General features: G+C 31.4%; 2 protein-coding genes and 1 non-coding gene across 5 annotated transcripts; 2 read left to right on the top strand and 1 right to left on the bottom strand.

Moving 5' to 3' along the window:
• Positions 1 to 23,821: 23,821 nt before the first annotated feature.
• Positions 23,822 to 27,769, top strand: LOC133035829 (protein ALP1-like). Of its 2 annotated transcripts, none has more exons than XM_061112185.1 (4): positions 23,822 to 24,138; positions 26,204 to 26,744; positions 26,849 to 27,074; positions 27,166 to 27,769. In XM_061112185.1, exons 2-4 carry the CDS (start codon positions 26,208 to 26,210, stop codon positions 27,624 to 27,626), a joined length of 1,224 nt encoding a protein of 407 aa, XP_060968168.1. In that variant the 5' UTR covers positions 23,822 to 24,138; positions 26,204 to 26,207; the 3' UTR covers positions 27,627 to 27,769. The 2 variants fall into 2 exon arrangements, with proteins under 2 accessions (XP_060968168.1, XP_060968169.1); XM_061112186.1 differs by having other exon boundaries at positions 27,184 to 27,769.
• Positions 27,770 to 27,877: 108 nt separating this feature from the next.
• On the top strand, positions 27,878 to 29,104 carry LOC133029086 (uncharacterized protein At2g29880-like). Of its 2 annotated transcripts, XM_061112188.1 has the most exons (3): positions 27,878 to 28,229; positions 28,414 to 28,752; positions 28,926 to 29,104. In XM_061112188.1, the coding sequence occupies exons 1-3, from the start codon at positions 27,879 to 27,881 to the stop codon at positions 28,935 to 28,937; spliced, it is 702 nt and encodes a 233-aa protein (XP_060968171.1). In that variant the 5' UTR covers position 27,878; the 3' UTR covers positions 28,938 to 29,104. The 2 variants fall into 2 exon arrangements, with proteins under 2 accessions (XP_060968171.1, XP_060968170.1); XM_061112187.1 differs by having other exon boundaries at positions 28,414 to 29,104.
• Positions 29,105 to 61,657: 32,553 nt separating this feature from the next.
• On the bottom strand, positions 61,658 to 61,764 carry LOC115711808 (small nucleolar RNA R71). Its single transcript, XR_004010678.2, has one exon. It is a non-coding gene; the product is annotated as a small nucleolar RNA R71 (small nucleolar RNA).
• Positions 61,765 to 72,089: the final 10,325 nt, after the last annotated feature.

Genomic DNA, 72,089 nt, shown 5'->3' on the forward strand with positions numbered 1-72,089 from the left:
TCCCATTAAAACAATAAAAGTTATTAACTTAAGACAAAGTGTTCATTTAAGAATAAATTAATTAAAAATGATTTAATTAATTTATGGGTTGTAAAATTTTCTTATATAAAATTTTATATAAGATTAAATTGATGAAAATTATTTTAATTAATTTAAAAGTTTAAGAGATGTCATAAATAAATAGTTTATTTAAGAATAATTAATTAAAATTATTTTAATTAATTTAAAGGCTTACAAAGATCTTAAAAATTACAAAAATTCTCTTATAGTAATGGAGATTATTTTTGTAATTTTTTTTTTCTAATTTTTTCAAGAGTTGTAAAACTAAAAATACTTAATATTTCACCCAATTCATCATCATTGTTTTATTATTTTTTAAATAAATATTCTTTAATAGTTGATTAAAAATATGATCATGCATTAGTGCATAACACGTCATACATAGAATCTCATACAATTATATTATCATGCATCTCATAGAAACATTATATATGAGGATTGTCCTTTGTGTTTATCTGTTTATCGTATTCTTTTTATCAAAAGCATGTAAATTGACTAATGTTAATTTAGAATTAAATTTGGTTATTTAAAATAAAACTATCAATTTAAAATAGTTTTCCAATATAAATTAAAAGAGTTTGAATTTTGATTTTATAATGTGATGGGTAATTTATTTATAATTTGAAGTTTTTATTATAAATAAACTAATCATAATTGTTAAAGTGGTTAATATGTATTAATTCTTCCAATTAAAAAAAATACATACCTTAACCTAAAATAGTGAGTGGGAGAAGGAGTACATGAAATGTAACCTAATAAGGTCTCCATTATTGGTCAACACCGAAGGAGTGTAGACTAGGCTAGAGACAACTTTGTTTTTGTCTCCCCGAGAATGGTATTTGTCTATACTAATTTTCAAGGTTGATCTCTTGACTAATGTAGGAGGATACCTACACTAAGGCGTGTTGGAAATATTTTACAAGGACCTAGATTTACTATCAAGTATGTTTCATTAACATCCTAATATGAATTCTAAAATAATGAAATAAACACATATAAAGTTAGAAAACCTTACACTAGGTGGAGCGGGATATAATTCCTTTCGTTCAGATATTTAGCCCTTGATTCATTTCTGTAGCAGAGCATTATCAATATCTGAACCTGGATCTCTTTCACTCCTTCTTTGATGCTAATTCTCCTTCTTGTTGATTGGATTCTTCACAATCTTCCACACTATGATTGAGGTACCACTTGATGTGTGTGGGCACTCACTCTATCACTCAAGGGTTTCGAATTTTAATGGTGAAGAAGAAGACTTAAAGTGGTGGCTAGGTTAGGGAGAGAAGGCACTCAGTTTTTCTGAAGAAAAGATGTTTTTTTTTTTCTTAAGCCATCACTACCTATTTATAGAAAACCACTAGGGTAGGGTTAGAATTATTTGACATTAAAATAATGAAAAAATAAATGATAAAACCCTATAAGAGTGGCCGGCCATGTAAGTCGATAATGGGCCCCACTTTTGCAATTTTCTGTTTTATCATTTCTGCATCTCATTTTCTCAAAAACGCCAATTTTTCAATTTAACCATTTAAATACCAATTCAAATTATTTAATAACTAAAAATTAATTATTAAATAATAATGTCATTTAATATATTTATTAATTAGACTAATCAAAGTCTCTTAATTAACAAATGTACCCTAGAAATTTTTTCTGCACAATTTTACCCTTGCTTAGTGAAAATTCATAAAGTATACATAGTCTAATTTTAGAATTATAATTGATTAATCAAAATCAATTAACTGAGTCTTACAAGCAGTATGGTCTCAACTAGGATGAGGACCATGGGCCTATATAACCGAGCTTCCAATAAGCTGATCAAGAATTTACCAAGTAAATTCACTAGCTTATTAATTCCTTGTTGCATCCACTCTTGGAACTTAGAATTGCACTCTCAGTCATATAGAATGCTCTATATGTTCCATGATATAGATACGCTATAAATTATCTATTGTTATAATCCCAATAATCAATGATCATCTATAGATGACCTACATTGCATAGGGATAAAATTACCGTTACACCCTTTCAATGTATTTTATCCTTAAAACACTTGCCCCCTATAAATGATATTTTAGTGAAATACTAAAATGAGATCTGAATCATTTATCTCTATTTAGCAAGCTCGAAGGAAATCATCGTTTCACTTCTTAATACCTATAGAAGCTATAGATTCCATATCTATGATTAGCATTCCCATTCAACTGCACTATCATGTTCCAAAATGTACGTATCACCCTGACCCGAAAGTAGGCTTAACTAACAAATCAAAGAACATGTATAATACTCTTGAGATCGAATCTAACCATGTCAGGATTAAGATCATTTGATCTAGGATCAACTAGGTGATATTGAATTGAATAGATATTACAGTCAATTTAACATATCTAATCAAAGTTCAATAACGGTCCCATCTAATGTACACTCCATACATCCGATACTGGTAAAATTTGTCAATGCCCTGGAAAGGACATGCCACTTATCCAAGGTGTAAGAATACCTATCGCTGATTGTCATGTTAGTCTAAATCCAGTGAACTGACAAATTAGGGAATTAAAAAAGAAAAACTTTCGAACATACAAATATGATTATATTCCACTATGCTGACAACACTATAATCATGTACAAATAAATATATGTTCTAGACTTAATAGAATTTATACATTAAATATAATCATGAAATAAATCATGTGAACCATACAACATAAAATGTTATTTCTGATCTTTATTAACTAGTAAATCTGATTATATTGAAATGTGTTTTATTTAGGGCACAAAATCCAACAAACTCCCACTTGCACTAATATAAAACGAAAAGTGCATTTCAAATAATCTCAATACCATGATATACAAACCAAGTGTAGTATGTAGTATACTCTCCATAATTTGATCTGACAGGTTGAATGAACACAACCTTTTCTCCACCATTACATTTCCTTAATCACAAAATACTTGATATTGTGTAATTCCTCTCTATATGTCAACTCCTCTAGGGACACTGGATTCTTTATTATTGGCAACTACTTTTGTGTTAGTAAGGAAGTAACACTAGTAATTAAGAAATGTTGGAACAATGCCAAAATGTATAGAACTTTACTTAGACTGAGTAAGTATCTTTCCTGCAACTTTAACATTCTGTCTCTCTCTGGTAGACTTAGAGAATTCAGATAGGTTTTTACACTTCTTTAAAATCACTAGTCCACCCCTAGAGTAATCACCATCTTATCAGTAGACTTTCAAGCACAAAGTCAAGTCTAGAAATCTGATTTGGTGTAGTCTAAGAGTATTAAATATACCCTTATCGATTAACATATAGTTCCTTTTCTTAATCTTAAGATTCAATTGATTGTCTTCCAATATTCCTTTCCTGGGCTAATCTGATACCTACTCTTTACTCCCACTCAACAGCAGATGTCTGGTCTAAGGCATACTAAAGCATATCTGAAACCTCTCATTGTTGATTTAAGGAATTCTTTCATGGCTTTTATCTTTTCTGGAATAGTTGAGACTTTTCCTTATATAAATGAAATCTATGTCTAGAAGTCAAGAAGCTTCTATAGATTGCCATTAGAAAGAAAATGCTTTAGCATCTTACTAAAGTAAGTTACTTGCATTAGAGTAAGTGAATTACCAGGCGTACCACCAGCCATAGATTTAGATAAACTCAAACCTATAATACTAGGAACAGGAAGTTTTGTTAAGTCCAATGAATAGACTTATTAACGAAAATTTCCTTTCATGTCCTTGTAATAGAAAACTTTTGGTTGTTCCATGTGAATGGTTTTAACCATAGTTCTCTTGGCTTTACTTCTTAGTTTCTGACAATCCATTACTTGTTTAAACTCACAATGGATTGTAATCACTAGTGTCTTCCAAGTCATAATAGGCTGAGTTCCTTGAAACCCTCCCACTACGACAAGGTATCGTGACTTTTGTCTAAGAATATAACTGGTATTGTCCTCTTCGGTTGTGTTAAAAAAACAGAGGCAGTGGGATCATCTCATAAAAATAAGATGACTAAACACTTTTGGAATCAAGAAGAAAATATCTCCTTTATTTGCTACTTTATTTTCAGACTTAGTCATTTTCTTAGAAAAGTTGTATTTGTTTAAACAAACACTTTTTTATCTAATGACTATGGGATGGTCCACCCCTAATCACTTAGAATAGCTAACAAACATGCAAACCTTGGTTAATAGTTCTAGCTTTTCTTAAGATCATGATTAGGTCATCCATGAATCTAGTAATGGTTTACACTAAGTACCCAACCATCTCATCATTCTGAAATTTTCTATCACTAGGGTATATCCCTAGAAGGACTTAGGCAACGACTAGTAACTAATCATCAATATGAAAATCGAATTGCTGGGGAGGTAGGTTTGGACATAATTTAAAAATCAACTTAATGATCTTGAACTGCATATCTAACCAATATTTCTCCACCCCTATCAGTTCGCAAGATCTGTAACCACTTACCTTAATGGTTTTTCACCATTGCTAGAAATTCATGAAATTTTTCAAACATTTCAAATTTCTTTGCATAAGGTAAAATCTAGAGTGATCGTCTTAAGAACATAACGAAAAACTCATATCCACTCCTAAATGTACATCCATCTGCGTGTGAGATGATTATACTTTCAGTGGATATAGGCATATTTACTCTTTGCAGAGAATGATCTTGTCAAAACTACTATGAACAAGATTTAAATGCCATAGATTTATAAAATATGTGGTTGTGGTCTTTTGATGACTTAGGTTTAGTTACAATAAAGAGTTCTTAGAATAGTCCAAGTGGATCCTGGTCACAGAATACTAAACTCATATTCCATACTTAACATACAGTTTTAATCCATTGATAGAAAGTGGATATTAATCACTTGTGAAAGTGTAACTGCATTGTATTCTGGAAATAGAAATATAAGAAATTTCTATGTGGAATTTGAATTTTAAAGTCAAAGACTTAAATTTATACCAAATATACATGAGTAATTCTTCTTTCTTGGACCACCACTACTAATCTAACTCTAAGTCTAATTTTCCTAAAGTAAGCATATATAAGTAGGAGATTTCTAAGATAGAGGATTTATATCATTGCAGGATAGAATATGGGAATATAATCATATGCGTCATTCAATTTATGATGAGATTTAGAATGACATTGTATGATTTTTAACCCATTCATCCAATGATATATTATTGAGCTAATTCAAAATGACTAAGCTAAGAGGAATAAGGATAATATCGAATTTAAATAAGAATCCAACGATGCTCCGATTAGCAAGAGTCAGAGTTATTCTTATTTATACAATCTTCTTCTTTCATATTGTAAATACTAGTCTAAGGTCTCATCAAATGATAAACAGCTAGAAGTTGCATTTACAATATTTATCTGTCGAGATCTAACATTAGCATGTTTGTTTTATGGATGACAATCCATTAGGGATTTGTTCCATTAAAAACAACAAGCTTAGTTAGACCAACAATGAAGATTCGAAATTAAACTACAATAATAACAGAAAATAACATGGTTCAATATAAATTCACACACAATTAGAAATTATTAAACATAGCAAGTAGGAATGACAAGAGAAAATACTAAAACATACAATCCTAAATAATCTCCAAGGTCTTCAACAAACTGATATCAGTGTCCCGTTTAGGCGAGAGTCAAAGATACCATCTGTTGAATAGAGTTGTCAGCTCATCTAAAATGAAAAATTTTCTAGCAACCTTTTATTCGATCAAGATCAGAATCCAGCGTTGTCCCGTTTAGGCGAGAGTCAAGGCCATTCTATCTTATAAGCTTCCACCATTGTTTCATACTTTTTGCAAGCCCTATAAAAGTCGCCACCATTAGGGTGATCCATGCTAAAATAAACGCTTACAAAAAATATTTATCTTTCGAGATTCTACGGCGTTATTCGCTAATGAACGTTCCTCCATTAGGGAGGATTACTCACTTAAATAATAACTATGTAAAACCAACAATGGAGATCGAATTTCTTAATAATAATAAAGCTCATTATTTAAAGCATATTTTCTTCTAATGTTTATTTTAATCAATTTATTTAAAAATATATTTATTTAATTAAAATTTCTAATTTAGAATAAAATTCTAAATATGAATTTTAATTTAATATTTATAAAATTATACTTAGATGGATATGAAAAATAACATGAATTATTTTCCATCGTAGTAACAATCTTAAATAAATATTTAGAAAATTATTCAATTTAAGTTGTATCAAAATTATATTAATTTACAACTCAAATTTAATTTCCTGTAAATATATATTGCATTTCGAAAAAATAAAGTATATAAGAATACAATTTTCGAAAATGAATTAAAATAAAATAAAATAAACCTGAAAAATTATTCTATTTTATGTTGGTCAAAAATTAATTAATAAAAATTAATCTTCAACATAAATATAGTTGTCCTATTTAATTAAATATTAAGAAAAATTCCAAATATTTAAGTATCATGATGAAAATTAACTTAAATATTAATTTTCTATTTAATTAAATATCACTAGAAAAATACTTCAAGCAAAAACAGATAATATCTATCTAGACTTTCATTAACTAATTAATTCATTTTCTAATAATAATATATTTTAATTCATTTATTTTAATTAATCATTAAATGAAAAAATCATTGATTTAAGTTGCTGCAAAATTAAAATAAATAATTTTCAACTTGAATCTATTTTTCAAATGAAATTCAAAAATTTTCTGCATTTAAGAAATGCAATTTCGAAATATATATAAAAAATGATTAATAAAATAAAATAAAATATATTTTGAGAATTATTCAAATTTAAGTTGCTTGAAATTAAAATTTCAAACTTAAAATAATTTTCTATTTAATTAAATATCATAAAAATAATAATATTTAAGTATTAAGAATGAGATCAACTTAAATATTTAATTTTCAATTTAATTAAATGTATAAAATATAAGAATTAAATCATTAAGTATTAAAGAAACTTAATTATTAATTCTAATTTAATACTAGGAAAAAAATATTCTATAATTAACTTGGTCCAAAATTAATTAAAATAAATAATTAATTTACAACTTAAAATATTTTCCTAATTAAATATTAGAAAATATAACTAGTACTAGAAATAACTATCTAGAATATATATCAATTAACTAAGTGTTTTTCTAAAATTAACTTTAAAATATTAAAATGAAAATAAATTTCATATATTTTAAAAGTTAATTATGTTACTAATTCAATTTTAACTAGGTTAGACTAATATAAGTAACCTAATACAATTATTTAAATAAGGCAAATGGGCCTTCACAATTGGGGTGGTTCATGTGAGGGAGGGCTGGGTTCAGTATGTCGTACCCACTGCTATTGGCCCCCTAACTCTCACACAAGGCCCAAAAGAGAAGAATTTAACCTTTAAATAAACAATTGTTATTCATTGAATAAGCCCAAATCTAATTGGGCCTAAATAAATCTACTTATGTCAAAATTTATTTTAGCAACCTAGTCTATTTACTTAGTAAAACTTAAATGGGCTTCCTATATGCATCTAACCCAATAGCAAACATATAGGCTCACAGAGGTCAAATGATTTCGATGGGCCCTATCATGTTACTAGGCTTACACAGATGAAAGAAGTACAAAATTTACCTGTTACAAATTATTTATAAGATCTATTGACAATTGGACTATGATTAAAATCAGATCATTGGATCTGTCAACAAGTTAATCATAGCAATTTAGATCAAATAAATAATAGGTTTGTTAAAAAAAGTTTTGAATAAACAATAAAATAAATAAACAAACATTGTCCATGTAACAGTTGTGAAATAAGATATTAATATAATTAAATTATTATTTTTAAATAACCAACTAAATTTTGAAAATTTAGGGTTGTTAAAACAAACCTTAAAAATCTCAAAATTTAAAATTCAAAAATGAAAAACTAATTTTAAATATCTAGGTTTATTTGAATTATTTTTATCAAATTAAATTAAATATCTAATAAGATCAATGATTTGGAAAAAAAAATATCTTCAATATCATTTTCAAATCTTATAATTTAATAAAATTAAAATAATAAAATAAACCAATTTTAAAATAGATGTGGTTAGATAATTATTATTTTAAGAATAAAATAATAAATAAATAATAATTATCCTAATCATATGTCAAAATATCTCAAATTAAGCATTATTCAAATTTCTACAAAAATATCGAAGTTATTTAAATATTTAAAATATAATTTATAAATATCTAATAAGTAAAATGATATAAAATAGTAAAATATCATTTTTAAATTTATAATTTATAAATAATTAAATATTTAACAAAATAACAAACTTTTGAATTTGCAAAAATTATGCTTAGAATATCTATAACAATATCTAGGTTAATTTCAAATTTATTAATTATTTAATTTGTCATATAAGATAATTTTAATATAATATTACAAATAAAAAAGATAAAGTTATCTTTTAATTTAAAATATGTTAAATGTCAAAATATCATATCTTATAATTAAATAATATATAAATATTAAAGAAATTATCAAATTTTAAATCAACCATAATTTAAAAAATAAAATAATCAATTTTTAAAGTTAAACCTCAAAATATCAAAATTAATAAAAATCTATTGAAAAATAAATATTATTAATTTAAAATATGATATTTAAGTTCAAATATATTTAAAAATAATATTTTATTTTAAATTTGGGGTTTGAAAATCGGAAAAATCCCTAGAAAATCGGGTTTGGGAGTGTGCTGCCCAGGAGGTTGCACGTGCAACCTCAAGAGGCTGCAAATCTCCCATTGCTCGCGCGGAAGTGAGGGACAGTAGGGTCCCGTGTGCGTGAAATCTCAGCGTTGGGAGGCTTCGTGTGGGCGGATGCATGTGCAGCATCTCCTCGGGTGGACACACGGGTTCAGACAATGGGTTGTCTGAAGCTAAGCGCGCGTGTGTGCCTGGTTGTCCGAGTGCCTGGTGCACTCGATGCAACCACTTGACAGCCATGTCACCCAATTTTCCAAAATTCATAACTTTCTTAATTTTTATCGGAATCGAGTTCCGTAAAAAAGAAAATTGCTTAATTTTTCACAACAAATCCAAATAAAATATTTTCAAAAAATAAAAAAAATATTTTTCATGGAAAAAGGTTCTGTACAACACATACATTCATCATATAACACATAAACCACATGAAACCATCCAAATCAACACATATCATCGTTTTAGTCCATATTACATGATTGTAAATCATTACCATGGCTCTGAGGCCAGTTGTTGGAAATAATTTACCAGGACCTGTAACGTCCCCGCTTCAAGCCTCCATTGAGCCCTTACACCCACGGAATGAATGGCTCTTATACACGATTACGTCACTGTGGCTGCTTCATGGACTGACGACTGACCCTACAGACCAACACAAGTGTTTCCAGCATGCTTTGTCCACACTCGCACGCTTCTGGGGAAAACTTCCAAGGAGGTCACCCATCCTTAAATTACCCCAGGCCAAGCACGCTTAACTGTGGAGTTCTTTCGAGATGGGCTACCGAAAAATAAGATGCACCTTGTTGATATAGGTAGTACCAATCAATCTATTTAAGCTCTCTTCAACTTTGTAGTCCCATACCCACACAGCCTTAGAATCATGACACTTGAACTTCCCCAGGCGATGTGGGATTGCACAGCTTACCAGTATTTCCCCTTACGGATCATGGGACTACTCACTGTCACAATCACCCCCCTTACGGGGTCCGACGTCCTCGTCGACCACACTTCCAGCTAGGTCAAGGCTCTGATACCATTATGTATCAGAGCCTTGATCCAGCCGGGAGTGTGGTCGACGAGGACGTCGGACCCCGTTGACCCAGCCGGAAGTGTGGTCGACGAGGACGTTGGACCCCGTAAGGGGGGTGATTGTGACAGTGAGTAGTCCCGTGATCCGTAAGGTGAAAGACTGGGTAAGCTGTGCAATCCCACATCGCCTGGGGAAGGTCAAGTGTGATGATTCTGAGGCTGTGTCAGTATGGGACTACAGAGTTGAAGAGAGCTTAAATAGATTGATTAGTACTACCTATATAAACAAGGTGCATTTTATTTTTCGGTAGCCCATCTCGAAAGAACTCCACAGTTAAGCGTGCTTGGCCTGGGGTAATTTAAGGATGGGTGACCTCCTGGGAAGTTTTCCTTAAAAGCGTGCGAGTGAGGACAAAGCATGCTGGAAACACTTGTGTTGGTCTGTAGGGTCAGTCATCAGTCCATGAAGTAGCCACAGTGACGTACTCGTGTATAAGAGCCATTCATTCTGTGGGTGTAAGGGCCCAATGGAGGCTTGTAGCGGGGACGTTACAAATGGTATCAGAGCAATACGGTCCTAAAGAATGTGGTTAGCCATAATATGTAAAGTTCACCGCCATGAGACGAGCTCGACTCACTGTACTATAAGTGGTTATTACTTATAACTAAGTTGTCTTTAATTTCTGCACGCGGGAGTGTAACATTCTTTTTGTTGGATATATTTTACCAGGATGTAGATTTACTAACAAGTATGTTTCCTTAACATCCTAATATGAATTCTAAAACAATGAAATAAACACATATAAAGTTTAGGAAACCTTACATTGGGTGCAGTGGAATATAATGACTCATTCCGTTCAGATCTCTAGCCCTTGATTCCTTTCTGTAGCAGAGCATCACCAAGATCTGAACCTGGATCTCTTTCTCTCCTTCCTTTGATGCTGATTCTCCTTCTTGTTGGTTGATTTTCCACAGTCTTACACACTATGATTGAGTTACCACTTGATGTGTGTGGGCACTCACTCATTCACTCAAGGATTTCAAAATTTAGAGATGAAAAGAAGAGAGAAGGTGGCGGCTAGAAATTTTTCTCTGAAGGAATGATATGTATCATCTTTTTCTGAAGCCATCACTACCTATTTATAGGTAACCACCTAGGTTTAAGTTAGAATTATTTAGCATTAAAATAATGAAAAAAAATAAATGATAAAACCCTATAAGTGTTGCCGGCCATGGGCTTTGGATAATGGGCCTCACTTATGCAATTTGGCTATTTTATCATTTCTGCATCTCATTTTCTCAAAAATGCCAATTTTTAAATTCAACCATTTAAATGCCAATTCTAATTATTTAATAACTAAAAATTAATTATCAAATAATATTGTCATTTAATATATTTATTAATTAGACATATAAAGTCCCTTAATTAATAAATAAACCTAGAATCTCTTTTCTTTACAATTTCGCCCTTGCTTAGTGAAAATTCATAGAGTAGACATAGTCTAACTTTAGAATTATAATTGATTAATCAAAATCAATTAACTGAGTCTTACAAGTAGTATGGTCTCAACTAGTATGGGGACCATGGGTCTATATATCCGAGCTTCCAATAAGCAGATCAAGAATTTATATCTTAAATTTACTGACTTATTAATTCTTCGTTGAATCCACGCATAGAACTTAGAATTGCACTCTCAGTATATAGAACGCTCTATATGTTCCACGATATAGATACGTCAGTAGTTATCCATTGTTATAATCCTAATTTGAGCAATGATCCTCTAATAGATGATCTACATTGAATAGGCACTAAATTACCGTTAGACCTTCAATGTATTTTATCCTTAAAACACTTAGCTCCGTATAAATGATATTTCAGCGAAGTGAAATGAGATCTCCACCATTTATCTCTGTTTAGCCAAGCTCGAACGATATCATCGTTTCACTTCTAAATCCTTATAGAAGTTATAGATTCCATATTTATGTTAGCGCTCCCACTCAATTATACTATCATGTTCCCAAAATGTACGTATCACCTTCACCCAAAAGTAGGCTTAACTAACAAATCAAAGAACATGTATAGTACTCTTGAGATCGAACCTAACCATATCAGGATTAAGATCATTTGATCTAGGATTAACAGGTAATATTAAATTGAATAGATACTACGGTAAGTTTTAATATATCTAATCAAAGTTCAATATCGGTCCCCTCCGATGTATACTCCATACATCCGATACTGGTAAACTTTGTCAATGTCCTGGAAAGGACATAACACTTATCCAAGGTGTAAGAATACCTATCGCTGATTATCATGTCAGTCTAAATCCAGTGAACTAACAAATCAGGGAATAAACTTTCGAACATATAATTAAGATTATATTCCACTGTGTTGACAACACTATAATCATTAACGAATTGATATGTTTTGGACTTAAATAGAATTCATACATTTTGTAAATAATCATGAAATAAATCATGTGAACCATGCAACATTAAATGTTATTTTTGATCTTTATTAATAAGTAAATCTGATTATATTGAAATGAGTTTTATTTAGGGTATAAAACCCAACAAACTCCCACTTGAACTAACATAAAACAAAATGTGCATTTCAAATAATCATGAACACCTTGATATACAAATCAAGTGTAATAGTAGTAAACTCCTCGTAATAGGATCTGACAGGTTGAATTAAACACAAACTTATTACTCTTCCTTAATCACAAAATCATTGATAATGTGAAATTCCTCTCTATATGTCTACTCTTTTGGGATACTGGATTCTATACCTTTGGCAACTACTTTTGGTTAATCAGGAAATTAACACTAGTAGTTAAGACAGGTTGGAACGGTGCCACAATTGTATAGAACTTTGCTTAGACTGAATAAGTACCTTTCCTGCAACTTTAACATTCAGTCCCGATCTGGTAGACCTAGAGATTTCAGATAGGTTTTTACACTTCTCCAAAATCACTACTCCACCCCCAGAGTAATCACCATCTTATCAGCAGACTTTCTAGCACAAAGGCAAGTCTCGAAATCTGATGTGGTGTAGTCTAAGAGTTTTAAACACACCCTTATAGACTAACATATAGTTCCTATTCTTAATCTTAAGATTTACTTGATTGTCTTCCAATGTTCCTCTCCTGGATTAATCTGATACCTACTCATTACTCCCACTCAACAGCAGGCGTCTGGTCTAAGGCATACTAAAGAATATTTGAGACCTCTCACTGTTAATTTAAGAAATTCTTTCATGGCTTTATCTTTTCTGGAATAGTTGAGACTTTTCCTTAGATAAATAAAATCTATGCCTAGAAGTCGAGAAGCTTCTATAGATTGCCATTAGAAAGAAAATGCTTCAGCATCTTACTAAAGTAAGTTGCTTGCATTAGAGTAAGTAATTACCAGGGATACCACAAGCCATAGGTTTAGATAAACTCAAACCTATAATACTAGGAACAAGAAGTTTTGTTAAGTCCATTGAATAGACTTATACACAAAATTTCCTTTTATGTCCTTGTAATAGAAAGTTTAGGTTACTCCATGTGAATGGATTAAACCATAGTTCTATTGGCTTTTCTTCTTAGTTTCTTATCTTGACAATCCATTACTTGTTTAAACTCACAATGGATTTTAATCACTAGTGTCTTCCAAGTCATAAGAAGTGAAGTTCCTAGAAACTCTCCCACTATGACAAGGTACCGTGAATTATGTCTAAGAAAACTAAATGGTATTGACCTCTTCGGTTGTGTCAAAACAACAGAGGCAGTGGGATCATCATATGTCAAATAAGATGATAGAACACTTTTGGAATCAAGAAAAATATCTCCTTCACTTTCTACTTTATTTTCAGACTTAGTCATTTTTCTTAGAAAAGTTGTATTTGTTTAAACAAACACTTTCTTATCTAATGAATATGGGATGGTCCACCCCTAATCACTTAGAATAGCTAAGAAACCATGGTTAACAGTTCTAGCTTTTCTTAAAGTTTCGATTAGGTCATCCATGAATCTAGTAATGATTTACATTAAGTATTCAACCATTGCATCTTTCTGAAATTGTATTACCATAGAAGGACTTAGGCAACGACTAGTAACTAATCATCAATATGCAAATCGAAATTTCTGGGGAGGTAAGTTTTGATATAATTCAAAAATCAATTTAATGATCTTTGAACTGCATATCGACTAACTATTTCTCCACCCCTATCAGTTCGCAAGATCTTGAACCACTTACCTTAATGGTTAATCACCATTGCTAGAAATTAGAAATTTTTCAAACATTTCAAATTTCTTTGCATAAGGTATAATCAAAAGTTATCGTTTTAAGAATACAACGAAAAAACTCATATCGACCCCTGAATGTACATCCACCTACGAATGAGATGAACAACTTTCAGTGGATATAGGCATATTAATTCTTTGTAGAGATTGATCTTGTCAAGACCACTATGAACAAGATACAAATGCTATAGATTAAAAAAATGTGGTTGGGGCTTTTTGATTACTTAGGTTTAGTTACATCAAAGAGTTCTTAGAATAGTGCAAGTGGATCTTGGTCACAGAATACTAAACTCATATTCCATACAGTTTGAATCCATTGATAGAAAATGGTTATTAAACACTTGTGAAAGTGTAACTGTATTGTATCCTCGAATTAGAAATATAAGAAAATTTTTGTTTGGAATCTAAAATTAAAGTCAAAGACTTAAATTTATACTAAATATAATGAGTAATTCTTTCTTGGACCACAACTACTAATTTAAACTCTAAGTCAGATTTGCCCATACAAGTAGAAGATTTCTAAGATTGAGGACTTATATCATTTTGGAATAGAATTTCGGGATTATAATCATATGCGTCATTTAATTTATGAAGAGAAAATAGATTGACATGAAATGATTTATAGACCATTCATCCAATGATATGTTATTGAGCTAATTCGAAATGAATAAGCTAAGAGGAATTAGGATAATTTCGTTGTTTTAAATAAGAATCCAACGATGCTTCGATTAGCGAGAGTCAAAGTAATCTTATTTATACAATCTTCTTGTTTCATATTGAAAAAATACTAGTCTAAGGTGTCATCAATTGATGAATAGCTAGATGTTGCATATACAATATTTATCTTTCGAGATCTAACACTATTATGTATGTCTAATGGTGAAAATCCATTAGGGATTTATCTCATTAGAAAAACAAACCAAGTTAGACAAACAATGAAGATTCAAAATTAAACTACAATTTAATAACAGAAAATAACATGGTTTAATATAAATTTATACACAATTCAGAAATTATTAAACATATAGCAAGTAGGAATGACAAGTGAAAATACTAAAACATACAATCCTAAATAATTTCCAAGGTCTTCAACAAACTGATATCATTGTCCCGTTTAGGCGAGAGTCAAAGCTACCATCCATTGAATAGAGTTGTCAGCTCATCTAAAATGTTAAACATTCTAGCAACCTTTTATTCGATCAAGATTGGAATCAAGCGTTGTCCCGTTTATTCGAGAGTCAAGGCTATTCTATCTTATGAGCTTCCACCATTGTTTCATATTTTGTAAGTCAAATACAGTCGCCACCATTAGGGTGATCCATACCATATAAAACACTTACAAAGCTACTTATCTTTCGAGATTAAACGGTGCTAACTTGCTAATGAACGTTCCTCGATTAGGGAGGATTACTCACTAAAACAAAAGCTATGTAAAACCAACAATGGAGATCGAATGTCCTAATAATAAAGCTCATTATTTAAAGTGTATTTTCTTCTAATATTTATTTTAAATATATATATTTATTTAATTAAAATTTCCAATTTAGAATGAAAAATTTTAAATATAAATTTTAATTTAATGTTTATTAATTTTACATAGATGGATATGAAAATAACATGAATTATTTCCATCTTAGTAATAATTTCCAATAAATATTTAAAAAAATATTCCATTTAAGTTGTTACAAAATTAATTTAAATTAATTTACAACTCAAATTTAATTTTCTATAAATATACATTGCATTTCGTAAAATTGAAGTATTTAAGAATACTATTTTCGAAAAAATGCTTTAAAATAAAATAAAAATAAATTATGGAAAAATTATTCTAATTTAATGTTGGCCCAAACTTAATTAATAAAATTAATTTAGAACAAAAAATATAATTTTCCTATTTAATTAAATATATAAGAAAAATTTAAAATATTTAAGTATCATGATGAAAATCAACTTAAATATTAATTTTGTATTTAATTAAATACACTAGAAAAATACTTCAAGCAAAAACAGATAATATCTATCTAGACTTTCATTGACTAATTAATTCATTTTCTAATTAAATATATTTTACTTCATTTATTTTAATTAATCGTTAAATGAAAAAATAATTGATTTAAGTTGGTCCAAAATTAAAATAAATAATTTACAACTTTAATCTATTTTTCAAATAAAATTCAAAATTTCTGCATTTAAGAATGCAATTTCGAAATTGTGGAAAAAAGATTAATAAAATAAAATAAAATATATTTTTAAAATTATTCAAATTTAAGTTATATGAAATAAGATTTCAAACTTAAAATAATTTTCAATTTTAATTAAATAACATGAAAATAATAATATTTAAGTATCATGATGAAAATCAACTTAAATATTTAAATTTTCAATTTAATTAAATGTATTAAATTCAAGAAATAAATAATTAAATATAGAGAAGACTTAATTATTAATTCCAATTAAATACTGGGAAAAATATACTTAACTTATATTGTACCAAAATTAATTATTAACCAATTAATTTCACAATCTATGATATTTTCCTAATTAAATATTAGAAAAAATAACTAGTTCTAGAAATAACTATCTAGAATAATTTCATTTACTAAATGTTTTTTTAAAATTAACTTTAACATATTAAATGAAAAAAATAAATTTCATATATTTTAAAAGTTAATTATGTTGCTAATTCAATTTTAATTATGTTAGACTAATATAATTAACCTAATACAATTATTTAAATAAGGCAAATGGGCCTTCACAATTGGGGTAGTTCATGTGAGGGGGAGCTGGGTTCAGTATGTCGTACCCACTTCTATTGGCCCCCAACTCTCACACAAGGCCCAAAATAGAGGAATTTAACCTTTAAGTAAACAACTGTTATTCATTGAATAAGCCCAAATCTAATTGGGCCTAAATAAATTTACTTATGTCAAAATTTATTTTAGCAACCTAGTCATTTACTTAGTAACACTTAAATGGGCTTCCTATATGCATCTAAGCCCAATAGCAAACATATAGGCTCACACAGGTCAAATGATTTGGATGGGCCCCATCATGTTACTAGGTTTACACAGATGAAAGAAATTACAAAATTTACCTGTTACAAATTATTTATAAGGTCTATTGACAATTGGACTATGATTAAAATCAAATCATTGGATCTGTCAACAAGTTAATCATAGCAATTTAGATCAAATAAATAATAGGTTTGTAAAAAAAAATTTGAATACATAATAATATAATCAAACAATACAAACAAATAACTGATCTGGAATATCTGGAAAGTAAGCTAAAATATTTCAATTTTAAAATTTAAAATAAAATTAAATTTTAAAATAAATATCTTAACTAGAATTCAAATTTAGGTTGTTAGAGAATATTTGAAAAAAATCAAAATTCAACAAACTCCTAAATTTCTTAAATTCTAACAAAAAATCAAAAAATATCTAACCAATTTTTTAAATATCAAGTTTATTCAAAATTTAAATTTATTTAAAATTTCTAATAAGATAATATAATATAATATCTTGAATTTTAAATTTAGATATTTTATTATATTCTGAGTCTTATAATTTAATAAATTTAAATATTTCATAAATAAACTAATTGAAAAATAAGATATTTTATATGGTTAGAATATTTAAAAAAAATAATAAAATAATAAGTTTGAAAAATTATGGTTTGAAACCCTAAAATATCTATTCAAACTAAACTAACTAATTTTTCAAATCTTCATATTATTTTTGCCAAAATATAATTTTAATAAAAAAAATGTCTAATAAGATAAAATGTTAAACCTAACATATTCCTAATCCTATAATTTTAATTAATAAAATATATTTTGAAAATAACAAATTTGAAAAAGATATGATATGGTTAGTAAATTTTGAAATTAGTACAAGATTATTTTTAAAAGATAATATTTTAGTATCAAAGAAAGATCATTTTAAAAAAAATATCTGATCTTATAATTAAAATAAATAAAATAATCTAAAATTTCAAAAATAACCATAAGGCTCCTTTGTGAGAAATCAAATTTTCAAAATTCAAAGCCTACTAATATCAGAAACTAATTTTAATTAATTAAAAAATTAATAAAAATTAATTTTATTCTAAAAATTAGATTTTTAATTGAAAATTTAGATTCTACACAAAATTCTACCAAAATTTGGCTTTTGTTTCAATGAAAAACGATTTTTGAATCAAAAGTTATGAAGAAAACAAGTTTGAGGCACAGGGGTATGCATTGCATACCCCTGCGCGCGCGGATGCATGATTTTGGCCTAGGAAAGAGGCTGCAAGCAGCCTCATTTGACCGAGGGAATTGGGCGCTAGCTACCCTTCAAACAAGATGCTGTCTCAGCGTCCGCGCGCGAGCGTGTCCATTCAAATCCTGATATTTTCTTTCAACTTCAAAAAAATCATAACTAATTCATAAAAAATCAAAATTAGCTTTTGTAAAAGCCTAAATCTATTAATTTTTCATCTACTTTCCAGAAAAAATAATTCCAGACCAAAATAAAAAATATTTCAGTAACATATATTGCGATTTCTAAACTATCACCAAATAAGCACATAAACCACATGAAACCATCCAAATCAACATATAACATCATTTTAATTCACATTTCATGAAAGTAAATCATTACCATGGCTCTGAGACCAGTTGTTGGATATATTTTACCAGAATCTAGATTTACTAACAAGTATGTTTCATTAACATCCTAATATGAATTCTAAAACAATGAAATAAACACATATAAAGTTTAGGAAACCTTACATTGGGTGCAGCAGAATATAATGACTCCTTCCATTCAGATCTCTAGCCCTTGATTCCTTTCTGTAGCAGAGCATCACCAAGATCTGAACCTGGATCTCTTTCTCTCCTTCCTTTGATGCTGATTCTCCTTCTTGTTGGTTGATTTTCCATAGTCTTACACACTATGATTGAGATACCACTTGATGTGTGTGGGCACTCACTCAATCACTCAAGGATTTCGAAATTTAGAGAAGAAAAGAAGAGAGAAGATGGCGGCTAGAAATTTTTCTCTGAAGGAATGATATGTATCATCTTTTTCTGAAGCCATCACCACCTATTTATAGGTAACCACCTAGGTTTAAGTTAGAATTATTTGGCATTAAAATAATGAAAAAAGTAAATGATAAAACCCTATAAGTGTGGCCGGCCATGGGCTTTGGATAATGGGCCTCACTTATGCAATTTGGCTGTTTTATCATTTCGTCATCTCATTTTCTCAAAAACGCCAATTTTCAAATTCAACCATTTAAATGCCAATTTTAATTATTTAATAACTAAAAATTAATTATTAAATAATATTGTCATTTAATATATTTATTAATTAGACATATAAAGTCTCTTAATTAATAAATAAACCTAGAATATCTTTTCTTTACAATTTCGTCCTTGCTTAGTGAAAATTCATAAAGTAGACATAGTCTAACTTTTGAATTATAATTGATTAATCAAAATCAATTAACTGAGTCTTACAAGCAGTATGGTCTCAACTAGTATGGGGACCATGGGTCTATATATCTGAGCTTCCAATAAGCAGATCAAGAATTTATATCTTAAATTCACTGACTTATTAATTCTTCGTTGAATCCACACAAAGAACTTAGAATTGCACTCTCAGTATAAAGAACGCTCTATATGTTCCATGATATAGATACGTCATTAGTTATCCATTGTTATAATCCTAATTTGATCAATGATCTATTGGACATTATTTTACCAGGATCTTAGATCTACTCACAAGTATGTTGATTAACACCCTAAATATGAACTTCTAAAACGATTATGAAATAAACACATATAATACGGGAAACCTTACATTGGGTGCAGCAGAATAATATGACTCCTTCCGTTCAGATATCTAGCCCTTGATTCCTTTCTGTAGCAGAGAATTATCAATATCTGAACCTGGATCTCTTTCTCTCCTTCTTTAGTGTAGAAACTCCTTCTTGTTGAATATCTTTCTTCACGATCTTCCTCACTATGATTGAGGTATCACTTGCTGTGTGTGGGCACTACTCTAATTACTAAGTATTTCGAAATCTTAAGGAAGAAGAGAGAGAAGAAGTGGCGGCTAGGTATAGAGAGAGAAGACTCAGGTTTTTCTCTGAAGGAAATCAGAAAGTTAAGTGTAAATTTCCTGAAGCCTTCACTATCTATTTATAGCATTCCACTAGGGTTAGGTTTGAATTATTTGGCATTAAAATAATGAAAATATCAGAAGATAAATCCTATAAAAGTGGATGGCCCTACAATATGGATTTGGGGCTCACTTTTTGCAATTTTACAGTTTTATCTTTTCTGCATCTCATTTTCTCAAAAACGCTAATTTTCTAATTCAACCTTTTAAATGCGATTTCTAACTATTTAATAACTATAAATAATTATTAAATAATATTGTCATTTATCATATTTATTAATTGAACCATACAAAGTATCATAATTAACAAATATGCCCCTAAAACTCTTTCTTTACAATTTCGCCCTTACTTAGTGAAAAATTCACAAATAGACATAGTCTAATTTGAGAATTATAATTGATTAATCAAAAACCAATTATATGAGTCTTACAAGAAATATTATCTCAACTAGTGGGGGGACCATGGGTCTATATAACCAAGCTTTCAATAAGCAGATCAAGAATTTATAACCTAAATTCACTGACTTATTAATTCTTCGTTGAATCCACGCATAGAACTTAGAATTGCACTCTCAGTATATAGAATTCTCTATATGTTCCACCATATAGACACATCATTAGTTATCCATTGTTATAATCCTAATTTGATTAATGATCCTCTATATGAATGATCTACACTGTAAAGGGATTAGATTACCGTTACACCCTACAATGTATTTAATCCTTAAAACACTTAACCCCGTATAAATGATATTTCAGCTTATGTGAAATGAGTACTCCACCATTTATTTTCGTTTGGTCAAGCTCGAAGGAGATCATCCTTTACATACAATTTGCCAGATAGAAGCTATAGATTCCATGTTTATGTTAGCGCTCCCACTCAATTGCACTACCGTGTTCCCAAAATGTACGTATCACCCTGACCTAAAAGTAGGCTTACCTAACAAATCAAAGAACACGAATAGTCTCTTGAGATTGAGCCTAATCATAACAGGATTAAGATCATTGGATCTAGGATCAACTAGGCGATATTGACTTGAATAGATATTACGGTAAGTTTAATAAATCTAAGTCAAAGTTCAATATCGGTCCCTTCCGATGCATACTCCATGCATCCAAACTGAGCTTTACTTTAACCAATGTTCTGGAAAGAACATAGCATTTCTCCAAATGCAAGTAAACCCTGTGTCTGATAAATCTAGGAAACTTTATTCACAAACAAATCGTTTTAAGTCCAAATTTCTTGCAAGCAAATCAATTACCATGGCTCTGGTAATTGATTAATCATAAATCAATTATAGAGTCTTACAAACAGTATAGTCTCAACTAGAATGGGGACCATGGATCTATATGCTGAGCTTCCAATAAGTTGAACCGATTTACCAAGTAAATCCCTAACTTATTAATTCCTTGTTGAATCCACTCTTAGAACTTGGAATTGCATTCTCAGACTTATATAGATCATATTAGATGTTTCACGATATCAATATGGTATCTCATTTAACCATTGTTATAATCTTAATGTGATTAAGAGATCCTCTATATAGATGATTTACATCGAGATGGGACCAATTTACTGTTTACACCCCTCAATGTATTTTGCCCCTTAGAACACTTAGTTACCTGTAAATGATGTTTTAGTGATCTAATATATAGTCACTGAAACAAGAGCTCATCCATTTACTTCTATTTAACTAAGCTCGAAGGGAATCATCACTTTACTTCTATACACCAGTAGAAGCTATAGATTTCCATATTTATGTTCAGCACTCTCACTCAGTTATGCTATCATGTTCCCAAAATATACGTATCACCCTGACCCAAAAGTAGGCTTAACTAATAAATCAAAGAACATGAATAACACTCTTGAGATTGAGCCTAAGCATATCAGGATTTAGATTCTCTTGATCTAAGATCAACTTCTGACATTGACTTGGAAAGATACAACGGTAAGTTTACAATATCTTTGACCAAGTTCAATATCGGTCCAGTCCAATGTATACTCCATACATTCGAAACTAGTATACTTTACGAATGTTCTGGAAAGAACATAACACTTACTCCAAGTGTAAGTATACTTTATCGCTGATTATCACATCAATGTAAATCCAAAAACATTGATGAACAGGGACCAAATCTTTTGAATCATATAATCATAATCACATTCCACTGTATTGACAATACTGTAATTCTGAATAACTATATGTTTTGGATTTAGCTAATTTTGAGCATATATCAAGTATATATATTAAACCATAAACATGTAACATACATGTAATCATAAATCACTTCAAAATTCTAAATTGATAACTAATCAAATTGTAATGGGTTTTATTTAGGGCACAAAACCTAACAAACTCCCACTTGCACTAACATAAAACAAGTTGTGCATTACAATCAATCTTTTGCCTCGATCCTCTGATCAAGTGTAGTATGTTTGAATCCACCCATATTTCTGAAACCAGGTTCATAAAACTTATGAAACCTTCTTAACTATATGCTTTACTCATCAAGGGATACTGAAATCCTTACTGCCCATTAAGTACATCTGAACAAACAGAAGACATATCTCTCAAATTTTAAAATTTGGAATTGAGATAATGCAGTGTAGAATTTTCTTCAGTAAAATAACTTTCTGGTAATTTCAAATTTACAAAGTTATATCTTCTCTGATGAAGCTTGAATTATTATAGATGGGTTTTTACACTCTTCTACAATGATTCCTCCACCCCCAGAGTAACCACCATCTCAAAATCTTAATGAGCTGGTGTGGATCATTAAAGCATAGTTCCTTAATATTTAACATATAGGTCACTTTCATAAATCTTTCTTGATTGTCCCCTAATGTTCCCCATTTGATTACATTTCAGATGGCTCCCACTCAATAGCAGATGTCTGGTTAGAAACTTTTAACCTTTTACTATTGTTTCTGGGAACATCTCATTGTGACTTATTATCTTAGTCTGAAACTGTAGGTTTCTCTAAGACTAAGTCAACGACATATCAGTCTAGTATTTGAAGTGTAAAATACTTGCCAGAGATTAAGCAATCAAATCAAGCTACCATAAAAGTTATGAGGATTAGAAATCTTGACTCAAGTCATTTGAATAGACTATGCAAGAATTCTTCTATCTTATTCTCATAATTCTGATAAGTTATCTCTATCCATGTGAATGGTTAGATTTGTTTTTATCAGAGGTGTTCTTAAGTTCCTATCGCAAATATCAACCAAACGAAGATGGGTAAAGAATTTTAATATTCTCCCACTCAACTAAGGTAATGTGATACATTATCAAAGAACTTTAATGGTATCATTAACTATTACAACAATAAATCTAAACTGGAACATATAATCAAGATCAAGAATTTATTCTGATAATAGCTAATTTATTATATTATTTCCATGTTTAAAATTATGTGTTACAAAGGGTACTGGGAATAAAGTCCACCCCTAAGTTTATAGAGATTATGATCCACCCCTAAAGGTTGTAAATCCCTAAGGGCCCGTTTGGTTGATGGTAATGGGCCAGAAAGGAATGGAATGGAATACTAATGGGCCTGATTATTTTGTTTGGTTGAAAAATAACAATTTTGGAAAAGAATTCCATAGTAATGCTATTCCCCCAAACTAATGGAATTGCTATTCCATTTTTTATTTGGTGGAATTATAATTCCATTCCAGCAGCCATGGCCCAAGCCCAACAAATCCTAACCCTAGCAAACTGAAGATTAACCATTGTGACCGTCCTCTTCGTCTTCTTCGTCTTCTTCGATCGATCAAACTCAGGTTGCAAGTACCGGGGTAGCGTTGCCAGAGGTAATTATCTCTCTCTCTCTCTCTCTCTCTCTCTCTCTCTCTCTCTCTCTCTCTCTCTGGTTTGGTGGTACCGCCATTGTTTTATGGTTTTTTGGTTAGTTTTGGTCCTCATTCTAAGGAGTTGGATAACTTCGATTGTGCATTAAGGAGCTAATTCCCTCATTTACATTTTGCAATTTTGACTTTGGTTTTTTCATGAAGCTTAGAGAGTTTATTTGAGGTACTAATTTTTCTTTGATGGAAAATATTTGTCTGCTACAGTGGACAATAAATATATGTGTATATAAATTAACAGGCTTTAATCTATAGTTTGATTTTGGTTCATTCATGACAGCCCTTGAGGCATCAATTTCGTTTGATAGAAATAGTTCAGCTGTAGTAAACAATAAATAGAGAAGGGCAGCTCTGCTCAATGATATTGCTTGTATGATTACCTTTGGCTAATTGAAAGTGAGGAGAAACATTCTCACTTCACACCTTTAGATACTTTTCTCCTCGATACTCAATAGAAAATACTCATTTTGCTTATTTATGAAAACATGTAATTCATAAGAACATTCATACACACTATTTACCTCAAAACATGATTAATTATCTAAACCTCATTGGACAAGGATTTCAGATAAAGGAATTGTATGATTTCGATTTTGTTCTCTTCAATTTATCCATATCCTGGAAGAAGAAGAGGAAAAATAAAAGTAAAAAAGAAAAAGTTCTGAACCTAATTGAGTCTTTAGTAAGCAAAGTTTCTCTGCCATACCTAGAAGGATAGAATTATGATAATAAACATACATGAAAAGAAAACAAAAATGACTAGATTGCTTAACTAACATCTTTTTTTCTTACCCCACTTTTTATACAATTAACAGTATTAGTCTAACTAAAATTATATTCCATTAGTATGATATTCAGAGAAGAAAAAGGAAGATTGAATATTCCCCTCAAAAGAAAAAAAATTGAATAATCTGATAATTTCATAAAGTTTTTGCAATATGTATTCACTTTTTTTTTTTTTATAGTAAGTGATGAGTGAGAAAATAAGTATATAAGAAAAACTACTCCATTAGTTTTGACTCTACTTATATATATAGCTGATGGCACCATCCTACTACTCGTACAGCTGCATACATTATACAAAAATTACATAAAATATAATATAGGTATCATTTTTGTCTTTTGGGATGAAGTGTGTCACTTCAATATTTTATTATTGAGCTTAATTTGTTCAACTATATATGTAGGAAAGTGAAGTTTTGGTTTTAATCTTTTAGTGCCACATGGTGGGGCTTCATATATATTGTATAGGTCCCCAATTCTCAGCCATGATCTTCCCTAGTATGCATAGTAATGCTTGTCTCATAAAGTGAAGGAAATACCTCAGCTTTTGTATCTTTCTATACTATTCTTTCTCTTTGGGTTCTGCTGGAGATGTAAAATGCTAGAGATATTGTTCTCCTATCTGGTCTGACCACATTTGGGTCCTCTTTTGTTTTTGTGTAGATTTTTAGGGTGCTCAACATTGTACCACTATCCTAAGTTTGAGCAACTCTTAATAGATAGTACAGTTCACATTTTCTATGTTCTTCCTAATATTTTTAGTTTAAATTAAAATCATTTACATATGCCAAAGAGACAAAATCACCTTATATTACTACAACACTGAGAAAAAAAGTTTCAATTACTTGTGTTTTCCTTTTTCTTTTTTTAAAATTATGTGTTAGAAGTGGGAAGAGAAGTCTTCATGTTAAGTTACTATCAGTCATACCTGGCCTCTTTTCTTGTTTATTTGTTTGTTGATATTATCTTTTCTTTTTCAAATTAAAAATATACATAATTATTTTATGTGAATATCTGATATTTGAAAGGGTGGTTAGTAGGAGAAGATGAGAGGGTTAAGTACTTCTTGGTATGCTGGGTCATCTGGTGTTTTTACCATCTAACAAATGTATTAATGTGACTTATCTGTTCTGTTAAGTACTTATCTTTTATGTGATATGATGAAGAATTATTCAGTGGGTTGTATGAATAATGGTAAGTTTGTTTTGCTCAATTATTGTCATTGTAGGATAATGGCTCGCTTAACTGTAAGTGAAAGACAAATTTTGAGAAAGAAGAAGATCATGACTCTTTATATGTATTGGATGAATGTGTTGCATGTAGTGCAATGGTTTTTTAAATTATGGGAAAAAATTATTGAACATAGTATTGAATCAAGCTCTTTGGGAAGACAATTATACATACTTGATATTTTTGTCAATAGGCATATTGTGCACCAAATAGCTTATGAGAGTGATGTCATTTGTTTTGATCAACTTAGGATGAATAGGAAAGCATTTAGCACTTTATGCATAATGCTTGAAACTAGGGGTGGGTTAAAAGCATCTAAATATTTACAAGTAGATGAACAAGTGGCTATGTTTTTACATGTAATTGCTCATCATGTGAAAAATAGAGTCGTTAGATTTCGATTTATGAGATCGGGTGAGACAATTAGCAAATATTTTCATAATGTGTTACATTCAATCATTCGGCTACATGGAGAGTTATTGAAAAGACCTGAACCTGTTCTTGAAAATTCAACAGATGAGAGGTGGAAATGGTTCAAGGTATAATATATATTTCTTGAATTTCTTGAATTAAAATGGTTTAGGTGGAAATGGTTTGTTTGTTTGAAATACTAATGAAAAAAACTTTGTTTATGATATGGTAGAATTGCTTAGGAGCACTAGATGGAACTCATATTAGAGTGAGAGTACCTATGAATGATAAACCAAAATATCGTACTCGAAAAGGTGAAATAGCTACAAATGTCTTAGGTGTATGCTCCCAAGACTTGCAATTCATATATGTGTTACCTGGTTGGGAAGGCTCTGCAGCAGATGGTAGAGTTTTACGTGATGCCATACGTAGAACAAATGGTTTGTGTGTTCCAAATGGTAAGCTTGGTGTTTTAGATTGTTCATTTTTTATTTTTGATTAGTAGCTCATTTAGGAGACAACTTAATCCCCATCTTTATTTTATTTTAGGTTATTATTACCTTGTAGATGCTGGATATACTAATTGTAAGGGATTTCTTGCTCCATATCGAGGCCAACGTTATCACCTCAACCAATGGGAAGATGGAAATCCTCCTAGAAATTCACAAGAATTTTTTAATATGAAGCATTCATCTGCTAGGAATGTCATTGAGAGATGTTTTGGTGCAATTAAGAGTCGATGGGCAATTCTTAGGAGTCCGTCATTCTATCCAATAAAGACTCAAAATCGAATCATTTTGGCATGTTGTTTGCTTCACAATTTTATTAGAAGAGAAATGCCTACTGATAATACTTATATGCATTCAGAGAATGAGATTAACAGTGGAGACGAAGAAGATGTTGATGGATCCATAAGAAGTATTGAAGCTTCTGAAGAGTGGACAACGTTTAGAAACAATTTAGCACATGAGATGTATAGTGAATGGAGGGAACGTAGGAGAGCAAGCTAGTTTTTTTTTCTTAGATTAAATGCACAATGATTATCTAGGTTTTTATATTTGTTTTCACTTCGCTATGCCAAGTTATTTGACTGGTTGTGTAATTGACAAGATTGAAATTTATCTTTGAATTTATGTTTTGTTATTGGTGTGTATATCAATTAAGTTTTGTTTATTTACTGTTGAATGTTTTTATTTTTCACTCAAGTTCAACATTTCAATTCTAGTTTTTAGTTTTACATTATTTTGATTCCTTATTTCAGCATGGAGACTTCAAAAGGAAGAGGTCCAGGACAAAATAAAAGATTCTGGAGTGAAGATGAAGACAAACACTTGATTGAATCACTTATGGAGCTAAATAATGAAGGGAAGTTTAAAGCTGAAGGAAACTTCAAGCCAGGTCATCTTAGAGCTATTGAGATGAAACTAAAAGAGCGAATGCCTGGATGTGACATACAAGCTAAGCCACACATTGAGTCTAGAATGAAAACTTTGAAGACTCATTTTCAAATAGTGCATGAAATGTTGACTGGACCTTTTTGTAGCGGGTTTGGATGGGACAGTATTAGAAAAACTGTAACTGCGGAAAAACCAGTGTGGGAAGCATATTTGCAGGTATTTATGTTTATATATGCTATATTATAATATAACTAGTGCTTTAAAAATGTTAAACTTTTTAACTTGGCATAATGTTTGGAACTTCTTATAGAATACTTTGGTATGTATACTTTAGAGATATGTGAAGTAAAAGATAGGTTATGCAGTGTGATTTATTGGTTTTTATTTTGTATACATGCAGAGTCATAAGGAAGCAGCCCCATTCAAGATCAAGTCATTCCCTTGGTATGACGACTTGTGTGCAGTTTTTGGCAAAGATCGTGCAACTGGAAAACATGCAGAGACTGTAACAGATGTTGTTGAAGAACTTGAAGCTGAAAAGGAAAACACTACACTTGGAGAAGATGATTTTAGCAATGCTAATAATGTGGATGAAGTGGAATCTATGTCTGTTTCAGATGCAACAAGAGGTGCTCAATCTCACACTCAATCAGATGGGTCTTCAAAGAAGAAAAGGAAAGCTGCAAATCATGAAGAACTTTCAAATGCACTTACACAATCAGCTTCTATTCTCGCAGAGGTAATTGAAAAAGCTTCAATTCGTTTGAGTAAAGCTATTGGTGAAGACTTGAATGAAAAGCATATGCAGCTCGGGAAAGAGTTAGAAAGGACCACTACACTTACTACAACTCAACGTCATAAGGTAGCTCGCATGATTATGCAAGATAATGCTCTGGTTTCTTACTTTTTCAGTGTCCCAGATGATGAGAAGGATGAATGGGCGAGACTTCTGATTGATGGCTCTCTTTAGTACACAGCTCGGGAAAGAGTTAGAAAGATCATGGTTATTCACTTTGGTCTAAAATAATTTGCAGGACAATATATATTGCCTTTGACATTCAGTAGTATACAAATTATAATCTTTTGGATTTGGTGTAATGTGTTATGCTCATAATTTTGCAAACAATTATGCTCATAATTTTGCAAACAATTATTTTGAGCATAAATATGGGTATTGGACATGAATACTTATACTTTTGAACAAGTTTTTATGTGATTATATAGTTTTTTTTAAAAAATATATGTTAGGTTTTTTTTAAAGAAGTAATATTTTATAGTAAATTCAATAAATATAAATTTATATATATCAAATTTTTTAAATTTTTTTAAAAAAATATATATATAAGTTGAATATATTTAATTTAATTTTTTAATCATGTTTTAAAAATAATAGTATTTTTGTTCAAAATTAATTTATTCCATTCCATTCCATTATATAGTCAACCAAACATAAGAATTGTATTCAATTATTGATTCCATAAATCTAACCAAACAACCTAATCCTATTCCTATTCTTATTCCATTCCATTACCATTCCTATTCTTATTCCTATTCCTATTCCATTGCTTTCATTACCTCCAACCAAACGGGCCCTAAGTGTGATAGAGAGTCTGTGGAGTTGAATATAATCCAGAGTTCATTAGATATAAAGATCGTTGAACTGCATATTATTCTTAACTTTTCTCCACCCCTATCAGATCAAAAGATCTTTTTATCAAACAAATTCTCAAATAATTGTTTTAGAATTAACAATTATTCATAAACATAGAAATAATTTCTACTGTTTATGTAGTAATAACTCTGTAAGGAGTTTAAATACCTATAGAATTTGTATCAATAATAAAAACACATACACATACAAACATAATAAATATAACAATTGGTAATAGATAAGATAAAGTACTGAAGCTCAACTCATAAATTGCAATTTATTTGTAAAAAAAAACTTTATTATAAACCAAAAAATTGTTTGCAATATTATAAGAACCAGACAGGAAATAAAATCCCAAAACTTGAAATCCAAATTGTTTGAAAAAATTAACAATTAATTCAAAACAAATTAAGTTATCTTCTTCTTTATCATAGACGACCTCCATCCACCATCCAGCTTTCTACTCCAACTCGCTAAGACAACATCCGAGTTTAAGAAGCTTGAGCTATAAGAAGAATAATAAACAAGGTTAGTAGTCCAGAATTAATAATCCAAAAGGATAATAATTCACTAAAACACATCAGTTTATAAAGAAATACCTTGTTTCTTTGCAAGAAGCTTAGGACATTGGGATTTCCAATAGCCTTTTTCATTGCAGTAGAAACATTTTCCTTTTGGTGTATCACCAGAAGCTCCAGCCTTTTTGTTCTTAGCTGCTTTCGCAGCTTGAGCTCACTTCTTGGCATTTTTCCACTTCTTCTTATTATTGGATTTGGAAGTAGAAGCAACGTGTGCCTCAGGATTACTCGTCTTATTACCATTTCCGGAATTCTGAGGTTTATTCCCTCTTTTCTTGGGACCTCCAATCAAATTTTCATATGTCTGAAGGTCGTTGACTAAAGTATGAAAGTCTTGTTCCTTCTTATTCATGACATAATTTGATGTATAGGGCAGCAAATCTGGAGTTAGACTATTCAAGATGAGACTCACTTGAGTAGTCTGATCCATTTCAGCACCATGATTCTGGGCTTCCTGGAAATAACTAGCCATCTGGAGAAGGTGATCACACACATTCTGATGGGGGTGCGTTGATGAATTTCTTAGTCGCGCCAAAGCGAGACTAGATAGATGCCATACCGAATAGCTCAGTTAACTGCGTCATGATTTCTGCAGCCGTGACAGTGTTAGCAAACCTTGTTTTCAAGGTGTCAACCATGCTGGAAAGCATGAAGTATCGAGCTTTGTTGTTAGCATTCTGCCAACGCTCGAACATCTCTTTTACAGTTTTGGTTGCATTGTCACCTGGCTGCTCAGGGGACGGCTCAGTCAACACAAACGAGGCACTTTCACCTATGAGAGCAACGTTAATGTTCTCTCTCCACTTTGGGAAGTTAGACCCATTTAGCTTATTTTCAGTTAATAGTGACAACACGGGTTTCGACATTGCAATTCAGGATACTACAAGATAATAAATAGATATCAATTATGGTTTAACACAAAATCTTATTCCGAAATTATTAGCACATAGCAAGTAGGAATGACTAGAGAAAATACAAAAAAAAAAAAGCAATCCTAAATAATTTCCAAGGTTTTCAACAGACTGATATCAGTGTCCCGTTTAGGCGAGAGTCAAAGCTATCATCCATTGAATAGAGTTGTCAGCTCATCTAAAATGACAAACATTCTAGCAACCTTTTATTCGATCGAAAAGAGAATCCGACGTTGTCCCTTTTAGGCGAGAGTCAAGGTCATTCTTATTTCATGAGCTTCTACCATTGTTTCATACGTTTGTAAGTCTTATACAGTAGCCACCATTAGGGTGATCAATACTAATATAAAAAACTTACAAATATACTTATCTTTCGAGATTAAACGGCGCTAACTTGCTAATGAACGTTCCTCCATTAGGGAGGATTACTCACTAAAACAATAGCTATGTGAAACCAACAATGGAGATCGAATATCTTAAAATAATAAAGCTCATTATTTAAAATGTATTTTCTTCTATTATTTATTTATTTTAAATCTATATATATTTATTAAATTTAAAATTTATAATAAAACTCTAAAAAAAATTTAATTTAATATTTGTAAAATTAAACTTAGATGGTTAAGAAAATAAAATGAATTATTTCCATCTTAGTATTAATTTTCCAACAAATATTAAGAAAATTACTTAATTTAAGTTGTGTTAATTTAAATTAATTTGCAACTCAAATTAAAATTTTCTACAAGTATATATAGTATTTCCAAAAATATACAATTTTCGAAATACATTAAAATAAATCAAACTTTACTTAGAAAAAATACTTCAAGCAAAAATATATCTATCTAGATTTTCTTGACTAATTAATCCAATTTCTAATAAGATATTTTAGTTCCTTTATTTTAAATTAATCATTAAATGTAAAGATCATTGATTTAAGTTGATTCAAAACTAATTAAAATAATTAATTTACAACTTTAATCCATCTTTCAAGATAAATTCAAAATCATCTTGCATAATTAAATGTAATTTTTAAAAATGATTAATAAAATAAATAAAATATATTTTGAAAATTATTCAAATTTAAGTTGTTATGAAAATACCCAACTTAAAATAAATTTCTTATTTAATTAAATATTATGAAAATAACAATATCTAAGTATCATTATGAAAATCAACTTAGATATTTAATTTTCAATTTAATTAAATGTATTAAATTCAGGAAATAAATAATTAAGTGTAGAGAAGGCTTAATTATTAATTTCTAATTTAATACAAGGAAAAATATCCTTAATTGAGTTGTATCAAAATTAATTATTAAACAATTAATTTCACAATCAATGATATTTTCCTATATTAGAAATAATAATTAGTATAGAAATAACTATCTAGAAAATATCTCAATTCAACTAAGTATCTTTTCAAGATTTAGAAAATATCTGATTAAAGTTATTATAGAAAGAATCTATAATTTACAACTTAAAATTTTCCAAATAAAATTTAATTAAATATTAAAATTAGGTGGTAACTACCTAATCTAAAGATATTCTCTTTTAAGTTTAAAACCAACTTAAAAATATCTTTTAAGAATCTTCAATAACTAATTCCTAGAATTCCTCAACTTATTATTAAATTCAAAATATATTCAAATTTAAGTTAAAAGGGAAAATTAGTAATAACTAATTCATAACTTAAATAGGAATATTTAATGAAATAATAAAAGTAAGTTTCAAAAAGAATCTAGTTAGTTAAAATTTTTTATTTAATTAAATACAAGAAAAATACAAATAGTTTATCTGGAAATAAAATTCTTAAATTAATTTCGAAGAAATTAATTATGTTGCTATTCAATTTTATTAGGTCAAACTAGTTTAATTAACCTAGCACAGTTATCCAAATCAGGCAAATAGGCCTTCACAATTGGGGTTGTTCATGTGAGGGGGGGGGGGGTGGGTCCAGTATGTCGTACCCACTTCTAAGGCTCCCAACTCTCACACAAGGCCTAAAGAGAGGAATTTAACCTTAAAATGAACAAGTGTTATTAATTGAATATGCCCATTAACTAATTGAGCCTAAATAAAATCTATCAAGTTATGATATTTTATTTAGCAACAACAACCTATATGTGTCTATAACAGAAATTAAACATATAGGCTCACACAGGCACACAGATTTGGATGGATCCTATCATGTTACTGTTGGAAATTATTTTACCAGGATCTAGATTTACTAACAAGTATGTTGGATTAACAACCTAATATGAATTCTAAAACAATGAAAATAAACACATATAAAGTTAGAAAACCTTACAGTGGGTGCAGCGGAATAATATGACTCCTTCCGTTCAGATCTCTAGCCCTTGATTCCTTTCTGTAGCAGAGCATCACCAAGATCTGAACCTGGATCTTCTTTTCTCCTTCTTTGATGCAGAAATTCCATAGTCTTCCATACTATGATTGAGATACCACTTGATGTGTGTGGGCACTACTCATCTCACAAGGATTTCGAAATTTCTCTCTATTTTTCTCTCTCAATTTCGTGGCTTATCATCCATACAAGAGAAGAGAGCAAGGTTCCTTTATATAGGGAAAAGGGAGAGCACAACTTTCCAAATAAAACAGTTTCCTTAATTACTGTGTAATCAATTAACTGCCTTATTTAGTGTGATCCACCACTTTCCTATTATAGCTAGGCTTTGATTAGCAATTACATGGCAATTAAAAAATAAAAATAATAATTGGGAAACACAAAGGAGTGCTCGTCCATAGAGGGAAATGAGCCTCACTTGGATTTTGCAGTTTCCTCAATTTTATTTCAATTTCTCCAAAAATGCCATTTTTCAAATTCTAATCATTTAAATGCCAAAACTAATTATTTAATAACTAAAATAGATTATTAAATAATATTGTCATTTAAAATAATTATTAATTAGACATACAAAGTCTCTTAATTAATAATTAAACCTAGAAACCCTTTTCTTTACGATTTCATCCTTAAACTGTGAGAATTCATAAAGTAGCCATAGTCTAACTTTTAGAATTATAATTGATTAATTAAAATCAATTAACTAAGTATTACAAGCAGTGTGACCTCAACTAGTATGGGGACCATGGGTCTATATAACCGAGCTTCCAATAAGTCGAACCGAATTTACCAAGTAAATTCCCTAACTTATTAATTCCTCATTGAATCCACACTTAGAACTTGGAATTGCACTCTCAGTCATATAGAAACGCTCTATATGTTCCACGATATAGACACGTCATCAGTTATCCATTGTTATAACCCTAATGTGATCAATGATCCTCTATATAGATGATTTACACTGTACAGGATTAAATTACCGTAACACCCTACAATGTATTTTATCCTTAAAACACTTAACCCTGTATAAATGATATTTCACCTAAGTAAAATGAGATCTCCACCATTTATCTTCTTTTGGTTAAGCTCGAAGGAAATCATCCTTTACTTCTATTTGCCAAATAGAAGCTATAGATTCCATATTTATGTTAGCGCTCCCCCACTCAATTGCACTACCGTGTTCCTAAAATGTACGTATTGCCCAGACTAAAGATTAGGCTTAACTAACAAATCAAAGAACACGAATAATACTCTTGAAATTGAGCCTAACCATATCAGGATTTCGATCATGTGATCTAGGATCAACTTATGATATTGAATTGAATAGATGTTTACGGTAAGTTTCAAAATCTAATTCAAAGTTCAATATCGGTCCATTCCAATGCATACTCCATGCATCCGATACTGGTAAACTTTGCCAATGTCCTGGAAAGGACATAACACTTTTCCAAGGTGTAAGAATACCTATCGCTGATTATACCATGTCAGTCTAAATCCAGTGTTCTGACAAATCAGGGAATCTACTTTTGAACATACAATAAAGATTATATTCCACTGTGCTGACAACACTATAATCTTTAACCAACTCATATGTTCTGGACTTAAAAAGAATTCATACATTATATACACATATAATCATGAAATAAATCATGTGAACCATGCAACATAAAATGTTATTTCTGATCTTTATTAATAAGTAAATCTGATTATATGAAATGAGTTTTATTTAGGGCATAAAACCCAACAAACTCCCACTTGCACTAATATAAAACAAAAAGTGCATTTCAAATAATCATTAACACCTTGATATACCAATCAAGTGTAATAGTAGTAAACTCCTCGTAATGGGATCTGACAGGTTGAATTAAACACAACCTCTTCTCCACCATTACTCTTCCTTAATCACAAAATCCTTGATAATGTGAAATTCCTCTCTATATGTCTACTTTCTTGGGATACTGGATTCTATACTTTTGGGCAACTACTCTTTTGTTATACAGGAAGTAACCCTAGTAGTTAAGGCAAGTTGGAACACTGCCACAAATGTATAGAACTTTCCTTAGACTGAAAAAGTATCTTTCCTGCAACTTTTAACATTCAGTCTCTTTCTGGTAGACCAATAGATTTCAGATAGGTTTTTACACTTCTCCAAAATCACTACTCCACCCCCAAAGTAATCACCATCTCATCAGCAGACTTTCTAGCACACAGGCAAGTCTCGAAATCTGATGTGGTGTAGTCTAAGAGTTTCAAAACCACCCTTATTGACTAACATATAGTTCCTCTTTTTAATCTTAAAAATTTACTTGATTGTCTTCCAATATTCCTCTCCTGGATTAATCTGATACTTACTCATTACTCCCACTCAACAGCAGGTGTCTGGTCTAAGGCATACTAAAGCATATCTGAGACCTCTCACTGTTGATTTAAGAAATTCTTTCATGGCTTTATCTTCTCTGGAATAGTTGAGACTTTTCCTTAGATAAATAAAATCTATGCTTAGAAGTTTTGAAGCTTCTATAGATTGCCATTGGAAAGAAAATGCTCCAGCATCTCATGCTTGCATTAGAGTAAGTATATACCAGGTATACCACAAGCAATAGGTTTAGATTAACTCAAACCTACAATACTAGGAACAGGAAGTTTTGTTCAGTCCATTGAATAGACTTATGAACGAAATTTCCTTTCATATCCTTGTAAGAGAAAACTTTAGGTTACTCCATGTGAATGGATCAAACTATAGTTCTCTTGGCTTTCTTCTTAGTTTCTTGTCTTGACAATCCATTACTTGTTTAAACTCACAATGGATTTTAATCACTAGTGTCTTCCAAGTTATAAGAAGGTGAGTTCCTAGAAACTCTCCCACTACGACAAGGTACCGTGAACTATGTCAAAGAAAACTAAATGGTACAGACCTCTTCAGTTGTGTTAAGACAACAGAGGCAGTGGGATCATCTTGTAAAATAAGATGATAGAACACTTTTGGAATCAAGAAAAATATCTCCTTTATTTGCTACTTTACTTTCAGACTTAGTCATTTTCTTAGAAAAGTAGTATTTGTTTAAACAAACACTTTCTTATCTAATGACTATGGGATGCTCCACCCCTAATCACTTAGAATAGCTAACAAACATGCAAACCAAGGTTAGCAGTTCTAGCTTTTCTTAAGATTTCGATTAGGTCATCCATGAATCTAGTAATGATTTACATTAATTATACAACCATTACATTATTCTGAAATTTCCATATAAGGATTTAGGCAATGACTAGTAACTAATCATCAATATGCAACTCGAATTTCTGGGGAGGTAAGTTTGGATATTATTCAAAATCAAATTAATGATCTTTGAACTGCATATCTACTAACTTTTTCTCCACCCCTATCAGTTCGCAAGATCTTTAACCACTTACCTTCACCATTGCTAGAAATTCATGAAATTTTTTAAACATTTCAAATTTCTTTTGCATAAGGTAAAATCTAGAGTGATCGTTTTAAGAATACAACGAAAACTCATATCCACCCCTGAATGTACATCCATCTGCGAATGAGATGAAATTACTTTCAGTGGATATAGGCATATTAACTCTTTGCAGAGAATGATCTTGTCAAAACCACTATGAACAAGATACAAATGCTTTAGATTTATAAAATATGTGGTTGTATCTTTTGATGACTTAAGTTACATCAAAGAGTTCTTAGAATAGTGCAAGTGGATTTTGGTCACAGAATACTAAACTCATACAGTTTGAATCCATTGATAGAAAATGGTTATGAAACACTTGTGAAAGTGTAACTGTATAATTAGTAATTCTCTCTTGGACCACCACTACTAATCTAACTCTATGATTTGCCTATACAAGTAGGAGATATCTAAGATTGAGGATTTATATCATTTAGGGATAGAATTCCGGGAATATAATCATATGCGTCATCTAATTTCTTAAGAGAAAATAAGACTTTATATGATTTATAGACCATTCATCCAATGATATGTCATTAAGCTAATTCGAAATGAATAAGCTAAGAGGAATTAGGATAATTTCGTTTTAAATAAGAATCCAAAGATACTCCGATTAGCGAGAGTCAAAGTAATCTTATTTATACAATCTTCTTGTTTCATATTGTAAAACACTAGTTTAAGGTGTCATCAATTGATGAACAGCTAGACCTTGCGTATACAATATTTATCTTTCGAGATCTACCACTATTATGTTAGTCTAATGGTGAAATCCATTAGGGATTTATCTCATTAGAAAAACAAACCAAGTTAGACCAACAATGAAGATTCGAAATTAAACTACAATTTAATAAAAGAAAATAACATGGTTCAATACAAATTCATACATAATTCAGAAATTATTAAGCACATAGCAAGTAGGAATGACAAGTGAAAATACTAAAACATACAATCCTAAATAATTTGCAAGGTTTTCAACAAACTGATATCAGTGTCCCGTTTAGGCGAGAGTCAAAGCTACCATTCATTGAATTGAGTTGTCAGCTCATCTAAAATGATCAACATTCTAGCAACCTTTTATTCGATCAAGATTTGAATCCGCGTTGTCCCGTTTAGGCGAGAGTCAAGGCTATTCTATCTTATGAGCTTCCACCATTGTTTCATATTCTTGCAAGTCTTATATAGTCGCCACCATTAGGGTGGTCATAAACTATATAAAAAAACTTACAAGATTACTTATCTTTCGAGATTAAACGGTGCTAACTTGCTAATGAACGTTCCTCCATTAGGGAGGATTACTCACTAAAACGATAGCTATGTAAAACCAACAATGGAGATCGAATATCCTTATAATAATAAAGCTCATTATTTAATGAAGGTTTGTATTTTCTTCTAATATTTATTTTAATCCATTTATTTTAAATATATATTTATTTAATTAAAATTTCCAATTTAGAATGAAAAATTCCAAATATAAATTTTAATTTAATATTTATAAATTATACTTAGATGGATATGAAAATAACGTGAATTATTTCCATCTTAGTAATAATTTCCATAAATATTTAGAAAATTATTCAATTTAAGTTGTTTCAAAATTAATTTAAATTAATTTACAACTCAAATTTAATTTTCTATAAATATATATTGCATTTTCGAAAATGCTTTAAAATAAAATAAAAATAAATCCTGGAAAATTACTCTAATTTTATGTTGGCCCAAAATTAATAAAAATTAATTTTCAAGAAAAAATATAATTTCCCTATTTAATTAAATATCTAAGAAAAATTTCAAATATTAAAGTATCATGATTAAAAATCAACTTAAATATTACTTTTCTATTTAATTAAATACACTAGAAAAATACTTCAAGCAAAACAGATAATACCTATCTAGACTTTCATTGACTAATTAATCAAATTTCTAATTATAATATATTTTAGTTCATTTATTTTAATTAATCATTAAATGAAAAAATCAATGATTTAAGTTGGTCCAAAATTAAATAAATAATTTTCAACTTTAATCTATTTTTCAAATTAAAATTCGAAATTTCTGCATTAAAGAAATGCAATTTCGAAATTTTGGGAAATGATTAATAAAATAAAATAAAATATATTTTGAAAATTATTCAAACTTAAGTTATTCTGAAATAAGATTCCAAACTTAAAATAATTATCAACTTTAATTAAATAACATGAAAATAACAATATTAAAGTATCATGATTAAAATCAACTTAGATATTGAAATTTTCAATTTAATTAAATGTATTAAATTCAAGAAATAAATAATTAAGTAAAGAGGAAACTTAATTATTAATTATAGTTTAATACTAGGAAAATATTCTAAACTTAGATTGTACCAAAATTAATTATGAGACAATTAATTTCACAATCTATGATATTTTCCTATTTAATATTAGAAATAATAATTAGTACTAGAAATAACTATCTAGAATATATCATTGACTAAGTGTTTTTCTAAAATTAACTTTAAAATATTACAATGAAAAATAAATTTCATATATTTTAAAAGTTAATTATGTTGCTAATTCAATTTTAATTAGGTTAGACTAATATAATTAACCTAATACAATTATTTAAATAAGGCAAATGGGCCTTCACAATTGGGGTAGTTCATGTGAGGGGGAGCTGGGTTCAGTATGTCGTACCCACTTCTATGGCCCCCAACTCTCACACAAGGCCCAAAAGAGAGGAATTTAACCTTAAAATAAACAATTGTTATTCATTGAATAAGCCCAAATCTAATTGGGCCTAAATAAATTTCCTTATGTCAAAATTTATTTTAGCAACCTAGTCCATTTACTTAGTAAAAACTTAAATGGGCTCCCTATATGTATCTAAGCCCAAAAGCAAACATATAGGCTCACACAGCTCAAATGATTTGGATGGGCCCTATCATGTTACTAGGTTTACACAGATGAAAGAAGTACAAAATTTACCTGTTACAAATTATTTATAAGATCTTTCGTCAATTGGACTATGATTAAAATCAGATCATTGGATCATGATCTGTCAACAAGTTAATCATAGCAATTTAGATCAGATAAATAATAGGTTTGCTAAAAAGTTTTGAATGAACAGTATAAATAAACAAACATTGTCCATGTAACAGATGTGAATCAAGATATTAATATAATTAAATTATTATTCTTAAACTAACCAAATAAAGGAAACTAATTTTAAAATATCTAGGTTTATTTGAATCAAATTAAATATCTAATAAGATCAATGATTTGAAAGGAAAGAATCTCCAATATCACTTTCAGATCTTATAATTTAATAAAATAAACCAATTTTAAAATAGATTTGGTTAAATAATAATTACCATAATTATATGTCAAAATATCTCAAATTAAGCAATATTCAAATCTCTACAAAAATATCTATGTTATTTAAATATTTAAGATATGATTTATAAATTTCTAATAAGGAAAAAATGATATATATAGAAAAAATATCATTTTTATACTTATAATTTATAAATAATTAAATATTTAACAAAATAACAAATTTTTGAATTTGAAAAACATTATGGTAACTATATCTATAAAAATATCTATGTTAATTTCAAATTTATTAATTATTTAATTTGCCATATAAGATAATTTTAATATAATATTTTAAATAAAAAGACAAAGTTATCTTTTAATTTAAAATATCTTAAATATCAAAATATCTAATCTTATAATTAAATAATAAATAAATATTAAAGAAGTTAACAAATTTTTAAATCTGACCATAATAGGAAATATTTAAAAATTGGAAACAATCCAAAATATAAATATTTAAAATTGGAAAAATTCCAAATTGAAAATATTTAAAATTGGAAACATTTCAATTTAGAAATATTTAAAATTGGAAAAATGAATTTTGGGAAACAATCCCATGAAAAAATTGGATTTTTGGGGAAAAAACCTCAAAAATTCGCAATTTATAGCGAACTGCCAGGATAGGCTGCATGCAGCAACCATGATTTCCAATCTTCCAAAATTCATATCTTTCTCAATTTTTATCGGAATCGAGTTCCGTAAAAAACAAAATTGCTTAATTTTTCACAAGGAATCCAAATAAAATATTTTCAAAAATTGAAAAAATATATTTCATGGAAAAATTTCGTACAACATTAACATTCATCACATAAGCACATAAACCAACATGAAACCATCCAAATCAACACAAAAACATGCAATCATCGTTTAAATTCATATTACATGAAAGTAAATCATTACCATGGCTCTGGTGCCAGTTGTTGGAAATTATTTTACCAGGATCTAGATTTACTAACAAGTATGTTGGATTAACAACCTAATATGAATTCTATAACAATGAAAATAAACACATATATAAAGTTAGAAAACCTTACAGTGGGTGCAGCGGAATAATATGACTCCTTCCGTTCAGATCTCTAGCCCTTGATTCCTTTCTGTAGCAGAGCATCACCAAGATCTGAATCTGGATCTTCTTTTCTCCTTCTTTGATGCAGAAATTCCATAGTCTTCCATACTATGATTGAGATACCACTTGATGTGTGTGGGCACTACTCATCTCACAAGGATTTCAAAATTTCTCTCCATTTTTGTCTCTCAATTTCGTGGCTTATCATCCATACAAGAGAAGAGAGCAAGGTTCCTTTATATAGGGAAAAGGGAGAGCACAACTTTCCAAATAAAACAGTTTCCTTAATTACTGTGTAATCAATTAACTGCCTTATTTAGTGTGATCCACCACTTTCCTATTATAGCTAGGCTTTCATTAGCAATTACATGGCAATTAAAAAATAAAAATAATAATTGGGAAACACGAAGGAGTGCTCGACCATAGAGGGAAATGAGCCTCACTTGGATTTTGCAGTTTCCTCAATTTTATTTTAATTTCTCCAAAAATGCCATTTTTCAAATTCTAATCATTTAAATGCCAAAACTAATTATTTAATAACTAAAATAGATTATTAAATAATATTGTCATTTAAAATAATTATTAATTAGACATACAAAGTCTCTTAATTAATAATTAAACCTAGAAACCCTTTTCTTTACGATTTCATCCTTAAACTGTGAGAATTCATAAAGTAGACATAGTCTAACTTTTAGAATTATAATTGATTAATTAAAATCAATTAACTGAGTCTTACAAGCAGTATGACCTCAACTAGTATGGGGACCATGGGTCTATATAACCGAGCTTCCAATAAGTCGAACCGAATTTACCAAGTAAATTCCCTAACTTATTAATTCCTCATTGAATCCACACTTAGAACTTGGAATTGCACTCTCAGTCATATAGAAACGCTCTATATGTTCCACGATATAGACACGTCATCAGTTATCCATTGTTATAACCCTAATGTGATCAATGATCCTCTATATAGATGATTTACACTGTACAGGATTAAATTACCGTAACACCTTACAATGTATTTTATCCTTAAAACACTTAACCCTGTATAAATGATATTTCACCTAAGTGAAATGAGATCTCCACCATTTATCTTCGTTTGGTTAAGCTCGAAGGAAATCATCCTTTACTTCTATTTTCCAAATAGAAGCTATAGATTCCATATTTATGTTAGCGCTCCCCCACTCAATTGCACTACCGTGTTCCCAAAATGTACCTATTGCCCAGACTAAAGATTAGGCTTAACTAACAAATTAAAGAACACGAATAATACTCTTGAAATTGAGCCTAACCATATCAGGATTTTGATCATGTGATCTAGGATCAACTTATGATATTGAATTGAATAGATGTTTACGGTAAGTTTCAAAATCTAATTCAAAGTTCAATATGGGTCCATTCCAATGCATACTCCATGCATCCGATACTGGTAAACTTTGCCAATGTCCTGGAAAGGACATAACACTTTTCCAAGGTGTAAGAATACCTATCGCTGATTATACCATGTTAGTCTAAATCCAGTGTTCTGACAAATCAGGGAATCTACTTTTGAACATACAATAAAGATTATATTTCACTGTGCTGACAACACTATAATCTTTAACCAACTCATATGTTCTGGACTTAAAAAGAATTCATACATTATATACACATATAATCATGAAATAAATCATGTGAACCATGCAACATAAAATGTTATTTCTAACTTTATTAATAAGTAAATCTGATTATATGAAATGAGTTTTATTTAGGGCATAAAACCCAACAGTTACTAGGTCATACACAGATGAAAGAAGAATGTTAAAATATACCTGTTACAAATTATTCACTGGATTTATCATCAATTGAACCATGGGTTAAAATCAGATCATTGGATCTGTCAACAAGTTAACCTTGGAAATTTAGATCAAGCAATAATAGGTTTTAGAAAACTTACAAACAATCTAAAAACACATACTCCTGCAACAAGTTAGATTTGGATAGTTGGAAGTAGAATTTATTTAATTTTAAACATTAAACTTTATTTCGAAATTTAAAAAAAAAATTTGGTTCTTAAAGAATAAATAAAATAATATTTAAAATTAAACCTACAATTTTAAAAAAATTAGGTTTTGAGTAACCTAAATATCATTTCAAAATAAATTTGCTAACTTTCCTTTTAAATTTCATGTTATTTTATAAATTAAATATTCAATAAAATATAAATTGGTAAATACATACCATTTTCTGATTTTACAATATAATTTAGGTAAAAATAACAAAATTTAAAAGAGTTAACAAAAATATCTTATTTTCTCTTTTAAAATAACATGATTATAGTAATCTTATTCTAAATAAGGTCAATTTACCAAAAAAAATTTAATAAAAAAAATTAATTTCTGACCTTATATTTAAAAATAAGATAGATAATCAAAATTTAAAAGAAATAAGAAAAGAGGTAAGCAATACTTGATTTTATCGTATTTTCAAATTCAAATTACACTAATATCTAAAATTAATTTTTAAATAAAATTAATTTATTTATGATAATTAGATTTGAAAATTGAAAAACAAAAATCAAAATACAAAACTACACAAAAAATCGGAAGTTAATTCCATGAAAAAGCATGAAAAATCGAAGAAAACGAAGAAAAATGGCAGGTGGAACGGACAGCATGCAAAGCATGCTGTCAGCGCGCGTGATGAAGGGTAACAGCCGAGAAACCTTGGCGCTGGGAGGCTGCCAGCAGCCCTTCCGCGCGCGTGGGGTGGGTGATAACCACCTCCATTTTTTCCGATTTTCAAAAATTCATAACTAATTCAAATTAAATCGAAATCGAGTTATGTAAAAAAGTAAATTGCTTAGAATTTTCCAAACTATCCAATAAAAATAATTCCAAATACAGATAATCAATTATTTTTCCCAGAATTCACAAACATCAATATGACACACCATGAAACCATCCAAATCACAAACAAATCGTTTTAAGTCCAAATTTCTTGCAAGCAAATCAATTACCATGGCTCTGGTGCCAGTTGTTGGAATTAATTTTTACCAGGAACTTAGATCTACTCACAAGTATGTTGATTTAACAACCTAAACATGAACTTCTAAAATGATGAACTAAACACATAAAAGTTAAGAATAACTTACAGTGATGGCAGCGGAATTAAGTGTCTCCTTCCACTCAGATCTCTAACCCTTGATTCCTGTCTGTAGCAGAGTATAATCAAGATCTGAGCCTGAATGTCCTTCAGTTGGATGTGATCCTTCACAGTCTTCCAAACTATGATTGAGGTACTGAGTGATGTGTGTGGGCACTTCTCTCTCACTAGGATTTTCAAAATTCTCTCTTATTTTCTCTCTTGATTTCGTGTATAGTGATTGCACACCAAAGACATGCATCAAGAGAAGAGAGGGGCGGCTATAAATAGGAGAAGAGAAGAGCACAACTTTCCTAATAAGTAGTTTCCTCTTTTACTGTGTAATTGATTAACTGCCTTATTTAGTGTGATCCACCACTTTCCTATTTTTGCTAGCCTTTGATTAGCAATTACATGGCAATTTAAATTGAAAATAATAATTGGGAAACATGCAAAGGGTGGCCGACTATGGTGTGTATGGGCCTCACTTGAATTTTGCAGTTTCCTCAATTTTATTTCTATTTCTCCAAAAATGCTATTTTTCCAATTCTAATCATTTAAATGCCCAAACTAATTATTTAATAACCAAAATAGATTATTAAATAATATTGTCATTTAAAATAATTATTAATCAGACATGCAAAGTCTCTTAATTAATAATTAAACCTAGAAACCCTTTTATTTACAATTTTATCCTTAAACTGTGAGAATTCACAAATTAGACATAGTCTAAGTTTTAGAATTATAATTGATTAATCATAAAGCAATTATAGAGTCTTACAAACAGTATAGTCTCAACTAGAATGGGGACCATGGATCTATATGCTGAGCTTCCAATAAGTTGAACCGATTTACCAAGTAAATCCCTAACTTATTAATTCCTTGTTGAATCCACTCTTAGAACTTGGAATTGCACTCTCAGACTTATATAGAGCATATTATATGTTTCACGATATCAATATGCTATCTCATTTAACCATTGTTTTAATCTTAATGTGATTAAGAGATCCTCTATATAGATGATTTACATCGAGATGGGACCAATTTACTGGTTACACCCCTCAATGTATTTTGCCCCTTAGAACACTTAGTTACCTGTAAATGATGTTTTAGTGATCTAATATATAGTCACTGAAACAAGAGCTCATCCATTTACTTCTATTTAACTAAGCTCGAAGGGAATCATCACTTTACTTCTATACACCAGTAGAAGCTATAGATTTCCATATTTATGTTCAGCACTCCCAAAATATACGTATCACCCTGACCCAAAAGTAGGCTTAACTAATAAATCAAAGAACATGAATAGCACTCCTAAGATTAAGCCTAAGCATATCAGGATTTAGATTCTCTTGATCTAAGATCAACTTTTGACATTGACTTGGAAAGATACAACGGTAAGTTTACAATATCTTTGACCAAGTTCAATATCGGTCCAGTCCAATGTATACTCCATACATTAGAAACTAGTATACTTTACCAATGTTCTGGAAAGAACATAACACTTACTCCAAGTGTAAGTATACTTTATCGCTGATTATCACATCAGTGTAAATCCAAAAACACTGATGAACAGGGACCAAATCTTTTGAATCATATAATCACAATCACATTCCACTGTATTGACAATACTGTAATTGTGAATAACTATATGTTCTGGATTTAGCTGATTTTGTGCATATATCAAGTATATATATTAAACCATAATCATGTAACATACATGTAATCATAAATCACTTCAAAATTCTAAATTGATAACTAATCAGATTGTAATGAGTTTTATTAAGGGCACAAAACCCAACACTTTCCTTAGACTGAATAAGTACCTTTCCTGCAACTTTAACATTCAGTCCCTTTCTGGTAGACCTATAGACTTCAGATAGGTTTTTACACTACTCCAAAATCACTATTCCACCCCCAGAGGATCACCATCTTATCAGAAAGATTTTCTAGCACAAAGGCAAATTTTGAAATCTGATGTGGTGTAGTCTAAGAGTTTTAAACACACTCTTATTGACTAACATATAGTTCCTCTTCTTAATCTTAAGATTTACTTGATTGTCTTCCATTGTTCTTCTCCTGGATTAATCTGATACCTACTCATTACTCCCACTCAACAGCAGGTGTCTGGTCTAAGGCATACTAAAGCATATCTAAGACCTCTCGATGTTGATATAAGAAATTCTTTCACGGCTTTATCTTTTCTGGAATAGTTGAGACTTTTCCTTAGATAAATAAAATCTATGCCTAGAAGTCGAGAAGCTTCTATAGATTACCATTAGAAAGAAAGTGCTTCACCATCTTACTAAAGTAAGTTGCTTGCATTAGAGTAAGTATTTACCAGGCATACCACAAGCCATAGGTGTAGATAAACTCAAACCTATAATACTAGGAACATGAAGTCTTGTTAAGTCCATTGAATAGACTTATACACGAAATTTCCTTTTATGTCCTTGTAATAGAAAGTTTAGGTTACTCCATGTGAATGGATTAAACCATAGTTCTATTGGCTTTTCTTCTTAGTTTCTTATCTTGACAATCCATTACTTGCTTAAACTCAAAATAGATTTTAATCACTAGTGTCTTCCAAGTCATAAGAAGGTGAATTCCTAGAAACTCTCCCACTACGACAAGGTACCGTGAATTATGTCTCAGATAACTAAATGGTATTGACCTCTTCGGTTGTGACAAGACAACAGAGGCAGTGGGATCATCATATGTCATATAAGATGATAGAACACTTTTGGAATCAAGAAAAATATCTCCTTTATTTTCTACTTTATTTTCAGACTTAGTCATTTTCTTAGAAAAGTAGTGTTTGTTTAAACAAACACTTTCTTATCTATTGACGATGGGATGGTCCACCCCTAATCACTTAGAATAGCTAACAAACCATGATTAACAGTTCTAGCTTTTCTTAAGATTTTGATTAGGTCATCCTAGTAATGATTTACATTAAGTATACAACCATTACATCATTCTTAAATTGTATTACCATAGAAGAATTTAGGCAACGACGAGTAACTAATCATCAATATGCAAATCGAAATTTCTGGGGAGGTAAGTTTGGATATAATTCAAAAAATCAATTTAATGATCTTTGAACTGCATATCTACTAACTATTTTTCCACCCCTATCAGTTCACAAGATCTTTAACCACTTACCTTAATGGTGTTCCACCATTGCTTGAAATGAGAAATTTTTCAAACATTTCAAATTTCTTTGCATAAGGTATAATCTAGAGTTATCGTTTTAAGAATACAACGAAAAACTCATATCCACCCCTGAATGTACATCCATCTACGAATGAGATGAACAACTTTCAGTGGATATAGGCATATTAACTCTTTGCAGAGATTGATCTTGTCAAAACCACTATGAACAAGATACAAACGCCATAGATTAATAAAAATGTGGTTGTGTCTTTTTAATGACTTAGGTTTAGTTACATCAACGAGTTCATAGAATAGTGCAAGTGGATCTTGGTCACAGAATATTAAACTCATATTCCATACAGTTTGAAACCAATGATAGAAAATGGTTATTGAACACTTGTGAAAGTGTAACAGTATTGTATTCTGGAATTAAAAATTTAAGAAAATTTCTATTTGGAATCTAAAATTAAAGTCAAAGACTTAAATTTATACCAAATATAATGAGTAATTCTATCTTGGACCACCACTACTAATTTAACTCTAAGTCTGATTTTCCCATACAAGTAGGAGATTTCTAAGATTGAGGATGTATATCATTTTGGAATAGAATTTAGGGATTATAATCATATGCGTCATTTAATTTCTGAAGAAAAAATAGAATGACATTAAATGATTTATAAACCATTCATTCAATGATATGTTATGGAGCTAATTCGAAATGAATAAGCTAAGAGGGATTAGGATAATTTCGTTGTTTAAATAAGAATCCAACGATGCTCCGATTAGCGAGATTCAAAGTAATCTTATTTATACAATCTTCTTGTTTCATATTGTAAAAATACTAGTCTAAGGTGTCATCAATTGATGAACATCTAGATGTTGCATATACAATATTTATCTTTCGAGATCTAACACTATTATGTATGTCTAATGGTGAAAATCCATTAAGGATTTATCTCATTAGATAAACAAACCAAGTTAGACCAAAAATGAAGATTCGAAATTAAACTACAACTTAATAACAGAAAATAACATGGTTCAATATAAATTCATACACAATTCAGAAATTATTAAACATATAGCAAGTAGGAATGACAAGTGAAAATACTAAAACACACAATCCTAAATAATTTCCAAGGCTTTCAACAAACTGATATCAGTGTCCCGTTTAAGCGAGAGTCAAAGCTACCATCCATTGAATGGAGTTGTCAGCTCATCTGAAATGTTAAACATTCTAGCAACCTTTTATTCGATCAAGATTGGAATTTAGCGTTGTCCCGTTTAGGCGAGAGTCAAGGCAATTCTATCTTATGAGCTTCCACCATTGTTTCATAATTTGCAAGTCAAATATGGTCGCCACCATTAGGGTGATCCATACCATATAAAACACTTACAAACTACTTATCTTGCGAGATTAAACGGTGCGAAATTGCTAATGAACGTTCCTCCATTCGGGAGGATTACTCACTAAAACAAACGCGATGTAAAACCAACAATGGAGATCGAATATCTTAATAATAAAGTTCATTATCTAAAATGTATTTTCATTATTATTTATAATAAAATATATTCATTAAATATCAAATTTATAATTAAAATTCTAAATTAAAATTTAATTTAATATTTATAAAATTATACTTAGATGGTAAACAAAAATAAATTGAATTATTTCCATCTCAGTAGTAATTTTGATATATAAATATTAAGAAAATTATTTAAGTTGTATTAATTTAAATTAATTTGCAACTCAAAATAAATTTTCATGAGAATATATTTATGGTATTTTGAAAAAGAAAGTATAAAAACGTTATGTTTTCGAAATACTTAAATAATAATTACTTAGAAAAATACTTCAAGCAAAAATATCACCTATCTAGATTTTCCTTTGACTAATTAATTCAATTTCTAATAATATACTTTAATTCATTTATTTTAAATTAATCAGTAAATGAAAAAATCATTTATTTAAGTTTGTCCAAGAATTAATTAAAATATATAATTAATTTACAACTTAATCTATTTTTCAAGATAAATTCAAAATCATCTTGCATTATGAAATACAATTTCGAAAATTGATTAATAAAATAAAGAAAAAATATATTTTGAAAATTATTTGAATTTAGTTGAAAAAATAAATTTCAACTAAAAGTAATTTTCTATTTAATTAAGTGTCATGAAAAAGAAATATTTAAGTATCATGATGAAAATCAACTTAGATATTTAATTTTCAATTTAATTAAATGTATTAAATTCAAGAAATAAATAATTAAGTGTAGAGAAGGCTTAATTATTAATCTCTAGTTTAATACTAGGAAAAAATATACTTAAAATAAATTGTACCAAAATTAATTATTTAAATAATTAATTCACAATGTATAATATTTTCCTATTTAATATTAGAAATAATAAGTAATCTGGAAATAACTATCTAGAAAATATCTTAAGTATCTTTTCCTTAAAATTTGAAAAAAATATCTAATTTAAGTTGTATTAGAAAAAATCTAGAACTTAAATATTTTTCAAATTTAAATTTAACTAAATATCAAAAATTAAGTTGTAACCACTTAATTTGAAAATATTCCATTTTATGTTAATATTTGAAAAAATATCAACTTAAAAAATATCTAAAGAATCTTAATAACCAATTCCTAAAATTCCTCAACTTAATTTTGAAAATTTAAATCCAAAAGATATTCAGATTTAAGCTGATTAGTTATGGATAACTAAATATCAACTTAAATAGGAATATTTGATGAAAAATTTAAATTAAGCTTCAGAAAGAATCTAGATGGTTATAATTTTATATTTAATTAAATACAAGAAAATACATATAGTTTAGCTTAGAATAAAAATTCTTTAAACTATGGTTTTCTTAAATTAATTTCAAAATAAATGAAATTAATTATGTTGCTAATCAATTTTATTAGGTTAAACTAATTTAATTAACCTAGTACAGTTATTTAAATCAGGCAAATGGGCCTTCACAATTGGGGTAGTTCATGTGAGGGGGGCTGGGTTCAGTATGTCGTACCCACTACTATGGCTCCAAACTCTCACACAAGGCCCAAAAGAGAGGAATTTAACCTTAAAATGAACAACTGTTTTTAATTGAATATGCCCAAAACTAAATGAGCCTAAATAAAATTTATCAAAAACTATGATATTTTATTTAGTAACAACAACCTATATGCATCTATAATAAAATTAAACATATAGGCTCACACAGGCACACAATTTGGATGGATCCTATCATGTTGCTAGGTCATACACAAATGAAAGAAGATTGTAAATATACCTGTTACAGATTATTTACTTGACCAAGGGAGCCATGAGTTAAAATCAGATCATTGGATCTGTCAACAAGTTAACCATGGCTATTTGCAATCAAGCAATAATACGTTTTTAAAAAACTTACAAACAAGCTAAAACATATACTCCTGCAACAAGGTTAGCTGGATAGTTTGATGTAGGATTTATTTAATTTTAAATAAATAATTTCGAAAAATTAATTAAATAAAAAAAATATTTTCAAAATATAATAAAATAAAATAAAATTTAAATATTTTTGAAATTAATAAAATAATATTTAAAATTAAACCTACAATTTTGAAAAATTAGGTTTCAACCAACCTAAATATCATTTCAAAATTTGCTAACTATTTTTAAAAAATTTAATGTTATTTTATAAATAAAAATTAAATAAAAATTGAAAAAGAAAAATGAATATCTTTTTCAGATTTTATAATTTAATTTAAATAAATAAAATAACAAAATTTAAAAGTTAGCAAAATATCTTACATCTATTTAAAATTACATGATTATAGTTATCTTATTTTAAATTTAAATAAGGTCAAATTATTTAAAAAAAAATTAATTTAAAAAATTTCATATCAGACCTTAAATTTAAAAATAAGATAAGATATAATCAAATTTAAAAATAAGATAGATAATTAAGCAAAACGATAGATATTTACTATTTTCAAATTCAAATTACACTAATATCATGAATTAAATTTAAAAAATATTAATTAATTGAATTATGATAATTAGAATTGAATTAGGAATAGTAAATGTGTAAATACAGAACTACACAAAAAATCGGAAGTTAAATCCATGAAAAAGCATGAAAAATCGAAGAAAAAAGAAAAAAATGCGAGCTGTACGGGCAGTATGCTGAGCATACATGTCCGTGCGCGCAATGGGGATGCATGGAAATTCATCCGAAACCATTTTCACATACTTGATCCTATTTATTATGTTGTCAACATATTGGAAAGTAAACATGACTATGTGAATAAAGTTTCCTAGATTTATCAGACACAGGGTTTTACTGATATGATAATCTACAATAGAGTTTACTTGCATTTGGAGAAATGCTACGCTCTTTCCAGAACATTGGTTAAAGTAAAGCTCAGGTTGGATGCATGGAGTATGCATCGGAAGGGACCAATATTGAACTTTGAGTTAGATTTATTAAACTTACCGTAATATCTATTCAAGTCAATATCGCCTAGTTGATCCTAGATCAAATGATCTTAATCCTGTTATGATTAGGCTCAATCTCAGGAGGCTATTCATGTTATTTTATTTGTTAGTTAAGCCTACTTTTAGGTCAGGGTGATACGTACATTTTAGGAATACGGTAGTGCAATTGAGTGGGAGCGCTAACATAAACATGGAATCTATAGCTTCTATCTGGCGAATAGTAAGTAAAGGATGATCTCCTTCGACCTTGACCAAACGAAAATAAATGGTGGAGTACTCATTTCACATAAGTAGAAATATCATTTATACAGGGTTAAGTATTTTAAGGATTAAATACATTGTAGGGTGTAACGGTAATCTAATCCCCGTACAGTGTAGATCATTCATATAGAGGATCATTAATCCAATTAGGATTATAACAATGGATAACTAATGATGTGTCTATATGGTGGAACATATAGAGCATTCTATATACTGAGAGTGCAATTCTAAGTTCTATGCGTGGATTCAACGAAGAATTAATAAGTCAGTGAATTTAGGTTATAAATTCTCGATCTGCTTATTGGAAGCTCGGTTATATAGACCCATGGTCCCCCCACTGGTTGAGATAATATTGCTTGTAAGACTCATATAATTGGTTTTGATTAATCAATTACAATTCTCAAATTAGACTATGTCTATTTGTGAATTTTTCACTAAGTAAGGGCGAAATTGTAAAGAAAGAGTTTTAGGGGCATATTTGTTAATTATGATACTTTGTATGGTTCAATTAATAAATATGATAAATGAAAATATTATTTAATAATTATTTATAGTTATTAAATAGTTAGAATTGGCATTTAAATGGTTGAATTAGAAAATTTGCATTTTTGAGAAAATGAGATGCAGAAATGATAAAACTGCAAAATTGCAAAAAGTGAGGCCCAAATCCATATTGTAGGGCCGACCACTTTTATAGGATTTATCTTCTGATATTTTTATTATTTTAATGCCAAATAATTCAAACATAACCCTAATGGAATGCTATAAATAGATAATGAAGGCTTAAGGAAATTTACACTTAACTTTCTGATTTCCTTCAGAAAAAAACCTGAGCCTTCTCTCTCTATACCTAGCCGCCACTTCTTCTCTCTCTTCTTCCTTAAGATTTCGAAATACTTAGTGATTAGAGTAGTGCCCACACACAGCAAGTGATACCTCAATCATAGTGAGGAAGATCGTGAAGAAAGATATTCAACAAGAAGGAGTTTCTACACTAAAGAAGGAGAGAAAGAGATCCAGGTTCAGATATTGATAATGCTCTGCTACAGAAAGGAATCAAGGGCTAGATATCTGAACGGAAGGAGTCATATTATTCCGCTGCACCCAATGTAAGGTTTCTCATACTTTATATGTGTTTATTTCATAATCGTTTTAGAAGTTCATATTTAGGGTGTTAATCAACATAGTTGTAAGTAGATCTAAGATCCTGGTAAAATAATTTCCAATAACTAGCCTCAGAGCCATGATAATTGATTTACTTGCAAGAAATTTGGACTTTAAAACGATTGTTTGTTATTTGAATGGTTTCATGTTGTATTGAGTGTTATATGATGATTGATTGATGTTTGTGAATTTTCGTGAAAAATAATTGAAATTTTGTTTATGGAATTATTTTTATTGGATAGTATGGAAAAAATTAAGCAATTTACTTTTTTACAGAACTCAATTTTGATTTAATTTGAAGTAGTTATGATTTTTTGAAGTTTCGAAAAAAATCGGGATCGTGCAACTGGCACACGCGCGCGGAAATCATGCAATTCCTTTCCTGCGCCGAGGTTCCACGCCCAAGCACACCCCATGCATTTTTTTTCAATTTTCTTTGATTTTTCATGATATTCCGATTTTTTATGTAGTTCTGTATTTATACATTTACTATTCCTAATTCAATTCTAATTATCATAATTAAATTAATTAATATTTTTTAAATTTAATTCATGATATTAGTGTAATTTGAATTTGAAAATAGTAAATATCTATCTTTTTTGCTTAATTATCTATCTTATTTTTAAATTTGATTATATACTATCTTATTTTTAAATTTAAGGTCAGATATTAAATTTTTTAAAATTAAATTTTTTTTTAAATAATTTGACATTATTTAAATTTAAAATAAGATAACTATAATCATGTTATTTTAAATAGATGTAAGATATTTTGCTAACTTTTAAATTTTGTTATTTTATTTATTTAAATTAAATCATAAAATCTGAAAAAGACATTTATTTATCTTTTTTAATTTTTATTTAATTTTTATTTATAAAATAACATTAAATTTTTTAAAAGTAGTTAGCAAATTTTGAAATAATATTTAGGTTGGTTGAAACCTAATTTTTCAAAATTGTAAGTTTAATTTTAAATATTATTTTATTAATTTCAAAAATATTTAAATTTTATTTTATTTTATTATATTTCGAAAATATTTTATTTTATTTAATTAATTTTTCAAAATTATTTATTTAAAATTAAATAAATCCTACATCCAACTATCCAGCTAACTTTGTTGCAGGAGTATATGTTTTAGCTTGTTTGTAAGTTTTTTAAAAACGTATTATTGCTTGATTGCAAATAGTCATGGTTAACTTGTTGACAGATCCAATGATCTGATTTTAACTCATGGCTCCCTTGGTCAAGTAAATAATTTGTAACAGGTATATTTACAATCTTCTTTCATCTGTGTATGACCTATCAACATGATAGGATCCATCCAAATTGTGTGCCTGTGTGAGCCTATGTGTTTAATTTCATTATAGATGCATATAGGTTGTCGTTGCTAAATAAAATATCATAGTTCTTGATAGATTTATTTAGGCCCATTTAGTTTTTGGGCCTATTCAATTAATAACAGTTGCTCATTTTAAGGTTAAATTCCTCTCTTTTGCGCCTTGTGTGAGAGTTGGGAGCCATAGAAGTGGGTACGACATACTGAACCCAGCACCCCCTCACATGAACCACCCCAATTGTGAAGGCCCATTTGCCTGCTTTGAATAACTGTACTAGGTTAATTAAATTAGTTTAACCTAGTAAAATTGATTAGCAACATAATTAATTTTATTTATTTTTGAAATTTATTTAAGAAAACCATAATTTAAAGAATTTTATATGCTAAGCTAAACTATATGTATTTTCTTGTATTTAATTAAATATAGAATTGTAACCATCGAGATTGTTTCTGAAGCTTAATTTAAATTTTTCATTAAATATTCCTATTTAAGTTGATATTTAGTTATCTATAACTAACCAGCTTAAATCTGAATATCTTTTGGATTTAAAAGTTCAAAATTAAGTTGAGGAATTTTAGGCATTGGTTATTAAGATTCTTTAGATATTTTTTTAAGTTGATATTTTTTCAAATATTAACTTAAAATGGAATATTTTCACATTAAGTGGTTACAACTTAATTTTAATTTACTTAAGTCTATTTTGAAAAAATATTTAAGTTGATTTTTTAGATTCTTCTAAAACAACTTAAACAAGATTTTTTTTTCAAATTTGTTTGATATTTATTCGAATTTATTTTTCGAATTTAAATAATAATTGAAAATTCATTAAAGTTGATTTTTTATTTAAACCAACTTTAATTTGTAATTTTTTATTATTATAATATGGAATAAATGATTATACAAAATACATATTTTAAAATAATGAGCTTTTAATCAAGAGACATTCGATCTCCATTGTTTGTTTTACATCGCGTTTGTTTTAGTGAGTAATCCTCCCTAATGGAGGAACGTTCATTAGCAATTTTGCACCGTTTAATCTCGAAAAATAAGTAGTTTGTAAGTGTTTTATATGGTATGGATCACCCTAATGGTGGCGACCATATTTGACTTGCAAATTATGAAATAATGGTGGAAGCTCATAAGATAGAATTGCCTTGACTCTCGCCTAAACGGGACAACGCTGAATTCCAATCTTGATCGAATAAAAGGTTGCTAGAATGATTATCATTTTAGATGAGTTGACAACTCTATTCAATGGATGATGCTTTGACTCTCGCCTAAACGGGACACTGTATCAGTTTGTTGAAAGACCTTGGAAAATAAACTATGTTAGATTTAGTATTTTTATAACATATGTGGTTATTTGTTATTTTCTGAACATGTGTATGAATTTATGAACCAAAACCATACTTCTGTTTTATTGATGTGTTGTAGTGCCAACCCTCACCCCGATCCTCTCCTAGTTAATATCTTAGCAAAAGAACTCTATAGTGTGAAAATGCATCCTGGTAGTTGCATAAACTCGCACCTGTTGATGATGAATCTGAAGTTCCAAAAGGCAAATCTACTAGGAATTGATTTATCAAGAGAACAATGGGTCCAACTCATTCTTAATAGTCTTCCTCCGGAGTATAATGAATTTGTTATTTCTTACATGATCAACAATTTCAACTCCTCCGACATGGACAAGCTCGAAGCAGAATTACGAGCCCATGAACGAAATCGGATTGCAATGGGTCCCCCTGGGTTTGCAATTCATAATCAGAGGAAAAGGATTAAGCATGAAGGCTCTAGCGAAGCTGCTACTTCAAGTACAATTATCAGACATAATCTTCTATGTTCGAATTGTAATGAAAAGGGACATCAAGAAGAACGATGTCGCCGGCTTCTAAACAATTCAAACGAAGGTAATGCTTTTGTGTTTGAGTCATGTGTTTTAGAGAACGATAGATCCGTTTGGGTTGTTAATTCTGGGTCTACTAACCATGTATGTTCTTCACTGCAGCTGCTTGAAACTTGGGAAAATTTGCTTCTAGGAGAGTTAAAGCTTAAAGTTGGCAATGGCGAGTTAGAGTCGGTCAAAGCTAGAGGAAAAGCCCGCATCAAGTTTCAACAAAGATTTTTAATTTTAGAAAATGTTTTATTTATTCCAAACTTTAGTAGAAACTTGATTAGTGTCTCATGTTTGCAAACACAATCTTATATATTGAATTTTTCGAGTACAAATTGTTCAATTTCTCGTAATGGATTTCAAATATGTGTTGCTACCATGGAACAAGGGCTTTATGTTTTAAGCCCGAATACACAAATCTCACTAAACAGTGAACTTTTCAATGTAGCTAAACCTAGAAACCTCAAAAGAAAAGAGATTGATAATGATGATCAAACTTATCTATGGCATTTACGTTTAGGTCATATAGGCTTTGATAGACTCAATAGGCTAACCAAAGGCGGTCCATTGAAAAATGTCGTCTTAGGTGAACTGCCAGTATGCGAGTCCTGCCTAGAAGGAAAAATGACTAAACGTTCTTTCTCTGCAAAGGGAGAGCGTGCCAAAATCCCCCTAGGATTAGTGCATTCCGATGTCTGCGGACCTTTGAATGTAAAAGCCCGAGATGGTTATGAGTATTTTGTCACTTTCATTGAGGATTACTCTAGATATAGTTTTCTTTACCTAATGCAAAAGAAATCTGAAACGTTTGAAAAGTTTCAGGAGTTTCATGCTTTGGCTCAAAACAAATTAGGTAAATCATTAAAGATCTTGCGAACTGATAGGGGTGGAGAATATATGGATATGCAATTCAAAGATCATTTAATTGAACTTGGAATTGAATCCCAATACACTGCCCTAGGCACTCCACAACAAAATGGAGTTGCAGAAAGAAGAAATCGCACTCTTTTGGAAATGGTTAGGTCTATGCTGAGTTATTCAACTCTATCTACGTCCTTCTGGGGATATGCTATACTGATGGCTAACGACATTTTAAATGTTGTTCCATCTAAAGCAGTCCCTAAGACACCCGTCGAACTTTGGAATGGTCGTACACTTAGTTTACGCCACTACAGAATTTGGGGGTGCCCTGCTCATGTCTTAAGAAAGAAAGAAGGAAAACTTGAATCACGTACCGAAGTATGCATGTTTGTGGTAAATTCTAAAAAGACTAGGGTTTGACAATTTTATAGTCACAAGGATAATAAAGTGTTTGTTTCTACAAATGCTACTTTTCTTGAAGAGAACTATATTAAAGACAAGAAACCGAAAAGTAAAGTTGTTCTAGATGAATTGCTTTCAGATATAACTCCTTCCAATGTTCCGTCCCCTTCCACTCAAGAAGAGGACAATCCTACTCCCTCAGTCGAACCAAATGAGAAATCTACTACCAAAGTTTCCGTTTAGAAGATCACCGCTCCTCGTCGTAGTGGGAGGTTTTCAACAAAACCAGCTCGTTATGGCTTGGATGGTGAAATCAATATGGTCGTTGGTGACGGTATTGAAGACGATCCATTAACCTATAAACAGGCAATGGCTAGTCCGCAACGGAAACGATGGTCGGCCAGCATGGATTCAGAAATGGATTCCATGAAAAAGAACAAAGTCTGGGAATATGTAGACGCACCTGACGACTATCATCCGATAGGCTGCAAGTTGGTTTACAAGAAGAAAAGAGGAGCTGGAGGCGAAGTCGAAACTTTTAAAGCTAGACTTGTAGCCAAGGGTTATACCCAAAGAGAAGGCGTGGACTATGAGGAAACTTTTAGTCCTGTTGCCATGCTCAAATCCATCAGAATTCTTCTCTCCATAGCTGCTGCTTTCGATTATGAAATCTGGAAAATGGATGTCAAGACTGCCTTCCTTAATGGGGTACTTGAAGAAACCATCTATATGGAGCAACCAGAAGGCTATGTTATTCCAGGGTAGGAAAAGAAAGTTTGCAAATTAAATAGGTCTATCTATGGACTTAAGCAAGCTTCTCGCTCTTGGAACAAAAGGTTTGATGAAATCATCAAGACCTACGGCTTTCTTCAGAATGAAGATGAACCTTGTGTTTACCAACTCAAGGAAGACCAAGTAGTAGTATTCCTGGTCCTTTATGTTGATGACATTTTGATTATTGGAAACAATGTCAAGAAAATGACTAACATCAAGGAATGGCTCAACACTCAATTCGATATGAAAGATTTGGGTGAAGCAGCCTATGTTCTTGGTATTCAGATTATCAGAAACCGGAAGAACAGATCTCTTGCTCTCTCTCAAACAACCTACATTGATAAAGTTTTAGAGAGATTCTCCATGAACAACACCAATGGGGCAAACATGCCTTCTAGATATGGTATTCGTCTATCTAAGGAACAGTCTCCTATTGATCCTCAAGAGATAGAGGACATGGCGAAAATTCCCTATGCTTCTGCAGTTGGAAGTCTAATGTATGCAATGTTATGCACTACACCTGACATCTGCTATGCAGTGGGAATCGTGAGCAGGTATCAATCTAATCAAGGACAGGAACATTGGAATGCAGTTAAGTATATTCTGAAATACTTAAAGAGTGCAAGGAATCTTGTGTTAGTCTACAAGGGTGGTGCTTTAAATCCCACAGGCTACACTGATTCAGATTTCCAGGCAAGTCTTGAAGACAGGAAATCTACATCTAGGATGGTGTTTACTCTTGGGGGTGGAGCAGTGGTTTGGAGAACTACAAAACAAACCGCGATATCGTACTCGACTATGGAAGCTGAATACATAGCTGCAGCCGAAGCTGCTAAAGAACTTGTCTGGCTAAGAAAGTTCTTCACCAGCATCGGTGTCGTTGTTAGGTTATAATTAGCCTATGTTTCGGGTCTTTAAAGTTAGCATTATCTCGTCTATTGGTGTCTTTTGGAGCAATTTTACGCTTGATTTTCATGATTTCAGGTTCCCGGGGTGTTAAAGTTCGAATTCAGTCAAATGGCGAAAAACTGGGACAAACTTGGAAAAAATTGGAAAATTCAGCTCCAGACGCATCAGTAGTCGCGACCTCCAGAGAGCCAGGTCGCGACCCTTTTTCCTGGTCGCGACCCTGGTCGCGACTTCGAGAATTGGCAGAAACTCAGTTTTTCGAGTTTTGCCTGTAGTAGCGACCAGCTTAAATGCTAGTCGCGACTAGGTACGGAAATCGTAGATTTGACCTAATTTTGATTTTTCTCTCAATTGGAGGCACACCACTCATCCCTATATACGGAATACGACATTGAAGGTCAGAAGCAAGCAAAAACAGACCTAATAGTGGAGGCAAGTGGAGAGGAAGCTATCTTGAAGACCCGGAGCGATACTACCTTCTAGTTTCTTTCTTTTACCCTTTTTAATTCTTCTTTATGTTTGTTTTTATTTCTGAATTGATCATGGATGTTTTTAGAGTTATTATGAACTAAATTTCCCAATAAGGGAGGATGATGATTCTTGTTTAAGTTTATGCCTAGTCATTCCTTCATCTTATGTGTGAATACTATCTTTATTTGTGTTTAATTCCATGTGCAAGCTTGATCACCTTTTACATGTTTAATGATCTAAATTCGAAATCTGAAAAGTGAGAATTGAGAATGCTAAAATTTTGATAGTCTAGGTTCTGATGTAAAACGAAAGTATTTACATAGCCTCAGTGACTAATAGATTATTGCTTAATGCTGATTTTGTGTTGATTTAATTAAGAAGTTAATTAGAGAACATATTATTTAGAACCTAAAAGATCTGAAAAGAGTTAGGTTAATTTATAATCTGTCATTCACACTGAGATAAGGATAGCAATTAGTATTAACATAGGTAGCTTATCAACAGGATTCACCTCCCTAATCTCTCATCTTGATTAATCGTCGTTTATTTTCTCTTTAATTTCTGAGTTATTTACTTTTAAATTGCAATCTTATTATTTTACCAAATAGAATCATAAGTATAGTTTAGTAGTACTTAATCCAATTCCCTGTGGTTCGACCTCACTTGCGTGAGATACTACTTGATTGCGTACACTTGCGTATAAACATAATTTTCGTAATAAGTTTTTGGCGCCGTTGCCGGGGAATTGTTTAAAGATTAATATTACACAAAATTATACTAACTTCTACTTTGGTATATTTGCTCTTGCTGATTTTTCTAACCTTTTTCTTGCAATAATTTCGTGATCTATTTCAGGAATCATAAGTGTATGCGCCGTCAAGGACAAGTTGTGATATTACCAGTTGATCCCGAAATCGAGAAAACTTGTAGGAGAAACCGAAAGAACAAGAGGCAAGAGGTAGTTTTAGCAACTGCTAAAACTTCAAAAATCATGGCTGCTAATACTGCAAACAATGGAGGCAATAACGGTAATAATGGTGGCGCAGTAGAAGATCAAGCTAATGGCCGCAGCTTGAGAGATTACATTCTCCCTACTCTGACGGGAGTGCAGTCGTGTATCAGGCCACCGGCAGTGGATGCAAATAACTTTGAGATCAAACCTGCCATACTTCAAATGGTGCAGTCTTCAGTTCAGTTTGGTGGCCTCCCTTCTGAAGATCCTAACCTGCATCTCTCTAACTTCATGGAACTTTGTGAAACTTTTAAAGTTAATGGAGTTAGTGATGATGCTATTCGACTGAGACTGTTCCCATTCTCTCTTAGAGAACAAGCTAAGAGTTGGCTAAACTCCTTGCCACCCAACTCTATTGCCACCTGGAATGATCTGGCAACGAAATTCTTGTCAAAGTTCTTTCCTCCAGCCAAGTCTGCAAAGCTGAGAGGAGAAATCAATAACTTCTGCCAACAATATAATGAATCTCTCCATGAGGCTTGGGAGAGGTTTAAAGATCTGATCAGAAGGTGCCCTCATCATGGTATAGAGAAGTGGATGCTGGTCCACAACTTCTACAATGGGTTGGTAGGAAACACTAGAACTTTAATAGATGCAGCAACTGGAGGAGCCTTTACGAGAAAGAGTGCTAATGAGGCTTATGATCTATTGGAGGAGATGGCTCTAAACAATCAGCAGTGGCCAACTGAAAGGAGTCAATCAAAGAAGGTAGCTGGTGTGTTAGAGGTTGATGCCATCACAAAGTTGACAGCAAAGGTTGAGGCATTGACAAAGTTAATTGCAGGGCAAGCTCAACAAGCCCAAGTTGTGTGTGAGTTATGTGGGGGAAGCCATCACTTTTCAGAATGTCAAGCAGATGTGGATGATTTGCCAATGGATGAAGCTAAAGCCATTGGAAACTATTCACAGAACAACAACAACAACTATGGGTTCAACCAGGGTAATAATCGAAGAAACAGTGGGTTCTATCAGCAACGAAATCAGAACCAGAATCAGAATCAACAGTTTAATCAGCAACAAACCTCTGGTGGAAATTCTAGTTTGCAGACAGACTTATTGCTTCAATTCATGACTGAAACTAGATCTTCAATCAAAGACCTGCAGACACAGATGGGCCAACTAGCAACTCAAGTAGCAACCCGTCCTCAAGGGAATTTGCCTAGCACAACTGAAGTAAACCCCAAGGAAAACTGCAAAGCAATTACCCTGAGAAGCGGTAAAAATTATGATGGTCCTGAAATGCCACAACTAGTGAATGGAGAAAAGGAGAATGAAGAGCAACCAATGTCAACCCCAACACCCACTTCAACGAAGGCTACTGATAGTTAAACACAACCACAGCAGTCCCCACCAACTAATAGTGATCACCATGTAAAAATACCATACCCTCAAAGGCTTAGAAAGTCAAGCTTAGACAAGCAGTTCACCAAATTCCTGGAAGTTTTCAAAAGACTTCACATTAACATTCCCTTTGCTGAAGCTTTAGAGCAGATGCCAAGTTATGTGAAGTTTATGAAGGAAATCCTGTCAAAGAAGAGAAAGATGGAGGATTATGAGACAGTGGCTCTAACTAAAGAGTGCAGCGCCATCCTACAGAAGAAACTCCCTCCCAAACTCAGAGATCCAGGGAGTTTCACTATCCCTTGTACTATTGGGAAAATTGAGGGAATAAATGCACTTTGTGACTTGGGAGCCAGCATTAACTTGATGCCTCTATCGGTGTTTAAAAGATTGCAGCTGGGTGAAGCAAAGCCAACAACAGTAACTCTCCAATTGGCGGACCGATCACTAGCCCATCCTAGAGGAGTCATTGAGGATGTGTTAGTTAAGGTTGACAAGTTCATCTTTCCAGCTGATTTCATCGTTTTGGATATGGAAGAAGATAGCAATGTCCCAATTATTCTTGGGAGACCATTCTTGGCGACTGGCCAAGCCTTGATCGATGTTCAGAAGGGTGAATTAAAGCTGAGAGTCCAAGGAGAAGAAGTGGTCTTTAATGTGCTAAAGGCTATGACGTACCCAAAGGCAAGTGATAACTGTTTCTTCATTGACTTGATTAAATGAAATGGTGAGTGAGAAAAAGCAGCTAGATGATCCTCTTGAACTAAGTCTAACTGAAGATGAATTGACGGAGCAAGAAGGACAAGAGGTCATGGGGTATGTGAAGTGGCTCGATTCCTATGGGCCCTTGAACAGAAGATATTTTGAGGAATTGGGAGCAGTTCCAAAAGAGCTAAGGCCATGTACTGAAAAGCCTCCAGAACTTGAATTGAAGGTGCTTCCTAGTCATTTGAGGTATGAATTTTTGGGTCAAGATAAAAAGCTGCCAGTTATTGTTTCAGCTTCTCTCTCTGATGTGGAAACTGATAGACTTTTGAGGGTACTCCGGGCTCATAATAAGGCCATCGCTTGGACACTAGGTGATGTCAAAGGAATCAGCCCTTCAACAGTGATGCATCGAATTCTCATGGAAGACAATGCCAAACCAACAATTGATGCTCAATGAAGACTTAATCCACCCATGAAAGAAGTTGTCAGAAAAGAAGTAGTTAAGTGGTTGGATGCTGGAGTTGCTTATCCTATTTTAGATAGTAAGTGGGTTAGCCCGGTGCAAGTGGTCCCGAAGAAAGGTGGAATGACGGTGATCAAGAATGAAAAGAATGAGTTGATTCCTACAAGAACAGTCACTGGTTGGAGGATCTGCATCGATTACAGGAAACTCAACAAAGCAACAAGAAAAGATCACTTCCCTTTGCCCTTCATTGATCAAATGCTAGACAGATTGGCGGGGCAAGAATATTACTGTTTTCTTGATGGATATTCTAGATACCACCAGATAGCTATAGCACCTGAAGATCAAGAGAAGACTACTTTCACATGTCCCTACGGTACCTTTGCTTTTAGACGAATGCCCTTCGGCTTGTGCAACGCCCTTGCTACTTTTCAAAGGTGTATGATGGCTATCTTTTCAGATTTGATTGAATCTTGTATTGAAATTTTTATGGATGATTTCTCAGTGTTTGGTTCTTCCTTTGATCATTGTTTGGAAAATCTGGAAAAAGTGCTAACAAGGTGCGAGAAGTCTAACTTGGTGTTAAACTGGGAGAAGTGCCACTTTATGGTAACAGAAGGAATTGTTCTTGGGCACAAAATTTCAAAGGCAGGAATTGAGGTGGATACGGCTAAAGTTTCAACAATAGAAAATTTGCCACCTCCAGTTTCTGTAAAAGGAGTGAGGAGTTTCCTAGGACATGCTGGCTTCTACCGCAGATTTATCAAGGACTTCTCCAAAATCTCAAAACCTTTATCTAGCTTACTTGTCAATGGTGTTCCATTTGAGTTTGGAGAAGATTGTTTAAAAGCTTTCAAGATTTTAAAAGAGAGATTGATTACAACACCGATAGTAACGTCACCAAATTGGGAATTGCCGTTTGAGTTGATGTGCGACGCAAGTGACTATGCCATTGGAGCGGTTTTGGGTCAAAGAGTTGACAGGGTATTCCACACAATCTACTATGCTAGTAGAACTCTGAATGATGCTCAATTAAATTACGCCACTACAGAGAAAGAAATGTTGGCAATAGTGTTTGCTTGTGACAAATTTCGACCCTACCTGATTGGAAATAAGGTAATTGTCTACACAGATCATTCAGCAATCAAATACCTTATGACCAAGAAGGATGCAAAACCAAGACTAATTCGGTGGGTACTTCTACTTCAAGAGTTTGACTTAGAGATAAAAGATAAAAAGGGCACCGAAAACCTGGTAGCAGACCACTTGTCAAGATTAGAGCTGGAGGAAAGTCAGAATACTAAGGAGGTACAAATAAATGAGCAATTTCCTGATGAACAACTCTTTAGTGTGAGGGAAAACCTGATGGTACCGTGGTACGCTGACTATGTTAATTTCTTGGCTGCAAAAATAACTCCACCCGAACTTTCGCGTCAACAATTGAAGAAATTCTTTTCTGAGGTGAAACATTACTATTGGGAAGAACCAATCCTCTACAAGCACTGCGCTGATCAGATAATAAGGAGATGTGTGCCTGAAGAGGAGATGTATTCTATCCTAAATCATTGTCATGCTTTACCATGTGGAGGACATTATAGTGGAAATAGAACAGCTGCAAAGGTGTTGCAAAGTGGATTCTTTTGGCCAACGCTATTCAAGGATGCTACTACCTTTGTAAAGGCATGTGATCGTTGTCAACGAACAGGTAATATCTCAAGAAGAAACGAGATGCCTTTAACAGGAATTTTAGAAGTTGAATTGTTTGATGTGTGGGGAATAGACTTTATGGGTCCTTTTCCTTCATCCTTTAGCAATCAGTACATTCTTTTGGCTATTGATTATGTGTCTAAATGGGTCGAAGCTTCAGCTACACCTCAAAATGATGGAAAGACAGTCCTCCGCTTCTTACAAAAGAACATTTTTACTCGGTTTGGTACTCCTCGAGCAATAGTAAGCGATGAAGGGAGTCACTTCTGTAACAAGCAGTTTGAAGCACTTCTTTCAAGATATGGTGTCCGACATCGAACTGCTTTACCATACCATCCCCAAAGTAATGGCCAAGCTGAAATTTCTAATCGGGAGATTAAGATGATTCTAGAGAAAACAGTGCAAAGATCAAGGAAAGATTGGTCAAGAAAATTAGATGACGCATTGTGGGCATACAGAACTGCTTTCAAAACACCGATTGGCATGTCCCCATATCGGTTGGTGTTTGGAAAGGCTTGTCATTTACCGGTGGAGTTAGAGCATAGAGCTTTTTGGGCCATGAAGACTCTTAACATGGAACTAAAAGCTGCAGGGGAGAAAAGACTGTTACAGCTGAACGAGCTAGATGAGTTTCGGAACGAAGCCTATGAAAATGCAAAGATATACAAGGAGAGAACTAAAAAGTGGCACGATCAATGTCTAATACGGAAAGAGTTTCAACCAGGGCAGCAAGTGTTACTCTTTAATTCGAGGCTGAAACTGTTTCCTGGAAAGTTGAAATCAAGGTGGTCGGGACCATTCACGGTGGTCAAGGTGTTTCCTTATGGAGCGGTGGAGTTAAAAGGTGAAAGTTCAACAACTTTCAAAGTTAATGGACAGCGTTTAAAGCTCTACTTGGGAGGTCAGTTTGACCAAGCCAAGTCCGCCATGATCTTGGCGCCACTTTGAAGTGCAAAGCTCAGCGTCCAGCTGTATGACGATAAAGACAGCGCTTCTGGAAGGCAACCCAAGTATTTTTCGTTAGACTTTTGATTATGTTTTAGTATGCTTTAGTATTGTTAGTATTTTCAATTTTTAGATTAGTACAAGACATTATTTCTTTTTAATTGAATCGTGAAAAGCGTGAAAAAAAAAAATTCGACCTGGAGCCCAGTAGTCGCGACTAGCCTTTGGCCTAGTCGCGACCTATTTTCCAAGGTCGCGACTTCCTGATTTTCCAGAAAGGCAAGAAATCTGATCGTAAGCTAGTCGCGACTAGCCTTAGGCCAAGTCGCGACTTGCTCACGATAATTTCTATAAATTCACACTTTCCCCCTCATTCAACCCTACACCAACAAATTTCAAATTTCAAATCCTCTCAGCCGACCCTACCCTCTTTCCATCTCAAAAATTCAATTTTTCATCTCCAATCTTCAATCTTTTCATCTTTTCTCAAATTTCTTAAACCCAATCTATTCAAAATCCAATTTCACTCAACAATCTACACATATCATCAAAACCCACACCAAAAACAATCCATAATAGCCCAAATCCAAAAATCACCATTGTTTTCAACTTCAACCTCAAGCTTTCAAGAACATTCAACAATGGAGGTGGAGTAAGGTTTTTCGGGTTTGTAAGTATCACTTTCTTCATTCTTTAAAGAATTTGATTAATTTTTTTTTTTTGATTTTGAGTGATATAAATGTGTGTGGTGCAAAAATATTGATGATATTGGGTTTGTTATTATTGTATTGTGGTATTAAGTGTTTGGGAATATTATTTGAGTGAATTTTTATTTTTGGGATAGAGAAGATTTAAGGGGAAGTGCTGCCCAATTTTTTTTTAGAAAAAAAAAAGTTTCAGAAAAAAAAAAATTCGAAAAAAAAAATGGCACCAAAGAGGACTAGGAATGTTGAGGAAGGTTCGTCTTCAAACCCTCCACCAACGGGTTTTGATAGAACCCGCTTTGGAAATATCGAGGCCCACAATCGCTTCGTGAGGTTAAAGAATAGGGCTTATATTGAAGATCGGGGTATTGAATTCCCGGAAAATCCCTTAAGGCGCCAACCTCGGTTTGAAACAATCAGAGCTCAAATTGAAAGAATGAAGTGGGGAAGCTTTGTAGATACTCGGGGTCGGGCTAATGTTACTATGGCCTGTGAATTCCTTGCGAATTTGCCCGACCGCCGGAATGGGGAAGTGAAGGTGCGTGGAAAGAAAGTTCTCGCCACTGCTGATGCATTCAATGTGATGTTCTCTGTCCCAGATTACACTAGGGAGGAACAACGCCTCCGAATTATTGAGGAGGAAGAGCAATTTGATATGGTGGATGTGGCAGAGACAGTGGGATTTCCTGGGTTGAGGTTCCATGACAATGATGGCACCGAGGGGTTGCCAAATATTCTATACCGGTGTGAGCTGAACCCGGTGGCAAAAACATGGCTGTACTTTGTGAGTGCTCGGTTAGTGCCCAACAAGCATTTTTCCGATGTCCAAATGGATCGCCTGAAATATGTGTACGCCATAATGAAGGAGTACAACATTAACATTGGACAAGTCATAAGGCAAAGCATTGACCAAATCGTGCAAGGAGCCACGGGAGGTGGTTTTGGTTTGGCAGGAGTTATCACAGAACTCTGCGGGGCATATGAAGTTCCCCAATTAGAGTATGACAACACGGTGTTGCCACTTCGCAAGATGGACATCGCCTTTGTCAACAGGCGAAAAGAGCCACACCCTTTCTGAAAGGGTCTCAGGTAAGTTTCTTCTCTCTGCATATTACTGTATACATTGGGGACAATGTAATATTTAGTTTGGGGGGAGAGACTTAAAAATTTTAAATTCTGCACTTTAATTTCTGCATTTTAATTTTCTGTTTTAGTTTTTGTTTTAGTTAAGGAATGGCAATAAGCTTGATGATAGTTGTATACTGCTGATTAGTGTGATGTGATCTGAAACTGTAAAATAACTGTGTGCTTGATTTTGCTAACTCTTTGGATTAGTTTGGATGCTTAGCAACTTGTGTTTTTCTACAAATACTCAATTTGTGAAAATTTTTATAATTGTTTTATTATGGTTCGTGGTAAGATTGACAGGATAGCTTAGAACTTGCATGTTTATTCTTTTGAGGCGAAATCCTTGATAGTGTTCAATTGGAATATGACTTAGGCATTTGTTGGATAGTTTGAGCCTTTCAAGCCTACCATAATGTGTATCCCTAGTTACCCTTTTGAGCCTTAACCTGTTGTGTTTTCACCCACTGATTTGAAATTTTGCAACCACACTATTAATTTTTGTTCTCACCATGATTATCCATGATATGATAAGCTATATGATTAGTTTGGGGGAAAAGAAACGTTTAGTGTGACGAAATAGTGAGAGGGAGAAAAAAATTTGTAAGACTGAGAAGAAAGAAAAGAAAAAAAAAGAGGAAAATTTGTGTAATTCAATGTCACTGAAAAAAAAAACATTGAAAAAAAAAAGTAAAGAATATGATTTCAGTGATGTTGGAAAATAATAAATATATCTTCTCTCAATCTTGGTAAATTTGGGAACAGTATGGGGTTTTAGAAGAAGAAAAGTAAAAAGCTTGTGGGTTTTGTTTGTGTGCTTATGATATCTTGAGCCAAAATTGTCTTTTGCCTATCCCTGAATATCTGAGCCATACTACCTAAGCCTTGAAAAGACCTAATGATTCCAAATAATACTGTCAACATTAGTGGAGAAAGGTAAGCATGCAAGCTTATGAGTTATCAGATTGTGGAATTAATGGAAAGAGTAAAACTTTTATAACAATGTTTCACATTTGAGTAGATTGTTGCAGTTGTACATAGTGTTATTAATTGAGCATCTGAGTTAATTGTTAGAGTTAGTAGGATCAAAATTCTAGTTTATGCAAGGAAGAAAACAGAGCATGACTCAGCAGCGTAGTAATTATCTGATAGCGTAGTTAGTTTTTTTTATCTTACTCGGGGGCGAGTAAGAATCTAGTTTGGGGGATTTTATTAGGTTATAATTAGCCTATGTTTCGGGTCTTTAAAGTTAGCATTATCTCGTCTATTGGTGTCTTTTGGAGTAGTTTTACGCTTGATTTTCATGATTTCAGGTTCCTGGGGTGTTAAAGTTCGAATTCAGTCAAATGGCGAAAAACTGGGACAAACTTGGAAAAAATTGGAAAATTCGGCTCCAGACGCATCAGTAGTCGCGACCTCCAGAGAGCCAGGTCGCGACCCTGGTCGCGACTTCGAGAATTAGCAGAAACTCGGTTTTTCGAGTTTTGCCTGTAGTCGCGACCAGCTTAAATGCTAGTCGCGACTAGGTACGGAAATCGCAGATTTGACCTAATTTATATTTTTCTCTCAATTGGAGGCACACCACTCATCCCTATATAAGGAATACGACATTGAAGGTCAGAAGCAAGCAAAAACAGACCTAATAGTGGAGGCAAGTGGAGAGGAAGCTATCTTGAAGACCCGGAGCGATACCACCTTCTAGTTTCTTTCTTTTACCCTTGTTAATTCTTCTTTATGTTTGTTTTTATTTCTGAATTAATCATGGATGTTTTTAGAGTTATTATGAACTAAATTTCCCAATAAGGGAGGATGATGATTCTTGTTTAAGTTTATGTCTAGTTAATAAATAATTGCCATTCCTTCATCTTATGTGTGAATACTATCTTTATTTGTGTTTAATTCCATGTGCAAGCTTGATCACCTTTTACATGTTTAATGATCTCAATTCGAAATCTGAAAAGTGAGAATTGAGAATGCTAAAATTTGTATAGTCTAGGTTCTGATGTAAAACAAAAGTATTTACATAGCCTCAGTGACTAATAGATTATTGCTTAATGCTGATTTTGTGTTGATTTAATTAAGAAGTTAATTAGAGAACATATTATTTAGAACCTAAAAGATCTGAAAAAGAGTTAGGTTTATTTATAATCTGTCATTCACACTGAGATAAGGATAGCAATTAGTATTAACATAGGTAGCTTATCAACAGGATTCACCTCCCTAATCTCTCATCTTGATTAATCGTCGTTTATTTTCTCTTTAATTTCTGAGTTATTTACTTTTAAATTGCAATCTTATTATTTTACCAAATAGAATCATAAGTATAGTTTAGTAGTACTTAATCCAATTCCCTGTGGTTCGACCTCACTTGCGTGAGATACTACTTGATTGCGTACACTTGCGTATAAACATAATTTTCGTAACAGTCGTCCCTGGAATGGAAAAGCCTCTGGTCCTACTTTGTGATAATAATGGAGCGATAGCTAACAGTAAGGAACCTCGAAGCCACAAGAGAAGCAAACACATTGAAAGGAAGTATCACATTATCAGAGAATACGTGGCAAGAGGGGATGTACTAGTTGAGAAAGTGGACACAGAGGACAACCTAGCTGATCCATTCACCAAAGTCCTTGCCGTGACTGCATTTGAGAAGCACCGTCAGAATTTAGGATTAATTGATATGTACTGATTAGTTTTATATTAGTGCAAGTGGGAGTTTCTTGGGTTTTATGCCCTAAATAAAACTCCATTTCAATGTAATCTATTTTATTCAACATCAATAAAGAAACAGAAGTATTTTTCATTCATTTGTGTATGTTTTGGTTCACTTTATCAATTGCTTGTCTATTTGATTTATAAATTCATCTGAAACCCTTTTCACATACTTGATCCTGTTTATTGTGTTGTCAACACTTTGGAAAGTAAACATGACTATGTGAATAAAGTTTCCTAGATTTATCAGACACAGGATTTTACTGATATGATAATCTACAACAAGAGTTTACTTGCATTTGGAGAAATGCTATGTTCTTTCCAGAACATTACTTAAAGTAAAGATCAGGTTGGGTGCATGGAGTATGCATCGAAAGGGACCGATATTGAACTTTGACTTAGATTTATTAAACTTACCGTAAAATCTATTCAAATCAATATCGCCTAGTTGATCCTAGATCAAATGATCTTAATCCTGTTATGATTAGCCTCAATCTCAGGAGGCTATTCGTGTTCTTTGATTTGTTAGTTAAGCCTACTTTTAGGTCAGGTTGATACGTACATTTTGGGAACACGGTAGTGCAATTGAGTGGGAGCGCTAACATAAACATGGAATCTATAGCTTCTATCTGGCGAATAGTAAGCAAAGGATGATCTCCTTCGAGCTTGACCAAAGAAAAATAAATGGTGGAGTACTCATTTCACATAAGTTGAAATATCATTTATACGGGGTCAAGTGTTTTAAGGATAAAATACATAGTAGGGTGTAACGGTAATCTAATCCCTTTACAGTGTAGATCATTCATATAGAGGATCAATGATCACATTAGGATTATAACAATCGATAACTGATGATGCGTCTATATGGTGGAACATATAGAGCATTCTATTATACTGAGAGTACAATTCTAAGTTCTATGCGTGGATTCAACGAAGAATTAATAAGTTAGTGAATTTTAGTAATAAATTCTTGATCTACTTATTGGAAGCTCGGTTATATAGACCAATGGTCCCTGCACTAGTTGAGATAATATTTCTTGTAAGACTCATATAATTAGTTTTGATTAATCAATTATAATTCTCAAATTAGACTATGTCTATTTGTGAATTTTCACTAAGTAAGGGCGAAATTGTAAAGAAAGAGTTT

Source organism: Cannabis sativa, chromosome 3, assembly GCF_029168945.1.
Source record: "Cannabis sativa cultivar Pink pepper isolate KNU-18-1 chromosome 3, ASM2916894v1, whole genome shotgun sequence".
NCBI classification, from domain to species: Eukaryota; Viridiplantae; Streptophyta; class Magnoliopsida; order Rosales; family Cannabaceae; genus Cannabis; species Cannabis sativa.

What these genes read in the sequence shown, in the direction of transcription:
- LOC133035829 (XM_061112185.1), top strand. Translation starts at nt 26,208, where the DNA reads ATGGCTCGCTTAACTGTAAGTGAAAGACAAATTTTGAGAAAGAAGAAG. An exon ending in AGAGGTGGAAATGGTTCAAG is followed by an intron (nt 26,745 to 26,848) that starts GTATAATATATA and finishes ATGATATGGTAG; the next exon opens with AATTGCTTAGGAGCACTAGA. An exon ending in TGGTTTGTGTGTTCCAAATG is followed by an intron (nt 27,075 to 27,165) that starts GTAAGCTTGGTG and finishes ATTTTATTTTAG; the next exon opens with GTTATTATTACCTTGTAGAT.
- LOC133029086 (XM_061112187.1), top strand. Translation starts at nt 27,879, where the DNA reads ATGGAGACTTCAAAAGGAAGAGGTCCAGGACAAAATAAAAGATTCTGG. An exon ending in TGTGGGAAGCATATTTGCAG is followed by an intron (nt 28,230 to 28,413) that starts GTATTTATGTTT and finishes GTATACATGCAG; the next exon opens with AGTCATAAGGAAGCAGCCCC.